This window comes from Patagioenas fasciata, chromosome 1 (genome assembly GCF_037038585.1).
Source record: "Patagioenas fasciata isolate bPatFas1 chromosome 1, bPatFas1.hap1, whole genome shotgun sequence".
In the NCBI taxonomy this organism is placed as follows: Eukaryota; Metazoa; Chordata; class Aves; order Columbiformes; family Columbidae; genus Patagioenas; species Patagioenas fasciata.
Window position 1 is genome coordinate 207,308,018 of NC_092520.1, and position 70,231 is coordinate 207,378,248.

Below are 70,231 nucleotides of genomic sequence, written 5' to 3' on the forward strand. Positions count from 1 at the left end.
ATAGAGAGTTCTGGCATTTTAAAGTATTTTACTTACATTCCCTAATGCGTGAAGGTAAGCATGGTTCCTCAGAGCAGCACATGTCCGGAGAGCTTCTGCAGAACCAGTGTCACAGCAACATGTTCAAAGCAAATGTTACATATCTACATTTAAACTAAATGAATTGTGCTCAGAAGAGACAACTTCTCTCTACCTAGAACAAAGGGTGTACAAATTACGAGATCAAGTGTGGATATTGACAATAGTATTTGAAATTAGATGAGATTAATTCTGCCCAGAAATCCTACATATCATCTGTGTAAGTTATCAAACAAAGATGGCAACAAAGATGATGAAGGGAATGGAGCATCTCCCTTATGAGGAAAGGCTGAGGAAGCTGGGGCTCTGGAGCTTGGAGAAGAGGAGACTGAGGGGTGACCTCATTAATGTTTACAGATATATAAAGGGTGAGTGTCAGGAGGATGGAGCCAGGCTCTTCTCAGTGACAACCAATGATAGGACAAGGGGTAATGGGTGCAAACTGGAACACAAAAGGTTCCACTTACATTTGAGAAGAAACTTCTTCTCAGCTGGGGTGCCAGAGCCTGGCCCAGGCTGCCCAGGGGGGTTGTGGAGTCTCCTTCTCTGCAGACATTCAAACCCGCCTGGACACCTTCCTGTGGAACCTCATCTGGGTGTTCCTGCTCCGGCAGGGGGATTGGACTGGATGAGCTTTCGAGGTCCCTTCCAACCCCTGACATTCTGTGATTCTGTGAAACCATGAATATTACTTGGTACGGGTTTCATGCTCTACATGTAATTTCATACTACCTGAACCCACCATACGTAAATGCACAATCTTTATTTTTTTTTCCCCCTCCATAAAAAGGTGCGTACTACCAAGTCAATTAATACTTCCTCTTCAAGTAATTAATACTTGCACCTGACAAAAAGACTCTGGGGATACCTTATTTATGGCTCAGAAATACATTTTCATTATGACTGTTTCTATTACAATACCTCGTTTTTAAATCCGCAGTCCGTGCTACTTGGTTTTTAGTTGTCCTTCATTAAATTCTCTGCTTGATCTCCTTGCTGTTCTCCAAGGGAACTTCAGTCTTTTGACCTGGATTTGGCCCATCTTTGGCCCTTCGTAGTCTCCTAACCCTTAGCTATTTTATACCAAAAGACTGTGGCTGACATTAGCCAGTGTCAGCACGATTATTTTGTTTTAAAGAAAGATTGATGCCTCTACTTATAATGGAATTTGCACACAGTTAAACCGAATATATGATGCCTGTTTGCCAGCTTTTAATCCTTTTGATGTCAAAACGTGTAGCTGGGAAAATAAAGGATAATAAGATTTTTGGTTATAGCAGGACAAAGCCTGAAATTTCTGTGTCTGTATTTCAAGGCTTCTCCACATTTCCTGTATTCCCCTTTCTATTCAAGGATGACATTGATACTTAAGGTAAGATTACACAAATCTCATTTACTTACAGATTCTAACAAACAGATTTATTAAGACTGCAAACAAATCAGAATAACAAAACTAATACTTATAAACTTTTACTTTATAGACTTCTTTGTCTTCGCATTCTCTTTGTTTATCGTAATAATAGAACGTATTGTCCCTTCTCTGAAGTTTCTTAACAAATCCAGTTTCTGGCCAACGCTCTACCTATGAATAGAATAAAAAGGATATAGATTCACCTGAACATGCTCACATTGAGTGATGTTTGTGTATTACATTACAAAGAATATAGGGTTTACTTCCATGGGAGAACCTCGTTTGCATCTAAACATTACTTTGCTATTAATTTGCTGAGCTTTTAAAAAAAATTATTAAGAACAAGATGTCAGAAACCAGTTTTCTGGTCTATTTTAAAGAATTATGGTGATCAGAAAAGTCTAGAAATAAGGATCTAGTAATAGTTGATAAGTGGAGTAACTTAAAAAGTGGAGTAATCAAAGTTTTTTAAAAATACCTGATTTAGGAATAAAACATTGATGCTCTTCAGTTATTCAGTAATCCAAAAGGCTGAAAGATTCTACTTCTGTAAGACTGACACACACTTAAAGGTTTCTTTGAGATTCTTCTGACCATGATAAATGTGCTTTTCGTTAGCACTTCCATAAAAATAAAGTGAGCTCCATGTATGATAGTCTCAAAGACAGGAGGATCACTCCTGCAGGAAACCAGCACCATCCTGCTGCTCTTCTGTGTTCCACTATGTGAAGTTTTACACTAAAGGCTTGAGCACTTGTACATTCAACAGCTTTATGGCTTTAGTAGCTATTATATCTGCAGCTTGAATGCCTACTTCTGATTAAAATGAACCTTAAAAATCAGGTAATAAAGATCTTATTTCTCTTCCAGGCATGGCTGACCATAGGATGTCAAACTAGAATGCTCTCTAATTGGAAAGTCCCGGAAGTGGTAGTTTCATCAGTTAGCTCATTACTTTAGGCATACAGCTGAGTTATTTGCATTCTCTGTCTAAACAGAAGAGCCTTAATATTAATTCCACCTATATGATAATTGCATCATTAATAACAAGTGCATTATGGAAACATAATATGGAGTAAACAAGACATTTCAAAATGTGCAAGTTGAATCACTGCCAGACCCTGGCAAGTTTGAACAGAATACACGCTCATTTTGCACTGAGTAAGTGGTGTTCTTTAACTTTTATCAGTGTTTAATTGTCTATAGTTATGCACTGCTATAAATCTTAAACACACTGATCGTACTACTCTAATTACAGGATTTCATTTTCACAATTAAAGCAATTACACCACGGCCTTCACAGTGGTATCCAATCCCATGGCAAAATAATAAACTGTATCTTATTATGCACATCAATGCTTTACTGTTTTAAGTTAACTGGATGATGAGTGACTTTCTTAGGAACGTTCTGCTCTTTCTTACGCACACAGGAGGTTAAGATCTTTTAAAAGTGGATTTTTCATACTATATATGCTGCTTCGGAAGATAAACTTCAGAACTCTAATAAAGATATTAGTATGTTGTTTGCTCCATTAACTTCTTGTTGCTATTTTGTGTCTCAGGTAGCCACTGAATGTTTGGTCATTAGCCATTAGCTTATTTGATGTGCTGGAGAGCATTGCCATGAGCTGTAGCGAGCAGAGGACCAAGCCCTTGATGTTCTCACTTGAGAAATGCCTGTGTCACAGCTGCTTTACCACAGTTGACATCAAATATCTCTCCGGCAGGAAGTTTCAACAGAAGCCAAGTTTTGAGTGCACACTGAGTCTGATTGCGCTACCACGCAATTCCACTGTAAAACTGACATTGGTAGCAATGACACGGGACAGACTCCCTGGGCAATTAATGACTTTCCTGTCAGGTGTACTGGCAGAGTAATGGGGAAACTTCACAGAGAGCTCCTTCGATATATTCTTTTCCTCAAAACTGAATTATTCTTTTAGATAGCAGCTACATCTATTCAAAGAGATCTATAATGCTTCTAAATGCATAAGGGGGAAGAGAACCACAGGCTGGGTAGTGTTTCTATTTCACTTCTGTGAAGTAAGTTATTTTGTACCGTCAATAATAGCCCAAGAACTCATGTCAGATCTGGGAGAAATATAAAAACAGCAAAACAAAACAAAAAAACATATCAGAGATGAACCTAAATGAAATAAGTGGCACCTTCATCTTCATTAAATCGTTTAACAGGAGACAGAAGTTTAAAGTAATAACCCTTGCAGAGTTCTAAACCTTACCATATCAACTTGTTTCACTTGTTTATATTCAACCTCGTCTCTGTATCCAGCTTGCTGAAATCTGTAGAAGTTCTCTACATCTTCTGACCATTTTGTGGCATGATGTACAGATTTTGGATGGATGGCAGCTTTAGCTGTGGCTCCAGAATCTTCAGACTTTTTCCTGAAATGAGTGATTTTGTTAGGGACATATAGAAATGAAAAAGACAAAATTTTAAAACAAAGGAATTACAGACAGCACAATATTATATTTCCTTCAAACTCTGAGGTTAAAAAAGAAAGATGTTATAAGCAACTGGAATAAAATTAAATGTACTACTTGATCTCAAACAAACCCAACTTCCCTATAGTTCTATCTACACCTCTACACCTTGACTTAACGTACAGTGGAGATGACAAAGAAGAGATTTTAAGAAATAAATTGGATACAGAGGCAAGACACACAACCTACCAAAATTCATCCTGTTCAACCCTTGCCCCATCAAAATCTGCACTGACTGCCACTGACACCCTCCTCACACAAACCCCACTGCTGAAAAGTAGTGAAGAGGTTAATCAACTGCTAAACCTGAACAGAGCAGAACTGGGAAAAGATAAAACTCAAACTGGAAAGAAAAGGAAAAAAAAAAAAAAAGAATAAAATAAGAAATTTAAAAAACAAAAAAGTGGAGTCACTAGAAACTCACCAGGGAGGAATTTGAACTATATTTAAAAAAAATACAAAATATTTGACTTCCACCTTATATCTGAATTTCACTGCATTCGCTTTCCTAAGTGTATCTTATGCTGCTACTAAACCAGAACTCTGTGTTGCTTCTGCAAGCCAAACACACAGAACATTATGATGCCCAGCAGATACGATCACAAATAAGTCCTTTCCCAAGTTCTGTAATGTCTCCAAGCTTCAGCTTCATAATTAGGAATGTTTCTTCAAAGAAGGAAAGGAAGTTTCTGGATTTGGTGGTGAGAAGATGAACAGTTTCACTCCCTGCGGGGAGTTGCTGCCTCCAAATCTTGCACACAGAGTAAAATTTCCTTACTTAGCAGGTTCCTATATCAACCAAAAGCTTGAAAAGTTGAATGCTGATGTTTTATCAAATGCATAAATGCCCTGAAGTCTGTTAGAAAGGCAGAAAAGGGGAAAAATAATATTGCACCACAGCATACAAATATTTGGGAAAATGATGTCAAGAATTATTGTTATCATCATGTGTTGTCTAACTGTGTGAGAGGCGTCAGCACACAAAGAAAGAGCCTTTTATCTCTTACTGCATGCGCTTTATTATAGATCAATAAAAATATGCACAAGGGCTCCCTTCTGGCACAGTTCAGCCCTCCAACATCCTTTGACCAGGCTCTGTAGCATTTTGTAATTAAGGCAGATTTGCTAACAAAAAAGAAAAAGGTGATTTTCCCATTCAGTTATGAGGTGTCATATACAAATTAACATACTGAGCATATATCCTTATTATAAATCTTTAGCGTAGTCTTTGAGATACCTATCTCAACGTAACATTTTCTCCACCGCAAAGGACCCTTTTGTAGCCATTACAGAATTTTTCATACACTCTATGCTCACCTATATTTAATGAGAACTGTTGTCAATCTGGGACTTTAGACAGTCAATATTATTAGCAATAACCTTAAATCTTAATAAATGCTAAACTATAATGAATTTAAATGTCTTATCGTAACTTACATGTTACTAGTGTTAAGTACTTCTTTACAAGATGTGCTGAATTCATCTAATGAATGTGCTTCTTCAAGACATCTAGATGTACATGGCACTTCCTGAGTCACCATTAATTCAGATGGCCTGTCCACAGGCATTTCTGCTCAAAAATACATATATATAGGTCACATATTTAAAGTGCCAGCTTGATGACTTCGAATAACAAAAGCGCGATCCTGATATTTTTAGGCTGCTATTTAAGCCCTTTATAAATTGTACTCTTTGTCCATTGTGGTGCCTCTGAGTTCCAGGCATAGAGCCGGTTTCATTGTACAAAAGCATGAGATGAGCTGTACTCCAGCCTACAATTCAAGGAAAAGATAAAAGCATATACAGGCAGGTGAAAGAATGCGAGAGAATGGTAAGAAAATATTCAGCATAATGCTAATGTTTTTTATTCAAATGGAATTGTTGAACAGTGAAGTGGAGTTTGCTGAGACAACCATGTTCACCTACTCTTAATTTAGGGGAAATAGTGAATCTTTGTCTACCACTTTTTTGGCTTTGGGGAAGGTTTTCTAATGTCATTCATAGTACAATTTCTATAGAATTCTAACAAACCTGGGCTCGCATATGGCAGTTTCCTTAATGCTTATACAAGTTGTAAGGGGATATGGGACAAGCATGGCTGCTCCTCTAAGGGTGTCTGGTCAAGGACATTTTCCAAAGCAACAAGGGATGATCAGAAGTGGAGGAAGCCATAAACCAACAAATCTGACCAGTAAATTATGAGGGAGGTGGTGGTGAGAACCAAACCTGGTCAGTCACACTAATTGATGGGGGCATGTGGGAGTCTGAGAACGTTCTTTCCAGCAAGGTTATCTGATCTGGGACTTTGCCAATTGGGAAACTAAGGTGAAAAGGGGAAAACAGAAACAAAATACACAGACCTGACAAAACAAACATAGAGACCATGATGAGAAACAAACCTCACCACTCACATCAGTTGATGGGCTATCAAGAAACCACAGGAGCCACTTCCAGGAAGATCAGCCAGGACTTTGCAACTGATAAGACTGTGAAGCAGGGGACCCCAGAGTCAGAGAGTGTGGGAATTGATAGAGCTGTACAAACCCGAAAGGGAGGTGCAGGGGAAGGGGAGCAGGGAAGAATAAAGATAAAAATAGAGAGAAAGGAGTATAAAACAGGCTGGTTGCGTGTAAAACAGGGACAGTCAGGATGTTTACCTGGCTGAGCCTGGTGCCTGATCATCACAGTCTGTCCTGTCTTAAATCTTAACCATCGCTCTGGGTATTCTCACATGCCAACCTGTGTGTGTAGTGTGCATGCTGCAAGGACTAAGTGCCAGCCACCAGTGAGACCTGTGTGTGGAGTGAAGACTGGTGCCAGCTCCTGGAGTCAGACTGGGGATACGGGTGCCTTGCAGCCTGTGGTGTCAGCTGCTGGAGTGAATAGAGGTGTTTGACTTCCAGTCACTGGTGCAATAATGGTATGTCCCAAAAAATCAGCTACTGGGGGAGGGCAGGCACGAGTGAGGGCTCCATGCCAGTGGTTAGAACAGGAGTGTGGGTCTCAGCTGGTGCTGCCTGCTGCGGATGAAGGGTAAGTGTATCTTCCCTAGTTGAGCTGTACGTGGGGCATGTGTCTATATTTACTAGAAAACTTTAAAACTGGACTCACTGTTGAGTAGGGGGATCTTGGGTCCAGGGCAGGGGGGCCCATGTTGGTACTCCCAAGGGTACTTGTGAACACAGAGCACATGGTGGGTGGGTGTGTGAGTTCATCTTTGCTAGTGAGCACCAAGCTGGACTAGCAGGCAAGTAAGGAATCCATAAAGCAGGTAAGGGGCTGGGGATGCGTGCAGGGGTGTTGGGCAGACCAAGGAGCTGTGCTGATGCTCAAGGGATCCATAAACATGCACGTGCTTGTGAGCCTAGAGAGCATGTGTGCCTGTGCTATTGAACTTTTATTGCTACCAGCCAAAGAGAATGAAAGGGACTTGTCTGTGTTCATGTTTTATGTGAGTCCTGTGGGTAGGTACTGTTGCAGGTAATGCCTCACCTGTGGCTGTCTGTGTGACCAGCCATGTCTGTGATACGTACTCAGCTTTGTTACTCATTGACCCAGCAAACGGGGAAGTACCAGCTGCATCTCTCAGCCTGGGCAGAAGCCGGGCAGGAGAGGTCCTGGAAGCAGGTCCAAAGCAGCTGGAAGATGCACTTGCACTTCTTAGATCACACAAGTCAGCACTCACAGGACCTATTTGGAATCCTGGAATAAGCAAGAAGAGATTTCCAATGACTTCCATAGACTTTATGTGAAGTTTAACAAGGGCAAGTGCCAGATTTTGTACCCGGCACACAGTAACCCTGCCTGTACACACAGACTGGGGAACGAGATGCTGGAAAGCAGCTCCACAGAGAGGGATCTGGGAGTTCTGGGCAACAGCAGTTTGAACACGAGTCAACAGTGTCCCTGGCAGCCAAGAGGGCAACTGTGTCCTGGGTGCATCCAGCACAGCATGGCCAGCCGGGCAGGGAGGTGATTGTCCTGCTCTGCTCTGCGCTGGTGCGGCCTCACCTGCAGCACTGTGTGCAGGGCTGGGCACCACAGTGTAAAAAATACATGAAGCTACTGGAGAGTGTCCAGAAGAGCCTACAAGTTGGTGAAGGGTTTGGAGGTGAAGCCGTATGAGGAGTGGCTAAAGTCACTTGGTTTGTTCAGCCTGGAGGAGACTGAGGGGAGACCTCATGGCGGCTACAGCTTCCTCACAAGGGAGGAGGATGGGCAGGAGCTGAGCTCTTCTCTTTAGCAATCAATGACAGAACCCAAGGGAATGTCAGGAAGATGTGCCAGGGGAGGTTTAGGTTGGACATAAGGAAAAGGTTCTTCACCCAGAGGGTGCTGGACACTGGAACAGGCTCCCCAGGGAGGTGTCACGGCCCCAAGTCTGACAGTGTTGAAGAAGAGACTGGACAACACCCTCAGACACATGGTGTGAACTGTGGGGTTGTCCTGTGCAGGGACAGGAGTTGGACTCCATGATCCTTGTGGGTCCCTTCCAACTCAGGACATTCTGTGAGAGCTTCTTGCACTGCCAAGGTGCTCGGGCAGACATCTGGACCCCGCCCGAGCCTCCGCTGTGACGGAACCCCACCCCGCTCCCACAGCCACAGCCACAACGCGGCCACCCAGCCCTCAGACGGCCCACCTCAGTGCGAAGGCCGCAAAACGGGGCCTCTTCCCGGGCCGGCCGGTGAGACACAGCGGCCGAACGGCGCTGGTACCGAACGGCGCTGGTACCGAACGGCGCTGGTGCGGCTCCTCACGGCGCCAACGGCCGTCCCCCGGCGTTGCCAGGCAACCGCCCGCCTCTCTAAGACGCCGTTGCCGCCCCTGCCGCCGCGCGTCCGATCACAGAATCACAGAATGTCAGGGGCTGGAAGGGACCTCGAAAGCTCATCCAGTCCAATCCCCCCGCCGGAGCAGGAACACCCAGCTGAGGTTCCACAGGAAGGTGTCCAGGCGGGTTTGAATGTCTGCAGAGAAGGAGACTCCACAACCCCTCTGGGCAGCCTGGGCCAGGCTCTGGCACCCTCACTGCGAATAACTTTCTTCTCAAATGAAACCTCCTGTGTTCCAGTTTGTACCCATTACCCCTTGTCCTATCATTGGTTGTCACCGAGAAGAGCCTGGCTCCATCCTTGTGATACTCACTCTTTATATATTTAATTTATTATTATTTATTATTTATTTTATTATTATATATTATTTTACATATTTATTTCTCCTCTTCTCCAAGCTCAAGAGCCCCAGCTCCCTCAGCCTTTCCTCACACGGGAGATGCTCCACTCTCTTCATCATCTTTGTTGCTCTGCACTGGACTCTCTCCAGCAGTTCCCTGTCCTTCTTGATAGGCTTCTGATTGATAGATTGATAGATTGATAGATTGATAGAGAGATAGAGAGATAGACAGATAGAGATAGACAGACAGATAGATAGATAGATAGACAGATAGACAGACAGACAGACAGACAGACAGGCATATATACAGAGACAGGTAGATAGATAGACACATAGCTTCTGATAGGCTGATAGGCTGGCAGGAGGCGGGGCCGCTTCGGGATTGGCTGAGAGCCTGGGAGGCGGGGCTTTGGGGGAGCGTGGCGGAAGCGGCGCGTCATTCGCCGCCATGAGCCGGTTCGGGGGTCGCGTGCGCGAGTACCCATCCGTGTCCATCGACCGGTTCGACCGCGACAACCTGCGCGCGCGCGCCTACTTCCTGTCGCACTGCCACAAGGGTGAGCCCCGTCCCCATGGCAACCGCCCCCCCCCGCCCAGCTCTGTGTCCCCCGGTGACGGCCGTGCCCTGTCTCCCCAGATCACATGAAGGGGCTGCGGGCGCCCGCCCTGAAGAGGAGGCTGGAGGGCAGGTAGGAGCTGCCGGGCGGGGAGGGGGCGGGAGGGGCCGCCAGGGGCCGCCCCGCTGCGGCCTGGCCCCGGCGGCTGCGGGAGGGGTCAGGAGCCCTGAGGGGGGGCGGCTGGTTCTAAACAAAGCATGAGCGAAATAGGGTAAGGAAACTGCTGTGGAGCGTTGAGTCACAGAATGGGAATAAACTGGGTTGGAAGGGACCTTAGTATCATCTAGTTCAGCCCCATGCCATTGGCAGGGACACTGACTGGACCAGGTTGCTCAGAGCCCTGTCCAGCCTGGCCTGGAGCACTGCCAGGGATGGGGCATCCACAGCTTCTCTGGGCAGCCTGTACCACTGTCGTGCTACCCACATTGTAAAGAGTTTCTTCCTTATATCTAATCTAAATCTCTCGTTTCAGTTTAAAGCCATTACCCCTTGTCCTGTCACAACAGACCTTGATAAAAAACCTCTCCGATCTTTCTTACCGGTCCCTTTCAAGCATGGAAAGGCCGCAATAAGGTCTCCCTGGAGCGTCTCTTCTCCAGGCTGAACACCCCAACTCTCTCAGCCTGTCCTCCCAGCAGAGCTGGTCCAGCCTCGGATCATTTCTGTGGCTCCTCTGGCCCCTCTCCAACAGGTCCGTGTGTGTCCTGTGCTGAGGACCCCAGAGCTGGACCAGCACTGCAGGTGGGGTCTCACCAGAGTGGAGCAGAGAGGCAGAATCACCTCCCTGACCTGCTGCCCACGCTCCTTGTGATGCAGCCCAGGACACCATTGGCTTCTGGGCTGCAAGCGCACATTGCCGGCTCATGTCCGATCCCTCATCCACCAGCACCCCCAAGTCCTTCTCAGCAGGGCTGCTCTCAATCCCTCATCCCCAGCCTGGATTGATACTGGGGGTTGCCCTGACCCAGGTGCACTTGTCTTGTTAAGCTTGAGGAGGGTCTTTGCTGCTGTTATTCCCCGGGAGTGTGTTGGTGCATGGAGACAGCACTGTGAAGCACTGAGACAATGCTGTGAAGGAGGCCAGCTGTGCTCTGAGGTATGCAAGCAAGCAGGTAGCAGCAGTTTGAGCTCAGGAGACAGTTCTTTCCCTCTGGTCAGCACTTGTTAGACTTTGTCTGGAGTACTGAGTCCAGTCCTGGGCTGCACTGGACAAAAAGCGTCAGTGTTTTGTAGGAGGACAACCAAGCTGCTCAGGGACTGGAGCAGGTAATAAGTGAGGAGAGGCTGCAAGCCGGATGTCTTCAGCCTTAAGAGTAGGAAGCAAGCATGTATCGCTGTTTGCAGGTAGGGTTATAGAAGATGGAACCAGACTCTTCCTGGAGATGCACAACAAAAGGGAAAGGGACACCTTTTCTTTTTCACCATGAGAATGGTCAAACATGAGAATGGGCCCATTTATTAGAGGAGATGTTTCATCTTAAATGTGAGCAGAGAATCTCTCTTTGCTCGTCAGGTCTCTCTTTGTGCACAGTGCAAAAGCCGGAGCTTTACAGGGAGTATTTAGTGTTCTGCTGAACGTGAACTGTCCCAAATGCCTGTTCCAGGGAAAGCACATGCATCTGAAACAGACCTTGCTGGTTGGAGAAGCAAGCAAAGATACAAGTACATGTGACCATGTACCACACACTTTATTTATTTCTGCACAAAAATACACATGTATGGGCACATGTAGGTAAGTCTTTGGGTTTGCTGTGTTGAAGAAAATCCTCAGTAAGCTGGATAAATTCACCTTGATCCTAGTTCAGTTTGAGGCAAAACTGCTCTTGCAGGCTTACTGCTTTGCAGGTCTCTGCGGATGAGAGAGGGGTCTGGGCACGTTTTGATGTACTGGGTGGCAGGTGCTGATGTGTTGTTAGATTGTTCCCTGCCTCTGCTTAAAAAAACTGATTCATCTGTGTTTTTTGTCTCCTCACAGCTTGAATGTTAAATTATACTGCTCACCGGTAACTAAGGAACTACTGCTGACTAGCCGGAAATACAAGTTTTGGGAGAATCACATTGTGAGTTTTTGTTTATTTTTAAGTTACAACTTTCCAGACAGTGATTCTGGGGAAGAAGCAGCTTCCCCTCAGAAATGTCTACATGTTGGTGTTGATAAAGTGTTTCAGGGCTTAAGTACCTACATCAGTATGCCTTTCCTCATTGCTTGCTGTGTAGGTTTGGTTTATTGTTCTTTACACTTTAATCTTATTTTTCCCTCCACAAAGTTTATCCTTTTCTGTCAACTTCAGCTTTAAATGTCCTCCATCTCAACAATAATAATTTGTATTGCTCCTTCATTTCCTTATCTTGTTTGTGTCTCTTTGCTCCCATCCATATTTCTTTTCCCTTTTGCTTCATTTAAAGTCTCACACTGCTTGCAGTATGTATAATCTTTTAGTTATATTATTTCCTTTTTCATTTGGGAAAGTGGACTATCTCTAACATTAAAATGTACTTAATGAGTTCACTTGATTTCCACTGTTTGGAGCCAAAATTCAAGTGAGCAGTAGTCATGTACAGGTGTGACTTGTAGTTATTTCCTTCCCTTTGCAGATACAGGTTTTGAAACTGAACACGTGTCTTTTCACAACTGTATGTACACACATCATCATGTAGTGTAAGGATTTTGCTTTCTCCCCCAAACAAGTACAGGACAGTTTTCTAGTCAAGTGGAAGGTCAAGAAGGACTTCAGGCAAGCTGAAAGTGGTTTTTTTGGGGGGGAAATTACTGCTCAGTTTCCTTAAATAGGTTGTAAGTGTTGGTCTTAAGCTCCATATCCAAAGAAACTCACGAGTGGGACCTAGGAGGCAAGTCTGAGTGAAAGAAAAAAGAGAAGTAGGGGACTTTTCTGTTCAAGGTCCTTGTTTATTTGTGAAGCTGAGGGCGAAGATAATGAGCTTTATATGAGGCCTCGAGAAATTGAAAGGTTTAATGATTCTGCATTAACATGATTCAGGGCTCTGTAAAAAAGACTCTGGACATCCCTTAGGTGCTTTGATATTTGAAGGAGCACAGTGTGCGTATGTGTCATTTTTTTCTAAGCCTGTGATCTTGGACTGGCAAAAATAAGTGGGGTGGGCTTGTGATGACTTTTTTGTTGCTATGTTGTTTTGTTGGGGTTTGTTTGTTCCTTTTTTTTTTTTTTTTTAGCTTTTGTTTGTTTGCTTCCAGTATCCCTTGAGTTTAAAAGTTTTAGAAGAACAGATGCCTTGTGGGGAGATACCTATAAGCTGTTAGGAGTTCGTATGAGCAGTAAAAAGACAGCAGGGAGTGCTGGACCTGATATCCCTGTTTGAGAAATTACTAATCTGGGAAGAAATGCCAGAGGTACCAGTGGTACAGTCTACGATGAAGCACAATTAACACAAATCAACGTAATTAGAAGAATACATAGATCTTTGCAGCTGCTGCTCCCAGGTAATAGCATGAGCTGCACAGGCCCGTATCAATAGGTGCTGGATGTCTTGTTCACAAGCTTTGTCTTACAACAAATACGCTTTCTACTCATAGCATGACTGGGAAATGAATTAGCAGCTGCTTTCATATTCACTAGACTGAAAGAAGCAATATGATGTCAGCTTCCAGACAAGTGTTTTTACAATTTCCAGTCTGGCCTTTATTTGTACGTACGGCATGAGAGGCTCTTTGAATCGCTGCTGGCTTTGACATTTAAACTATCAAAGATGAGGGGAGAACTCTGCTGGAGATATTATAATTTATGCTTATGAGGCTAAACAGTGGCTGTCAGTGAAGAGTTCTTCAGGCAGTTTAGATCTAAAACTTGACAATTGTTTCACTGCATCAGGAAATTTGAGAATTGCTGAGAAATACTGAGCATGCAGAATTTAGATCTGCCTCATGAGTTTATTCAGCTTCATAAATTTTAGACGATAAAATTAGTATTGATGTTTAAAAAATCAGCTCTTGCCAATGGTTTGAATTCTTAGTATAAGATACTTTTTGGCACACGTATCTGTGTTTCGGAGCAAGCTCTGAGTTTGGTGGTGTGGTTTCTGGTGGAGAAGCCACATGTTACCACCTTTGTGTGAGTATCAGCTGAATGGATCTCATGGAGCTGCCCAGAACTTCGTGATGCTGTGTCTTGTGAATCCATTTAGTGAAAAATCCATCAGTGAAACCCAAGGTGCTGAGGAGACCACTTGGCCGATCAGCTGGAGGTTATACCTGAGGAGACCTTCCTTTCACTTTGGCTTTTTTGGGTGAGAGAATTTTATATAAATGTTGTCTGAAACAAAGGAGAGGAAAAAAAAGAACAAGAGGATGGGAGAGGAGCCCACACAGCCGTGCTAACCTTGCAAACAGCCACAGAGCATGTACATTGCAGGAGAAGATGGCAAAATAGGGGATGAACTGCAGTCTGTCGGTAATCACGTCTACACAAGCACAGAAATTCATGTTGCATGTGATTTGTGGCCTTGCTTCTGGTAATAGGAAATAGTGAGAAGTTGTGCTGCAGCACAGAGACCTGTCAGAGGAAGATCCACTTGTGTCATCTGGCACTGGGATGGCTTGGGCTTTGCAGTCATCCAAAACCAAGGTGTATGATCCAGCCAGAAAAAACAGAGCTGTTGCTGTTAGAATTACAAGATGTTCTAGCTTTTTTAGGCACGCACATCTTGATTTGGGTATCTCCATTTGATTTTTAGACAACTTTTAGAAAACCTTTTTTCCACTGGAAATGCAAATTCATCACTTTCTACAGGAAAATGGGCTTAACTTTACAGGCCTAGCATTAGCTGCAGTGGGTGCTAAAGATGTCTAGATAATGAACACTTAGCTATAAGTATGAAACAAAATGCTCAGCAAGTCCTGCAATACATGTATTCATTTTGCTGCAGGTTGCATTGGAAGTTGAAACTCCAACTCAGATTTCTTTAGTAGATGAAACATCTGGTGAGGTAAGTTGCACACACACACATAAAGATTCATATATTTGTAATGGGCAGTAATAATGTTTAAATGAGCATGGGAAATAGATCTTACCTGTAACATGCCAAGTGGTCAAGCTATTTTTGAAATGGATGTTCTCCTTCTCTCCAAGATATGCAGCCACATGAATTCTTCTTCCCTGCTTTGTTCCTATTATCATACCGTTTATTTGGTAATGTCTTTCCATGGTATTAGTGATTTCCAGCTTACCTCTCCTGAGATTTTTTTGTTTCACCTTGAATTTCGTGACTTATTTTAACAAGCCTCAAGTGCAGGACTTAAAGGTCTGGTAGAGCATCTCCAGGCAAAGCGTATTCCAGGATGTTTCCATGGTGCTTGTTGAGCAGGAACCGAGGATATAGGACTGTCTTCTGGCTGAGTGGCTTTCATGAGCACTGTACTATATTCAGTCATCTCTTCTGGCATGACAGGGTGGTTGTTGCTCTTCAGGGCTTGTTGGAATAGGAAGAGAGCGGTGTTAAATGCTGCAAGAAGCTGTGGGGAATAATTAATGTGTTGCTTTCGTTATGTCAATGAAAGTACTGGTAGTACTTACTAAGGTGTGAAAACAATGCTATCTCTTCCAGAAAGAAGATATAGAGGTGACACTTCTCCCAGCTGGTCACTGTCCAGGATCAGTCATGTAGGTCCTTTCAATATTCTAAATGTCTCTGCTGAGAAATTTGACCTACAGAGTTCTCACCAAGTACTGGATTATTTATGATTAGAAAAAGCCAGTGAATTTAAAATTCGTACTTGCAGATAATACTGTTGTGCAGGGCCCATCAGCTGTCGTCACGGTTGGAAACCACAAACCACTGTACTCTCTGGGATTTGTCCAGATACAAGTTGTTACCTTGGTGGGGCAAATTACTTTTCCCCATGTCTATGAATAACAACTTTCTTGATTGCAACTGTTAAAAATGACTTACAGAACTGTGATTAAAAAGAAATCATCAATTTCTTAAATACGACATTAAAAAGAAGGTGCCCGGCTTCCTGTTACAGACACCGAATAGATTCCTTTGACTGCAACAGGCAGCTGTGCTACCCTCCTGGAATCTGGGAGGCTTTTGTCTTCAACTCTGACCAGGCACAGGTTATTTCCCAGACATACTCAGTCTGAATTACTTGGTTTATCTGCAATTACTCTGGAACTAAATCGAGCCCAGTTTTTCTATGACATCATATGTTAGTCACATAGACTTCCCTATGCAAGGTAAAGAATTGACGCCTGGGATTTAATGCTTTATATTGTTGAGTTTGAACAAAGTGCTTGTGTTTGTAGGTTTTTGTTTGAAGGTGACAAAGGCACAGTGCTGTACACTGGGGATTTCAGGCTTGCAAAAGGAGAAGCAGCCAGAATGGAGCTTTTGCATTCAGGGACCAGGTGAGGCTTTAGCAATTCATGGGATTTAAAAAGAATAAAAGATCTCACAGGTGTGGATCATTCAGGAATAATGTACTCTTTTTTTTCCTTATTTTTTCTTCTGTATTAAATGTATTTGTGGTCAGGCAATACCGTAGTTACAAGCCCTTTTTCACTTGCTCTTTGTAGTAAAGGGGAAGAATTGTTTTGAAGAGAGAGGAAGATATGTATCTTAGTACTGTGATGTGCTGCTCACTCTGGTATCACGTTTCTCCCTTTCAGAGTAAAAGACATCCAGAGCGTTTATTTGGACACCACTTTTTGTGACCCCAAATTTTATCATATACCAAGCAGGGTAAGTCTAAATAAGCTGTGAGAAGAAAGGCCCTTAAAGCTGCTAATTAATTAACCACCCCTTTGTTAGGGAAGTCTTGCAAGGCAATGCCTTTCTGCGTTACCAAACCACATGGCTTTGGAAGTAGCTTCAAAGACGATTCACAACATTTTCTATGCTTTCAGGAGGAATGTTTAAATGGGATCTTAGAATTAGTGCGAAGCTGGACCTCGCTGACTCCCTATCATGTTGTGTGGCTGAACTGCAAAGCTGCTTACGGATATGAATATTTGTTTATAAACCTCAGTGAGGAACTTGGAATCAAGGTAACGTTTCTGTAATTGTTGCTTTAGAATAGATCCTCAGTAATGGTTGTGGCCAGTCACGGATCTGGAAGTGGCTGTTCAGAGGACTGTTGTATGTCAAAGATGTGCATACTGTCATTAACTACACTTAAAAAGCTGCAGTTGTGCTCAAAACGAGTTAACTAATTAATTTCAGTCTGGAACATCTGGGCTCTTCAGGAAGAAGTTAATCCTCATTCTTTCAAGCTCTGTGTTTAACTCTCCCTTTTATCTCATGAGCAATAAAAGCCTTCTCATTTACACATTACATTAATAGTTAGCAGATATATTCTGAGTTTGATGAATATTCAGCCCTCTTCAGCACAAGAGTTATGTTCTGCTTTTTCTAGACATCCAAGTTACTTTTGGCTAACACTTCTCTGCTTAGATGTTATTAGTGGGTAGTAATTGTTTAAATGTCTACCAGCATTTGTTGTGAGCAGAACTACATCTGTATAGCTGCTCCAGCTGCAGTTTGGCAAACATATTGGCCTAATTAAAGAGTAAACTCTGCCTTTCTCCAGGTGCACGTGAACAAACTAGATATGTTCAGAAACATGCCAGACATCCTCTACCACGTTACTACAGATCGACACACTCAGATTCACGCCTGTCGACATCCTCGGGTGTGTATCATTTTGCAAAGCCTCTGCTCACTCTTGCTGTGAAAGACTGGTTGTAGGTGCTAATGTTTTGGTCGTGTTGTGCTAATGAAGACTTGGAGCAAATGGTGGCTTAACAGAAAAAAGAGTGAGCGCTGTAGTTAGTGGGTTGAAATTTAAAACAAGAAAAGAAAAAAAAAAGGAAAAAAGAGAAAAATATATTAGTGTCGAGGGTTTAGATTGCAGGGTGACAGTAACACCGTGGCAGATGTATTGTTAACATCCTCTCCCCCACGCTTCCCCTTTTTGCCCCTTGCTCTCCCCCCTTCCCACTCAGGACAGGCGATCGGGAGGGAAAGAAGGACAGAGAGAAGAGAGTTGGAAAAACTAAAAATGTTTTACTAATGCTACTGATAAGAACAGAGAAAATAATACAAAATATACAAAACCAATCTTGAAAGTCTCAGCAACTGCAGAGCCAGCACCCAAAGTCCTGGACTGGACTCTGCAGCCAGCCGGAGCTGGATTCAGTCTCTCACTAGGCCTCAGTTCACAGGGACAACCAGGAAGGTCCTCTCCTAATGTTGGCCATAAGCAGAAGGGACAAAAAAAGGGACAAGATCCTCGTGATCTCCCACTTTTATATGAAGTATTCACGTGAATGGAATGTTATACACAGTTGGTCAGTTTCTTGGTCACCTGTTTCTCGTTGTCCCTCTTGTGAGATGTCCATCCATGCTTATCAATAACTTCGCATTCCATTGCTAGGCTTACCAAAACATGTATCTGGTTCTCCAAGAAAATGCAGTTAACATGAAAGCTTCAGCTGACAGGCAAATTCACTAAAAGAGAAACTTGTTTTTTAACAAAACCAGGACAATTAGCTGATCTAGGAATAGTTCAATTGTATTTGAAACTTGAAGAGTGTATTTTTAAATTAAGATGGACCAGCAGCAGATTAGATCAGTCAGGTATTATCGATTTAAATATATCAAAAGCAGCTCAGATGATGCCTCCTGCAGCCATGCACTGTGTGCTTGTAGTGTGAGGCCTTCCCTTTCCAGGATGTCTGTCAGGCTGAAGGCTCCAGCTCAGAGCAGCGCAGGTTGAACTGGAGATGGCACCTTGGGGCATCGGTTTCTAGGATTTGCTTTGTCAAGCTGCACTCTGGAAGCGAGACGTGACAAGAGAGTGTTTCAAAGGAGGTGGAAGCAAGATGAAAGCTTTGTCTGGCTAGATGCTGTGTTGCTCAGATTCTGGGGGAAAAAAAGGTCAGAATTACACTTCATTTTATGTTGCATTTGACAGGACGAGGAGTACTTGCGAGGGAACAGGCTGCCCTGTGGGATGACTTGCCAAAATGGAACTCCCTTGCACATAATCAGCATCAAACCCTCCACTATGTGGTTTGGAGAAAGGATCAAGAGAACCAACGTAATAGTGAGGTGAGCATCTGGGCTGTGCAGAATCCTGTTGTTTCAAGTGTGAATCTTGCCTGATGCTGCTATAAATGAATCTCAAAATGGACTTTTTAAGAGTAGGTTGTGCTTGCCTGTTGACGGGGCATGAAGAGCCGTAACCTAATTTTTGTGCCTGCTCCTTTTTTTTTAGGACTGGGGAGACGACATACAGAGCTTGTTTCTCTTTCCACTCTTCGTACAGTGAGGTTTGTATACTTGTAGTACTAAGTCTACATTGATAGAAAAAATTAAAGGAGTTTTGATTATTTTGGAGTGGATGACATGACTTATCACAATTGAAAAAAATCTTTTCAGTAATAAGACATAAGGGGATAGGAAGTTCTGGATGCTGAAGACAGAGAAGTCTGTTTTAATATAGCTGCAGCAGAACATGTCAAAGTAGGGCAGGATCACAAGGTCATTTTTTATTCTTTCTTCTCAAAGAATTGGTCACTGCTACAGTTGTTTTGACTGCCTTTCTATTTTAGATCACCGTGTAACTACACAATGCTGAAAGCTTTGGATTTTAGTTTTCACTACATTGTTTATCTGCTGTGACTCAGTTTTGGGTGGGTTTGCCTTCTTTTCCCTGCCCACACACTTAAACAGAATTTTCTCCCATCATAGCTGCTGCTGTTACTCCTCTTTCTATGTTAAAGTCTAAATAAAAATTGGTCATGGCAGCATCCTGTCCAGAATCACACACTTTAATTTAGTGACTCGATCCAGTTCTTAAAATACTTCCCTCTCCTAAGAAACTGAACTGGATCAGTGCTAACAACCTGTACCAAAGCCTCACACGTAAAACATGGAGCTTGTTCAGAGCCCTAGGAAGGCAGTCCTGTTTTTAAGATCCTGGTTAAGTTTTAATTTGCTCTGCCATACAGAATTTTAAATGGAGGTACTAGGATAGGCAGAATGTTGGGGGGTAATAGACTCGTACCTCCGCATGGAAAAGCAGATGGGTCCTCCTGGTCTGTGTTTTCAGTGCTCGGCGCTGGTAAAGCCTCAGCTGGAGTGGCGTGCCCCTAACTGGACACAATTCTTCAAGACAGTGTCTGGAAAGCATCTAGAAATCAACAGAGTAAGGCTTGGAAAAAGTGACGTGTTTTGTGATAAAGGGTTTTTGTAGTGGACTGAAGGAAGAGTTTAGGGGAAGTCTTTGAGGAAGAAAATACCTGATCTGCACAACTAAGGACTTGACATCCAGGAAGAAAAACACAGGTCTGAAAAGTTGTAGAGCGGTAAGGACAGGGAAGCACTGGATCACATTCCCTAGGAATGGGTCGCCTTTCTGTCAGAGACAGTGATGCTCCGTGTAGTGTTGGTAAATGTGAGGTGATTAGGTGAGACAGAGTTCTCCGCATCGTTTCAGACCTGTTTTCTTATTACAGAGCTGTCCACTTTGATTGAGTTTGGCTCATGGGTCACGCTGGTCTTTACATGAGACAACTGGTAGTGCTTGTTGTGGGTGTGCTCTGATCAGTGCTGCCATGCAGTGCAATTATTAACTTGGTGTAAGTTAAACCGCTGCTTCTTTTCTTCAATTTAGATCAAAGATTTCCTGAGCTATATCCGTCCCGTGAATGTGTATCCCAATGTACCGCCAGTGGGTGGGACAGAGGACAAAGTTATGGAAATGTAAGTGACAAGTGGCTGCTGAATGGAGGTGTCCCTCCTGCATCCCAGCCTCTCGAGCAGCCCACTGCCTTTTGCTTTACTTGTCCGATAGTTCAGATTTCTTTTTTCCCATATTCAGTGCTGCAAACTTCAGCTTTCTGAAGAACTTTTGTATGTTGTGCTAAGTCTGAGGGTTTGTATTCCACACACTACTTCTGTTTCTGTATAGAGGCTTTTCTGCTGTTAAACTCTATCTGAATATACCTTTATCTCACTTTATTCTGTGACCTATTTCTATTTGTCATTGCTACTTCTTGGAAGTTTCTTTTAAAGAGGGTTTCTCTGGGGACTTGAACTCCTCAGCTCTGCACAGCATCACAGAGGCCTCTGTACTCTTGTGCTGTTACAGATGTTGGCAGCTTAGAAAGCGCAGGAGAGCAACGGTGTCACTCGGTCTGAATAAAATGAGGACTTGATTCTTTGTTCCTTTTACTTGTCCCCCTTAAAAAGGAGACACCTTACAGTTATTGAATAAAACTGCAGAGTTTGAACACTTCCATCTTGTCTTCTCTAAGCAAGGCACTAAAAATGTACATGTTTTAAGTTAAACATATAGAAATGACAGATTCCTACCTTTAAACTCACCAAGGAATTAAGCACTTTTCCCTACCTATTGCTGCCTTCAACAATTCCACTGCAGTGCCTGTGAAAGGCATGAAACAGTGTACTTAGCAGATACCTTCAGGAACTTCATCTGAGTTACAAAAATTAATTGCTTCTCTTATTGACCTCAGATTAAAGCCATTATGCAGGTCGTACAGGAGAAACTTGGAACCCAGGTACAAGCCCTTAGGAACACTGAAGAGAGTCCACAAGAGAGAGTTATCTGACACAGGTAAAGATTCTGCTGCTGCTACTTGGCTTTAAATGAAAGTCTGAGACCAAGCAGAGGTGCCAAAAGCCACAGTGTTCACTGTAGTCTGTCTGTTCAAAGGGACATTTAGAAAGAAGAAATAGAAATTAAATTAACTTAGGTTTTAGGAGGGTGAGAGAGCACTTGTTTGCAGTCTTAAAATGTACTTAACCCTTTAAGTTTCTGGAAGAATCCAATTTGAGAGTCCTAGACCATCCCTAGTAAAGCTGATCATAATGCAGCTTTACTTGCATCACCTCCTGTGTTGTGGGGGACAGAGTGGTGTATCAGTGCAATCGCTCCTCTTCTTTGTCTCAAACTGCTGGCTTTTCAGCACACAGTAGCTTTTTTAAAATTTATGATGCTAAATGGATGCTTGTACATAGCCTCTGGAAAGCCACTTAGGCACTAGAAGACAACGTCGGGCCTGATGCTTTCTCTTTGGCTATTTCTGAAGTGTCAAGTGTGCGAGGGTGATGTAGTCCTGGCAAAAAAAGTCAGAGGTCACAATAACTGTGTCTGTCAGTGCTACGTCTGATCTGCTGTAGGTGACACGGGGGATGACAACTGGCAGTGTCCCTGGCAGGCACCGTGCTGGACCACGCAAAGCAAACACTGTCAATAAGGTCCTGCTAAGTCTGCGTCTGGGTTAAACAGCTTTTTTTCTCTCTTCCTACTAAATGTTTTTTTATTAAAACTTTGCTCTCAATAGAATTTTATCAGGGATCTGGACTTCTGTAAAGTCTTTTGATTATCCTGTTCTTTTCTTGACAGATGAAGATGATCTCTTCGATTCAGAATTAACTTCTGCAAGGCCTAAGATTCCAAAACTGCAGAGAGAAGAGAGCAGGCCCCCCAACACAGGACATTCTGAAAATGCTGAAGAAAACATTAATGAGAGCACAGAAAGTTACAAAGCGACCGCAGCTAACACCTCCCTCAAGGTAGACTTCATGGACTGTGAGGAATCAAATGATGACGATGATAACGACGAAGAAGAAGAATCTGAAATTAATACAGTTGAAGATTTTTCCCATGAGCCAGATGCCACTTGCACATCAAATTTCAACAGAATAATGAGCGACCAACAGGATGGTGACATCCCTTGCTGGGATGCATTTTTTAAGTGTAACAAACTAGAAGAAAGCTCTGAAAACGAGGACAACTTCCCGTCTTCAGCAGATGCTGGTGGGTCCCAGCCACTCTTCAGCGATTCGGATGGAGTGAGTGATTCAACACACATCTCCTCCCAAAATTCTTCTCAGTCGACACACATATCTGAGCAGGGGAGCCAGGGCTGGGACAGCCAAATGGACACGGTGCTCATCACCTCCCAAGAGAGAAACGCCTTGGACTGGAGCTGCTTGGGCAGAGGTGGGAGCAGAGCAGTTGCTTCTGTCCCACAGGAGGCTGCCAAAGACACTCAACCTGACAACAGCAGGTGGAAGCCACTGAGCCAAGACAGATCTTGTGCCTATGATGGTGCCCATGACTTGAAAAGCAAAGACACTGGGGATGTAGAAGCTGGGGCTGCTCACGTTCAAGATGTGCTGGTGGAAATAAGTGACAACCCCAGGACTCCTGATCTAGAACTGAGGAGGGACTCTCAGAGCTCCTCTGACTTTGAAATTCCCTCAACTCCTGATGCCGAAGTGCCTCAGCCAGACAAACTGCACAGTTTATATAAGAAGCTGGCAGCAGGTGAAAGCATTCTCAAGGAGAAAAAAGTCTCCTGAACATAAGTATAGCTGATTACATTACAATGACAAATACTTGAATTTGTTTATTAAGCCTAGAATTATTTTTAGTGCCAATTACTATCTGCAGCTATTCCTGTGTTTTTTTCAGAACTGTGTTATTGTCAGAATGAGGAATTCGCAGCCTGTGTAACTTCACTCTTCCTTCTATGAAATACTGAGAAGTAATTACTCCTAGGAGGAACTGTAAAAGCCTTTTGCTTCCCAGGGTTCAGTTCCCCAGGACAAAAAAATTGGACCACAACAAAACTAAGGGTAAAACACTAAATGAAATTTAGTGTTTGTTTATCATGAGCTCTAGGAGTTTGTCTTTGAGATACATATACATATATATATACATATATATGTGATTTCAGGTTTTAATGAAATATCACATTTTTATCTGCAGGGAGAGACATGATATCTTTCATTTCAGCCATGCAAACAATGCAGTAGTTGCACTTCAACATTAATCCTGAGTTTCCACTGCAGTTGTTTTAAATACAACTGCAGAAGATATTGGAGAATCATGGAGAAATTTTTATTAAAAAAACCCAAAACCCATTGTTCTTTTCAAGCAGTCTCTCTTTACACTGAGCAAGTGTCATCATCCGATTTTAACTCCCGAATGAGGTACTATACACCACTGTCTTGTGGTTTGTATCTAACTCATTGCAAACAGCTTTTCATCAATTCCTCTGTGTTTTGGTTTGTTCTGAATTGTTTTTCAGAACAACTTACTTAAAAATAAAATCCTGTGGTGTGTGTGTTCTAAAGCCCCCAGCTTTACTAAACTCTTTGCCAAAATTCTTAGCTTCTTAAATGGAAATGTAATTCAGGTTTTTGTTAAACTGCAGTGCCTACAAAAGTGCCAAAACAGCAGAAGTCATCTAAAAATCTGAGGTTTCCCATCCAGGTGGTCTTAAGTCCCCAAAAATGAATCAGACTTTGAGTGTGACAGCTCTCCCCCTGCCCATGTCTCCTGTCTTTCTGCCATCTTCAGCAACACATGAATATGAAACCAGGCAGCATTCTACTAGTGGCAACAGTGGTAGGAGAGGGAAAGAAGAAGAAAAATTGCCATAATCTACATATGGTTTTAAGGATATCCGTGTTTCTCCACTGTTACTGTGCCCTCTCCATTCCTGGGGTTTGTCAATATAATTTTCAACTGTGGCCTATCAATATTTTTTTTTGGCAAGCTTGAGTGAGTGAAACTGCTGTTGTAACTACCTCTGGGAATAAAAAACAGAGCAGAAGTTCTTCTGTTGGCTTGTTTCCTTAACTGTGCTATATATATTCATTCAGGGCTGCGTCTACAGTGTGCTTAAATATACAGGAACCCTGTCTGCTTTAGACAAGTCAAGAGTGTGAATTTATACCAGTTCTTATCAGCCGTAAACTGAATAGGAAACACACGACTTCCTCATGATCGCTCTGCTACGGTCTTTACAGTGCTAGAAAACTTGGGTACAGGGCAGGAATTAAGAAGTTGCAGTCTTAAAGCAAATTCTGCAGCTAATTTTGACAAGCTAAAATATATTATTTTTTGGTTAAGAATGACAACAACAAGCAAAAAACTAAATTTAATTTATTTTATCAAAAACTATAGGAAGGTAGCGATACTAGAGATCACACATTATGAAAAGAAAATGTTCCTGAGCTTATAAACTGCATATTCTACTGTACACAGTCCTAAAACATACATTAGAAATAACCAAAGGATCGACTTACTTAACTTTGAGATTAAATAAATAGACAATAGCTTTTCTTACAGGTGATCTTGCAGATTTAGTTTTGCTACCAAAACAAAAACAAAACAACCCAGCACAAAAAGAACAGCTGAAGGACAGATCACAGGTTACCAGTCTCTAAGAAGTGCATATACACAACTGAACCGGTGGCCATGATGGTGCTAACAGACCACAAAACCAAAGGCAGAAGCGCGGCTGGTTTAGGCTGCTTACGAAACTGCAAATAGCTTTTTCTCCTTTTCTAATTTGGCAACTTTCCTCCAAACTCATAAAAACAGCAAAAGGAGTTTTTAAAAGTGACACAGTGTCCCTTTAAGCTAATTGACTGCAATCCAAATGCATTGTGAATATGTAAATAGAAAATACTGTTGAAGGCTCTAAATTGGAAACTGGATACATGGAGTTACTTCAGATAAATACTAAGTGCTGTTACCTCCCAGAACAGAAATTAATGGTCCTTTATTTATCATGCAAGAGGTAACACACATCTCAAAGAACAGCAGTGTCATTCCAGTGCTGGTGGTAACATACGCTGCCTTGGGAAAGAGGCAGATACTGAACTCCAGTACAACTAATAAGACTTATTTTTTTAAAATGCATTTACTTGCAATTTTTAAATGAAACGGGGCATGGACACAGACAAAAAGAGTGTCGAACCAGCCCTGTGTCATCCCGTACACGAGAGGCCAGAGAAATCGATTTGGTAAGGAATCCATTTCTTGCCACAGACACTCTCAGCATCCTGTACCCACAGGGAACCTGCAGCGGATTAAGGAGCTGGAGACTGCAGATCTCCCCCGATGGAACGCATTGCCGAGTCAGGCTACATGCAAGAGAAAGCACTAATGACTCCAAATGATGTAAGATCATCTACAGTTTGCTAATATTAAAGCTCCACATTCCACTTTGACTTTACATATATTAAAAAAGAAATCATTGGGGATGTGGCATGATAAAAATAGACTAGATTCCGCATTTATCCAAGTGTGTGGATGCAGGTGAGCCTGGTAATGTCAAATACTTTAAAATCTAAGCAAACTTTCTCCATTAAACAATATAAAGTATCTATTTCAACACTTTGTAGATTACAAAACTTACACAGCACTTTCAATGGCCCCCACTCTTCAACCCAACCATGAAGCCAATTTTGGCCAGTAGCATATAAAAACTTCGCTTTCCGCCAAAGAGCCAGATCTTAAGTGCAAATGCAACTGTGCTTAATAAACAAACAACCTGTACTATCCTTTGAAACACTCTTCTTGGAGTGCTAGTAGTTAAGATGGAATTTAAGGCATTTGTTAACAAATTAGGTAAACGCTTATATGCTGGGTACTTGACTTCATTCACCTGAGCCAACAGCTGTGCACCTTATAAAGGTAACAAGCTGACCTATGATACATAGCTAGCAGCCAATTCGGAAGCATCCATTTATGGAGCAACATTTTTCTGCCCCACCCTGTCAACATTTACATGATTTGTAAGCGATATGCAAGTTTTACAAGCATTTAACTCCATGAGAATAAAGCACTTTAGTCACCCCTGGAGTTTGGACCTTGGCTGTAACTTCACTCATAACCTGCCTCAACTGCTCTTCAGCATTTTTTGGAGCCAAGCAAAACTTCACATACAGATCGAGACAACTTTAGGGTATCAGGAAAAGAAATTCAAGACGACTCAAGCAGCTGAAGAACAGTACATTTCTCAGGCTTTACATTCAAGAACATCTTAAGGTCTACAGCAAACAGGTAAAGTCCCTCCTAGTCTAACTTCACTGAAGTTAACGTTTTTGCAACAAGAAAAAACAGGCCTAGTATCTGAAAAGTCTGTCACTAGGTAAAAAAAGTCACAGTATGTAAAAACTTAATCAATATTGTGAATACAAATAAACTCCAAGGGTATTTTTGCACCTAACGGATAACTGAGCATACCTCCACAACGCATCAGCTTTGTTAGACGACAGGCTGCTCTCCCTATTCTTTTGCTACCTATTTCCAAACTGTAGCCAGTAATTTGTTTCAGCAATGTCTGCCGAATTTCTGCAATGAAAGCAAACAACTTATGTTACATATTTACAAATGCTCTGTAGAACTGCAGACCGCCTACAGCATGCTAACTAAAAATCAATTTAAAAAAAATTGTAAAACTTGTAAATAACACAACATCAGCTAAAAACATTCGAGACCTCAATCTTATATCTAGAATCTGTGAAAACCATTTGCTTTACTTGCATGGAGTTCAATGGATATTTTATGATTTGCATTCCTGCGAACCTTCATTTAGACAGTGCGATGGCTGTCCTTTATTTTTCACCCCAGTGCCATAAATGTTATTGCTAATGTCTTGAAGCTTTTCTTTATACAACAAAAAAAAGGCAAAAGAACAGTTGGCTATAATTTAGGATTCAAATCAAATGTCTCCAACACTTTTCAAGGTATAGAAAATATGTAACATTATTTTATCCCACTGAAACCAGCTCCTAGAAGGCCTACGGCTGTAAGCTCGCAATCAAATATTCAAATCAAGGTACATTTTAAAGAGTTTTCTTAAAACACATTTTGCTGCTTCCTACATAACAGTTCAAGAAAAATCAATTTTTAATCCCCATTTTCAGTTTTGTATTTGCCTGAAACATGACATCTCTTTCTTTGGCCAATGTCATTTCAGTTACAAATATAATGCTTTTTTCAGTGTACTTATTAGATGTAAGAATACTTGAACATCTGTGTGTATGAAGAGTCTTCTTAAAACACATTTAAAAGAGAACAAAGTATTTGTGACTTTGGATACCCGCACTCAGTTGAGATAACCTCTGCAACACACCGCTCCGCATTTACAGACTGTTCTGATCCTCTTTCTGGATGGGCTGAGACTATCAGCAGAGTCTGAAGTCAGATCTATTGAACCTGTGACACAGAAAAATACAAATCAGGATGCTTTAAAAGACAGATTGAAACCACACCAGGTATTCAAATGGCTTCAAAAAGCCACCACCCCAGTTCTTAAAAGAAATGTGTGTAAAGCTCTACTCAAATTCTACCGACACCCATGTTACAACTGCTTACACAACACCTAATGGACAGAATCCAAATCTTAAACTTGGACCTCGTACCCTCAGGTCTGTATCCACACTGGGCAGCTGGGAGCACCGCCTGCCTTGTACGTTAGTGGCACAGATAACACAAAAAAAGAGGAGTTTTAAGGGCCAAAGTAAGATCAGTTTGTCAGGACTTAAAGAGCTTCCACAAGAATGAGGTACAGCTCTGGAGTGTAGAGATGCTTCCCTGAACATAAAACAGCAGGGCAAACAGTACGTTGCTGTTGTGGATAAATGGTTTGCACGTAAAGTCTGACACACACACAACACCCCTGCCAGCAAACCTCAGTAATTTTTTATTGTACTGGGAAAAAAAAAAGTAGTCATAGAGTGGTGTGGGTTGGAAGGGACCTTTGAAGATCATCTCAGCCCATTCCCCTGCCATGGGCAGGGACATCTTTCAATAGGTCAGGTTGCTCAGAGCCCTGTCCAGCCTGGCCTTGAACACTGAACGGAAGATCAAAGAATCATCAAATGGCCCAGGTTGGAAGGGATCTCAAAGGATCATCTGGTCCAACCTCTCCTGGGAAAGGGAACCTAGATGAGGTTATTTAGCACTCTGTCCAATCTCATCTTGGAAACCTCCAACGATGGAGACTCTACCACCTCCCTCAAGAGGCTGTTCTTTCTTAATTAATAAAGAGCCAATAGTATTTCACCAAAATCACTATTTCCTGAAGTCTCTGCATAACGATCAATGTATCCAACCCAACAAAACAATAGTAAACTTTGGACTGTCCTCTACATCTTTACTACAGGACCTACACCCACCAGAATTCAGCGACAAACCTCTGGTGCCTTAGACCACTATCTTTGTAACTATCACTAGCAGATTGTTTGGAAAGCAGTTTACCAGAAATGCCAATTTGAATAAAGGAAAGCTGTTTTTAATGGTAGCCTGACCATTCTTTTGAGCACTCTTGTGACAAATCTTCAAAATAATTTGCCTCACCAGACATTTCAGCCACAATCCCTTGCTGTTGAGCTAAGGGCGCTGAAGGAGATAACGTACTAGAGGTGCGCACAAAAGCTCCTGGGTGCACTCTGTCTGCACCACACATCGATGTTCTAGAATCCACAGAGCTGCGTTAGGGAGAAGCAGGGCCTGACCTAAAATGCTATAATCAGTCAAGCTGCAACAAAACCCAACAGCGCCCCAAACCTCCTGCAAACACAGTTTCAAAATCTGCTCACCTTTCATCTGGTAGTCGAAGGTTAGCTCTTCTCCAGCCTTGATGGTTCGTGTAGAAAACAGCGCTATTCGAGGAAGACGCAAGTCGAGGTTATCGATAAACACATTGAAGACTTGAAGATTTGGATCACACTGTAAGGCAAAAATTAATGTAGTTTCTGTTACAAAAAAATGCACGCTAAGTTTCACTGAAGTGTTTCAGTAGAGGAAGGTCACAGGAAAGGAAGAACTGGTTCTTCTCCCAGGGACAGAAGCCTGAAATGATCTTCTGAAGTCAACAAATTATGTTCTTGAAATAGCATTAAAGGAGAACACTCATAGCTTAGTCAAGGCCTTTCAAGAGAGCGACCTTTACACAGTTTGTTGACTACACTAACGTGTAACAGCTTTTTCTTTTAAAAAAAAAGATAGCTTCAAAAAGATGACAAAGCAATTAAAGCTACATTCAGAGGTTAGTATTTACCTACAAAACCCACAAAAAGAATTCAAGTTGAAAAAAAACCCCACAACCTAGTGTTTCAAGCCACACAAATGCTCATTATTCCGTATTTCCAGGCTAGAAATACTTTCAAACTATGCATAAATTTCTATTTTCAGTTGCAAACCTACTTGGCTTCCAAATTATCTGCTATGGGTTGGGAAGCAGGAGGAGGACCAAGGACACTAAACGGGAACTAGAAACCACTTTATCATTTTTTCTGGATTAAGTGTCAGAAGTCACCGAGACAGTTTGTTAAACTCTGCATGTTTTTTAGTCTGGAACAGTAATATTCCCTTGTTAAGGAATCAGAAGTGAAGTCAGATATTTAACTTTACACTGAAGAGTGAGAATACTTCACTCCCATTTCCGAAAGTGAAGAACAATTGGCATTAAAACTCTTCTTTATCCTTCTCCCTGGCAAGTCCACATAAAATACAAACATCATCAGCTCACACATGTGAAGATATTAATCTACTGTATTTGTAGAATGCTGACTACGTACCTCACAAACATTACATCAGTCAGAAATAATAACTTTTAGTTCAGGAATCTTTACAACCGCAGTTCAGCCTTCTCGCTTTAGGTACTTCAGTTGAACAGGAAACAAAACACTACAAAAATTTCCTGTTTAAAATTTACTTTTGAGTTGTCTTTCAAGTTTAGATTTAGGAGGGAAAAAATATCAAAGAAAGCACAGGGATTTTCATTTTTTCCTCTACCAGTGTTTGTAGGATGAAAATAATGCATTAATTCCTTTCGTCTTTGACTCCTCACTGATGTTATGAAGAACTTCTCGCATATTAGGTCTTTTAGTTACGTGGAAAACCAACCCTATTTTAATTGTCTAAAACTAGCAGATTCAGTAACAACCTCATTCCTATCAAATACCCACTTTGGGTACCATCTCATTCCCAGATTTTTGTAGGTATTCTTACTCTGAGTAAGGTTAATTGTTCCGTTCTATTTATTCTATCATCTATTTATCATGTCATCTCATTGACTGGGCTGTGCTGACAGGAAACAGACTACTTCAGAAAAAACTGTGAATATGGTAGGAAAATGTTTACAATAGGAGAAGATATTTCTGGCACAATTAGGATAATTTTCCAAACTCCTAGTATACAAAACAAGGTCTTACACTGTGATTGACAAAGTGGGACACATTTCCATATCGAGCTGCATCGACTGTAAATTCATCTGAGTCATAGTCCAAATCAAACAAGTATGTATTTCCCTGGTTGTCGTAGAGTTGGCCTCGTCTCTCTGCCTCCTCACTTGTAATCACCTAGAAAAAAGAGAAAAAAGAAACAACCTGCATCATATTATTAACGATTACTAAATTAAAACAAAAATCACAATCAAATTAGAAAAATCTAGTTAGTATAAAAATACCACATTTTCTTCTTGATGTTGAAATAGCATTCCATCTCTAATGAAGAATACATACATACAGCTAGATTAATTAGTGGCTTAGACTTCTCTGGATGCAATTTGTCTACAGCTGAGAAATGACACTGCCTTGTCTCCAGAAAAATACCAGCACCTTCTATGAAGAATTTTAATGATGACAGATACAATCAGCTGTTTCTACTTGAAGTTTCCATACACAGTTTTTTCATTAGACCCAGAAAGCCTTGTTTACGTCACGTAAAATAAAGTTTCAACTTTCTCCCTTTGCAGAGACAAAGATCAACAAGTACCAGTCTTTACAACCCAGTCACATTTACAGTCCAGTATTCATCTCCATCTTCCCCAAAAGCATCTCATCCTGTTATTTTTGATTGCAGTGAAAGATCCTATTCATAATAATTTAGACAGATACATCACCAAGCTGAATCAATGCAATTAGTCTAGTATGTACTAACACAAGGTAGAAATCCAGAAACTCCCCAAAGGAAGACAACAACTACAGTCACTTTTGACAGAAGCAACAGCTTAAACAGCTTCATCTGCAGCCTGTTATGTTAAATATAATCAGTTGTGCAGGCTCAGTAAAGAAATCACAATTTGGCAGCAAGACATACAAAATGTGGTGGAACTGGGCAAAAAAATAACCATCTAAAATCCTTCTGACAGATCAGAGTTGAGAACTTATTTAGCAGTAGCGAATAAGTAGATTCAGGTGAAAGGGTAAACACACGCTCTTTCCTTTGAGCAACAAAAGTACATCATCATCTTTCCGCATTAATCCCTCTGAATAACTGATCTCTTGCATGTTTACAAGAAAGATATGAACATACACAGTTAAAAGATTTGGGGCAAGAAGCATGGAAGAAATACAACGAAGACCATAATAATTTGTATGAAGGGATAGAAGAAATTATTTTGAGCCACCTTAGCAGCAAGGTAGATTTGTGGCAGGAATACAACTGAATCAACTGGATCCAAGGGGGTGCCAGGAGCTATCGATGTAAAGAGTCTTGAAGCACAACAGAGGCTGGACCAGATAAACGCAGGGTAATAAAAAGTAAAAATAAAACCAACACCTTGAGAGTAACTCAAAGTCTATATTTTATGGCATGAAAGTTCTGTTTGAAATAGTATGAGATTGAGTAAACAAATAACATCCATACTACAAGTCTTATTATTGCTGTTCATCAAAAGTACTAAATATGTTTGAAAATATTACCTTAAAAGTTCAGACAAAACAGAAAAGGGACTGAGAGACTGGGTGGGGAGCTTGGTAAGAAATGTGCCTGGGGAGCAGCAAGATCTACAATAAAGATGATCAGTGAAGAATGAATATAAAAGAAAAGATAGACCTGCCTTTAGATACATCATTACGGCACATATCTAAAATAATTGTTTAGTGACACATAAGATAAGCATTCTCTTTACAATCAACCTTTTACAATTGCTCTGGAATGGAGGAATGTTCTGGACAACATAATTTTGCTGTCATCTTGAATGTCTATTTACTGTATTTCTCTACTCAAAACTAGACTTACCAATTATATAGTAGAAGGCAAGAAGCATTACAAACTGAGAGAAAGCTCATCAAGATTTTCTCCAACGTAACCTTTATTGTCAATAATTAATCCATATGCCATAAATACATACCTCTCCAACATACTCCATCACAAAACTGTTGGTTTTAATCTCCTGGAGGGTTTTTACTCCCCAACCACGGCCATTGTTAGTTCTGAAGATGCACAGAGAATACGGTGTACCTTTCTGTACTATCCTATTAGGGCAGTTAGGCCCACACCTACAAAACGAATTGCACTCATAGATGGGCAAACCAGGCTGGATTTTCAACTTCTTTCTTTTATTGTAAGCCAAAATAAATCCAGCCTCCTTTGGACAGCACTTCTCAGCAGGGCAGTCAGTGCATTCACAGCCAGTCGTTATTCCATTTATTACATTTATTCCCGGAGCAGGTTTATATTCATTAATGTAGTAGAAGTCTAAAGGAGGGCCTTCAAGATCCACAGTGTTTTCTACCAGAATCATTGCTTTATGATTCTTTTTCCTGTTGAGTTCTTCTTTCCATCTCTGCAGAGCTATTCTTTGCTTAGCCTTCTTTACAATGTAATCTGCAACCGCAGGTTTCAAAGCTTTAACATGGTTTCTCACTTTCAGTGCTTTGCCTTCTCTCACCCGAGACAAGTATTCATTCTTGTCACTAAGAAAGTTCTGAAGGAGCAATGGGCATTTCAGATTTTTCTGAGGTTCCCAAGTATTTGAAGATTCTGGCCATCCTTTCCATTTCACAAGATAGTATTCTGTGCCCTTGAAATACAGAAACAGATACAGATTTAGCCATATTTCATTTTGCTGAAATTCAGCATCAGAGGCCCTATGGACAAACACAAGAGCTCTGGAGTTAAGAAATGGAACACAGTGCAGATGGTCTTCATGTTCCCATAACAATTACAAATGGGGAGAAAGAGAAAAATTAGGATTTGCGTTTGCAGATTAACATCATCATAGAAAGGTTTGGGTTGGAAGAGACCTTAAGGATCATCTAGTCCAACCCCCTGCCATGGGCAGCGACACTTTCCACTGGACCAGGTTGCTCAGAGCCCCGTCCAGCCTGGCCTTGAACACCTCCAGGGATGGGGCATCCACAGCTTCTCTGGGCAGCCTGTGCCACTGTCTCACCACCCTCATGGTGAAGAATTTCTTCCTTATACCTAATCTAAATCTACCCTCTTTCAGTTTAAAGCTATTACCCCTTGTCCTATCACTACATGCCCTCTCCAGCGTTCAAACAGCTTTTCCAACTTATACCACAAGTTTGGATACTTTTTATATCATATCTAGGGGCAAAGAAATAAACAGCTGGGATGAACTCTGATCGCTAACAGAATAACTGGAGGAGGCTTGTTTGCTAAAGCAGTTACGGAAGTTATGCTAACGAGTTGCGTGACTCGTATGCAGGAGCAGATTGTGGTTGTATAGCATATGGAACAAAAAAAAATTCTAAACTTAACAAAAAAAATCTCTAAAAAAGTCATATCAACCATCCTCCCAAAGAAGTAACCCATTCAAAACACGTAATTTTGCATTTATAGTCAAGAAGCATATATTTTGTACTTGTTTTAAGAAGGTCAAATAACTGTAACAAGGCCAAATCCTGAGACTGAATTCCACTGGCATGATCAAGCCGCAGGAATTCAGTTGCAGAACGTGGCCCTAACTGCTCATGAGACTACAACAGTCAACACAGAAATATAGACTGTTACCTGCAAATAAAGGAGAAGCATCGTAATACATACCAAGCTACAGCCTAAAAGCATCAGCATTTTGGTTTACTTTTAGATATGCAAAGGAGAAACATTTAATATTCTAACATCTCCGTAATTTCAGAAAAAGCCCTTCCTTCAACATACTGAAAGCAGTTGTTACACCACTTTCTGTTTACAGTTCAAAGATTAAAAGAAGTTTCATTTAATGTCAGCAAGAGCTTCGTCCTCACAGACTGCTGCTTCATGTCATGAGCAAAACTACCTTTGGCTCACTTCCAAATTTCAGCTGAAAGAGTGATCAAATTGGTCTGTGTTTCTCTTACCTCTTCTACCTTGTAGTCACACAAATACTCCACCTCATAACTCTTTAGACTCCTGTTGGTGATTCCAATGGATTTACATCTGAGATTTTCCTTCCTACATAATTCTTGGAGGGTCTCAAGTGAAGCTAGACATGGCACATACCAGGCTACAATAAGAAAATTGGTAAAGAATCCTATTTAATGTCTCAGCTAAATTTAAATCATTACGCCTTATCCCAGAGTCCCCGCATTATTTGTGACAGTCCACAAGTCTTGCACAGCTACAGCATCTCACAAACTCAACCCTAACAGGCAAAGCAGAAAATGTCAACAATTCCCTTCCTGCACCTTTATTTTGTAGAGTACGTATATCTATAAAGAACGGATATTTTGGAGGGCAGAGACTTCCACAGGTGAAAGCTGCACTAAGCACCGAATCATCTTCCTACAACTAAAGAGCAGGGCGACAAGGAAACCTCCATTCTTTTAACGAGCCCGCCAAATATCTGTAGTTAGTCGAATGTCATCGAGCACTTGCGATGCAACCATGGAGACCGGACGAAGCAAGAAGCGATCCCCAGCGCCCTTCCAGAAGGATCGCGGTCCCCTGTCAGCCGGGCGGGTTTAAAGGGCAGCGCCCAGCGGCCGGGCCGGGCCGGCGGCTTCTCCCGGGCCCGGGAAGCTCTGCCGGGTGAAGCCGGAGCTCGGCCCGGGGCTCGGCGGGGCCTTTGCGTCCTCAGCACCCGCCCAGAAAGCGCTGCCGGCGGCGGAGCTGCCCCCCGGGGAAAGCGGAGAGGTGACGGACACCCCCCAGCGCCTCAATGCACCCCCCGCCCACCCCCATATTCACCTCAGGCACATTCCCGCCCTCCCCCACACCGCCTCTCCCAGGCAGAGCACCCGCAGGGAAGCGGGCAGGGCCTCCCTCTGGGCCCACCCAGCACAAGGAGAAGGGAGGGGAGGCCCGAGCGCGGCGCTGCGGGCGGCCCCGGCCCCCACCACGGCCCGAGTCGCCGCAGCCGCTCTCTCGCTCACCTCCTCGCCAATCCTCCATCTTGGAGGGGCCGCGGCCTGCGGAAGGGGGCGGGGCAAGGGGAGAGCGCGGCCCCGCGCCCCTCGCGCGCGCGCCCGAGGGGCTTTGGCGGGAAGGGCGCGCGGCAGGGCCGGCTCAGCGGGGGAAGAGCGGGAGTTCCCGTGAGAGTGACGGCTGTGACAGAGGTTGAAAAGAGCCGAGACGAAATTCAGAGCGGTTTAGGTCTCTTAGGTCGAGAGAGGTTCTCCTTCCCCTCTACTCTGCCCTGGTGAGACCACACCTGGAATATTGTGTCCAGTTCGGGGCCCCTCAGTTCCAGAAGGACAGGGAACTGCTGGAGAGCGTCCAGCGCAGGGCAACAAGATGCTGAAGGGAGTGGAGCATCTCCCGTGTGAGGAAAGGCTGAGGGAGCTGGGCCTCCTTAGTTTGGAGGAGACAGAGAGGTGACTTCATTAATGTTTATAAATATGTAAGGGTGAGTGTCATGAGGATGGAGCCAGGCTCTTCTCGGTGACAACCAATGATAGGACAAGGGGCAACGGATACAAACTGGAACACAGGAGACTCATTAAATATGAGAAGAAATTTCCTCTCAGTGAGGGTGACAGACACTGGCCCAGGCTGCCCAGGGAGGTTGTGGGGTTTCCTACTCTGCAGACATTCAAACCCACCTGGACACCTTCCTGTGTAACCTCATCTGGGTGTTCCTGCTCTGATGGGGGGATTGGACTGGAGGGGCTTTTGAGGTCACTTCCAATTCCTGACATTCTGATATTCTGTGATTCTTTTCCAGTGTTGGCTGAGGTGGCAGTGCCTGGTATGGGGTAAGCACAGGGCGCCAGACAGACTTAGACCCTTCACCGCTCTACCAGCCACAGAGCTGGAAGTGGGAACTACAAAGAAGGGCTTTAGACACTTTAAAAAAAACCAAAAAACAAACAAAAAAACCCAAACCAAACAAACAACAAAAAAACCCTCTCATTACAGCACACATCTCAGAACAGGGGTTTCCTGTTAATACAGCTTTCATGTTAGCCCCAAGCCCCATAAACTCACCAACTGGCAGCAACACACAACAAAACACCCCTTACAGATGTCTCATTAGTACTTATGTGTCTCTTTACTTGTATTTATAAATACAAGGGCTGTGGGACTCCACTGCCATGACAGAACCAGAATTAGGGTTTTCCAAGGCCCCTTTTAGAAGTTTTCACACAGGAACTGGTGAGCTATTTACTTATTGCCCAGAGATCAAAGTCTCATGGACGCAGGAGTCAGAACTTCCCAGTGCTTTGTCCACTCACAGAAGCCTCATAAATTCAAAGCTTGTGTCTAGGCTGGCAAGCCACAGAAATACAGACATTTGTTTAGAATGCAGTAAGGTTTATGTCTATGCTATGCAGTATCTATTGCTTTTGTGAGGCAGGAAGAATATTGAAATACATGTTCTCAAGACAACCTGGGAAGCCTGTAGAAAAACAGGTGGTTTAGCACAGGTCTCCTCAAATCGAGACGGGCATCCCTTGCTCCAGTTTCTGTCTCTGATACTAATGCTCTACTTTTTTGAATATTTTGCAAGATAACATCTTGATGCATATACTCTTTGCTGGCTAAAGAGCTGGCTGGATGGCTGAGCCCAAAGAGTTGTGGTGAACAGTCAAATTCAATTGGCAGCTGGTCACAAGTGGTTTTCCCAGGGCTCAGTATTGGGCCAGTTCCATTTAATCGCTTTATCAATGATCTGGATGAAGGGATTGAGGGCACCCTCAGTAAGTTTACAGATGACACCAAATTGGGCTGGAGTATAGAACTGCCATACAGAGGGATCTGGACTGGCTGGTCGATGGGCCAAGGCCAATTGTATGAGGTTAAACAAGACGAAGTGCCGGGTCCTGCACTTGGGTCACAACTTCAGACAGCGCTACAGGCTCAGAGTTGTCAGGCATTGGAACAGGCTGCCCAGGGAAATGATTGAGTCGCCATCCCTGGAGCTGTTTAAGAGACATATAGATGTGGTGCTTAGGGAAAACAGTTTAGTGGTGGACGTGGCTGCGTTAGGTTTACAGTTGAACTCAATCTTAAAGGTCTTTTCCAACCTCAGCAATTTCATGATTTTATCTGGCCCTCAGGGCTGAACTGTTGCCCCTTAGGCTGCACATTAGGCTGAGACCCTCAAATCCTGTAACTACACATGCCTGCTCCATCTCCTATTACTCCCCTACCTTTAATTAAAAAAACTGCCAGCTTATATCCAAACAAATATATGATGACATACAGATTAGAACAGTGCCACACAGAAAGGAAGATGCCAGGGTCTGCATTAAAAAAACCCCATATTTTATTAGTAACATAAATAGTCACATATAACCCTTACACACATTTTTCAGGTAATAGTTTTGTGCTATCTTACAATAACCCCGGGGAAAAAAAAAAGTCCTGCATGTTTTTAAAATCAGGTGCTGATAATTCAGTGCTCTGCTGTCTGCCATATGTTTTGCACCAAGCTCTCCACTCCAAACCGACCCAGTGGCAAATTAATGTTTCACTTCAGTTTATTCCAGCCTCCTAAGAATCATTAGAGACATCTCAGAGAGAGTCGCCACTTTGGCAGAAAACTCAACAGGAGACAAAAATCCACTTAGAAAAATGCCGCCTTTCAAAAGAGACTATGATGCCACTTCAACCGTGATGATTTCACACTTTCCAGTATCCTGATCTGTGCAGGTAACGTGTAATGACCCATCCCTAGATAAAAGAGAAAAGTATATTTAGGACGGTCTCAACACAACACTAAGTACTTTATCGCATGTTCCATAAAGGATAAACAACAGTCTTCATGCAGACAAAAGGAGACACATTAGGACCAATTATCCAGTGAACAACGTGCTTCAACATAGATTAAATTGATTTATGAAATTAAGTTTATGGGGTATTTAGATAAGCACTTCTTGCTCTCCACTAAAGCATGTATCTTCTCTACATTAGGTGGAACAGATTCAACAACATGTTTAAATATTCAAAGTTCATTTAGTATAGGTTTGTAAATAGAATATGCAGTAATATTATTTAAATTTTAAAAGATTTATTAAGAACTCAGAGTAACAGCCACCAACAGATAAGCACTGGTCGCTCTCAAGCAAGGTTAGACTGATCAACAGTTCAAAAGTTGCTAAAAATCATTTTTACAAATGTATTAAGTTTTATTTCTTTGGGAACCAAGCAATGAAAGCACAGAAGGTACTGCAAAAACACCACATTTCTAAAGAATTTACCCCTCCTAGGACACAGCCCTGTATGCAATCAAATGCTGAGATTTCTCAACACAAAATTAAACATTCTGTAGCAGGAGAAAAGACTGCTTGTCAGAATTGTGACACAGAAAGTTAAACAGCAGAATAATAGATATTATGGGTACCTTTTCATAGTGAGAACAGTTAGTATATCATGTAGGCCATCCTCCTTTTTATCTAAATCCTGGAGTACAATCTATTAAAAAAGAAAAAAAAATCAAATTATAAAGTTCTCTAAATCCTTGCACAGCAGTTTAATGGAAGTGACACAACAGCTGAGGTGTGCAATTCATGCTGTTCAGCATCTCATACCAATAATTCAACACCAAAGCATTGCCCCAGCTGACATAATCTGTAGAGCAAATAGCTAAAACTACACAGATCTGCACCACTGTTTCAGGGGTTTTGTTTCAGGGTCTATCACTAAAGTAGCTGGAGTACCCACAATTCCCACAGACTACAGCAAAAGCTGACCATGTTCCTTGACTTTGGATCAGTTCTGTAATTATTAGTTAACATCCTTTCCCTATTCCCTGAGAGATCTTTAGGCAGGACTAAGGTGGAATAACCATTTTCTTAAGTATTCCATCCATTTCAGCCACATCTGCCCCCTCCCTGATGCTGTGCATGCACTGAAGCCAAGGTGAGGACATCATCACTGTTTCACACAAGCTGTGTTCTCTCTCAATAGGTTGACTCCTGAATAATATATTTATATTGGGTGCTAATTAAATCTTATCACCTTCCCACTGTGAAAAATAAATTTGTGGTATTTGATACCAAGATCCTGCCCAATCTAAGGAATATAAAAAAAATAATCAGCAGTAAATACACTAGCTACATCATTACCTCCAGCAGTTTTATTTCTAAAATGTCAGAGATCTATGTACTACTGGAATGACTGGTTATGATCTCTCATCCCAGGTGAGCTTATACAGTGGTGCCAAATGTCAAACCCAGAAGCCATTCAAAAATTCAAATGGGAAACTTTGATTTCCTTAAAAAGTACTTCAGTATTTCATAACACCTTTATAAAAGAACGCTTAAAAGACTGTTCCAAAGAGACACACATCATTCTAATTTTTAACAAGTTTTGGCAGGGGTGGCACTGGTTCATTTTTATTTTTTAAATCCACTTGATTTCCAAGTGGTTGGTATTAACAGTGCCTGTGAATGTGTAAATACTCACCTGTGCAAATTTACCTTCTTCATTCATGGGACTTTTCCCCGATGACTCGTATAGTTCCAGGCACACAGAGGAAGTGTTTCCAGGAGCATGCAGGGTGTGCTGCCTTCGAGCTGGTAATGGTGTCCCTGATGGAAACAGCACTGTGAATCTGTCAGCCCCTGACTCATCTACTCCCTTTAAAAAAAGAAGAAAAAAATGTTCATGCCTTTCTCTAAGTACTTTAGTGAGCTACAAGGATTACAACAGTGCTCCATGAGAAAAGAAATTAAAAATTCATTCTCTCTGCCACATCTACCATCACAGCAAGGAAAACAATAATTTATATTCCTATAAATAAATGAAAAAGTCCAGCTATGATAACAAAGATGCAGTCTATCTCCCCTTAAAAAGCAGTTTTTCCTGTCTTGTTTTTGTCAATAAGCCTAAGTTATCAATTACTGCTGATCTATAGCCAGTCTGTAGAATTAATAATAAACCAACACTGTTTCTCTAACATAATCATGCATAAGCTGTGCTGTATGGTCACTGCATAAGTAGAATTTTTAGGTAAAATAATTTCAGTCTTACCTTAAGGAGAATATCTTTGGCGGAACACTCAATAAACAGCGCTTCTTCTTCTAACAAAGGGTTCTCTCTCCCTAGCAGGATTCCTGCCTCTATGGCGGCACCAATGGGAATAACTTCGTCTGGAGGAATTGAATTCAGTAATTCCACATTTGGGAAAATGTCTTTGATCAGCTGCTGTAGCTTTGGGATTCGAGCAGACCCACCGCACAGAACTACCTGGAAAACATGCCTTGATTTCAAATATTTCTTCTGACAGATAAAACACACAGGTCACAACCTGAAATACCTGAAAACTGCTCCGGGATATTTTATCATTGGTAGCTGTTGAAATAAAAATGAAAATTGATGCCATCTTTGCTTGACTTCTAGTACTTGAAATTAAAGGACATAGCTTAAAGTTGGAAATGGTATCTTTAAAAAGTGTTTCTTATCATAAGGATCAGACAGATATGGTATCATTTAAAAACATTGAGGAATTGATCATAAAATAACATCAGGTTGGAAGGGACCTCCAGCAGTCATCCTGCCCAGCCTCCTGCCCAGCCTAGACCAGTTACAAGAGGCTGCTCAGGACCTTATCTCCACAGACACAGACTCCACAGGCTCTGTGGGAGCTTGTTTTAGTGTTTGATCACCCTCACACTACACATTCTTTTCTTGGTATCTTAGACTTCCCCATGTTGTGACTTGTGCTGCTTGCCACCCAATCATGCACCACAAGTCTCCCCTGAGCCTTCTCTTCTTAGGGCTGAGCAAACACATCTCTCTTGGCCTCTCTGTGTAACACATCATTTGCTCCAGCCTCAACCTATCTCATCCTCCAACTGGACTGGTACCTTTCCTCTCCTGTGAAGCCCCAAAATGATGAGATTGTATCTGGACACTGTCCAAGTGCCAAAGAGGGAAACAAACACTTTCCTACACCCATGCACTTACAGCCCAGCATGCAGCTGGCCTTCCCTGCTGCAGAGGCACGCTGCTGACTGCTGTTAAACTTGCTATTAGAATCCTCACATCTCTTCCTGCAAAGCTGTTTTCTAGCAACCCCTACCCCGTCCTGCTGTACAGGATTGTTCCATCCTAGATGCCAGACTCTGCATTTGCCTTTGTTGATGTTCATAATGTTCTGCTCCATACATTTATCTCACCTTTTTCAACTGCTCCGAATAGCGGTGCTACTGACTGCTCTCCTCATTGTGCCACTGTCTGCAAGCTTGTTGAGAGCACACACTGCCCCATCATCCATCTTAACAGAGACATTAAATGCTATTAGCCCCAGCATTAAATCCTGAGGGATGTCACTGACAACCAGCTGCCAGTTACTGGACTTCATGCCACTTGATGCTGTGCAAGGAAAAAAACCTTGAAAACCGTTTTCTTCTTAGTGGTCAACCAGATCAGGAAACAAAGCTAATCCCCTCTTTTCTTCATGGAAAACATAGAATCATAGAATAGTTTGGGTTGGAAAGGGCCTTCAAAGCTCATCCAGTGCCACCCCTGCCATGAGCAGGGACATCTTCACCCAGATCAGGTTGCTCAGAGCACCGTCCAGCCTGGCCTGGGATGTCTCCAGGGATGGGGCATCCACCACCTCTCTGGGCAACCTGGGACAGGGTTTCACCACCCTCAGTGTAAAAAATTTCTTCCTCAAGCCTAGCCTGAATTTCCCCTCTTTTACTTAAGAGTTCCAAACTCAGTTCAATTATTTTTACATTTAAAGTGTATCCCCCTGCAAGCACTGAGGCCTGAGAGGACAGCACACTGGGCCACTTAACAAGTGCCACCACCAGGAAAAAAAAACAATGTTCCCTGAACACTGTCTGGGGATACTTCGTTATCCTACCAGTGAAACTCAGATGTGACACAGCAAACACAGAGTCTGAAATAGCATCAAGTATCATTAAAAGTGCCAACTAATTTTTGCTGCAGAATTTACATGCCAATTCCACCAATAATAAATGCAGTGCTATTTGCCACACAGATGTACAGAACTTGAGATGAAGTTACTTGCTTATACCGAAGCAAAAAAAGACATGAGTGACACTAGTAAAGTTTGCTACTTTACTCACCATTTTTGGCATTAAAACACTCTGGTTTGGCATCTAATATGTTTTTATGTTTTTTTTTTAAGCTAATAAGGAGGAACACAAGCACCAAGCAGACACTACATGATTTGTTCAGCTCCTAAGGCAAAAGAGCTGAAACTCAAGGTCTCTTCAAAAGTGTCAGCAAACCCCATCCAAAGTGAAGGCAGAAGAAAGTCTATATAATAAAATTAAAGACTATACTCTTTGGCTGTTCCAAGAGTTATACAAACAGATCAAATGGAGACAAATCCTCTACCATTTACTCAATATGCAGCAGTAAAAACATTATTGACTCCAACTCCACCTTACACTTCAAGTAACCAATATCAAAGCAAAGATGGGAATTCTAAAGATCTTGAGTCTATGCACTTTGTTGGATCTGAGCAAAAAATGCTTAAGCATCATGAAATAATCTTGGTCTGCAAGGAAAACAGGTCCCATAAATATTCTTCTTGTGGACTTAAAAGCATATTATGGAGAAGTGGTTTCTATTATTACCTTATTAATATCATCTGCTGTAAATCCAACTTGCTCCAAGAGCTTTTTAATTGCTTCTATACATTTACTAAAAAGCGAAGAACAGATAAGTTCAAACCTGGCCCTAGAAGAAAACACAAACAAAAAATTAAATATAGGCCATCTCATACATTAAAGAAAAATACCTGAAATGGAAAAATGATAATTTTTAGAATATACTTTGGTTCTTTAGCTAAACCTAGTACTAATTAAAAAAACCACAAAAATCCCAAAACACCACCAAACAAACTCATTTCCCAATTATTAATCTTGAAGAAATTATTTTTTTGTTGTTGTTGTGAAAATATCTGTGCTGTTGATTGCATCATTAATACCTACATGAACACACATTCATTCTTCTTCAGTGTACTCTAGAGAAAATACAGTATTGTTGTCCTGACCCATACGTGAGAAAGAAAAAAACTGGAGGGGGGAAAATAATCCTGGAACCACTTCATTCTCTTTACAATGGAGACACAGAGACTCAAGTATACCTCTTGAATTTTCAGAGGCAAAGCAAGCTTTGTCCTGATCTGCACACAGGGAGTAATTTAAGCAAACTGAAAAAACAACTTGTGTTGCTTTGGGTTCTTTCAAGCCTGAAAAACTTTTACTCTGTACAAACACAGCAAGTCAAATTCTGCAACACTAATCCACAGAACGAGCATCCTTATCCAAAACTGAGACAAAACAAGTCACACAGAATTGCTTTTCACACTTAGAAACATATTGTGCCTTATTTTATCAGATCAAACTACTCCAGCAGTGGATACAGAGTTCTGGAATTGAAAAGTCTATTTCATTTTGCTAAAGCTGCTGCTGACTGGAAGAATAATCAGAATTACCTATATATCTCATTAAGAGATCATCCCAAGAAAGAAAAGCAAGAGTAGAACACAACGTCATGAAATGACAGAAAGCCTCCTTCTACTCCAGCTGTCAAGAGGCAACATCAAGACTTCCATGACTCCTATAATTCTGTAGCTTATTTAAAGAATCCAACCTAGACATATTTCAAGCATAGTTTTATATAGATGCAGTAACGTCAAGATTTGCTTTACCTGGACACATTACAATCAAAATCCAATCCGTCATACAATGAATCTACGAAACAGTTTGCACTTCCCAGGGTTGATAACGAGTGCTTTGCAACATCAGCGCTGTTCATTAACTTCATCATGGCTCTGGGATTTCCTCTAATATCATGTTTGCAAGATCTACATTTAAAAAAGAGAAGGAATATCAGTTTAGAAAGGCAGGCACTTGAGTGACAACGTTAACTTTCTCAAAGCAAAAACCAGGTTAAAGCTATTGAACTTTTTTCTGTTGACATTTTATTATAATCTACAATGACACTACTGAAAGCCTGCAAAGAATAGAAGCGCTTATTCCAATTTCAACTAAAGAGCATTCTATAGAGGCAGCCTGAACTCAGGCATTAGTGTTTATCATACAGATTTAAGTCCTTCTAAACAGTTCCTCAGCTGAACAAAGCCTGTGACTGCAAGAAAAGGCCCAATTTTAACCACAGATTGAGAAGAAATACAACACAGAACATTAGACATGTCAGCAAAATAGCATATTTCATCCAAAAAGTCTTTCCGTGATAGTATGCAACTGAGCACCTCAAGATCATGAATGGTAAAGCATTTGTTCATTTTTGTTCATCACAGGATGAGGCGCCATACAGACTTCAGTCTGATAATCCAAACCCCACCACGATCCTTCATGCCAACAAGAAAAAACAACAAAACCCAAGCAGGTCAATTCCCAGCCACCCCAAAAGCTTGAGACTGAATGGAGTAGTCACGTACATCACTCAAAACACAGAACAGTTCATAGCTGAGCCCCTACAGCTCAACACTGACATCAGGCAGCATTGATCCAAAACCAAGTATTTCCCAGTCTTCCTTCTTGGTCCCCAAAACTGATTTTTCCTTTAATATCTTTATTTGAACCATTTCACTCACAGACAGTCTAGTCTGCTAGATCGGACAATCTGATGAATTCCTGGTATTAACAGTGACCGTCTTGGAATTCAAAACATACCTCTGAAATTCAGAAGCTAAGTGTTGTGCTAGAGCTTCTGTGAAGCAAACTCCACCAATGCTATCATCTGTGTTTGTAGCAAGCACACGATATATTCCACTGTTTACTTCTATAACTGTGATAGAAAGTGATGTTCCACCAAGTTTATAGACCAACACATTGCTGCCATGGTAAAAAAGAAAGTAGTATTAATAAGCCATCTAAAATCATGTTTACTTTGACACAGTTTCTAAAAATATGATCACCATATAATGTACTGCATGTTTTAATCAGTTTTGTCATAAGAATCTGGTTGGGGGGGTAGAATTTCAAGCACCTCGCTACCACTGACTACTTGACAATGTTCCCTCAAGAACAAAATTAGCCTATTTCATACAGTGAGAGTAGTCAATATTTTTCCTACAGCACAATTGAGAATATCCTCCAATACATTTGAGAATTGAATATTACATTCAAGATTATAGGCAGAAATTATATGAGAATGGTAAAAAACATCAACTAAGAACTGGGAAAAAAAAAAAAAGACTGTTTGCACTGACAGCAGTCTTTGCTATTTTTAAAATCTTGTGAATTACTGGAATATTCATAAGGGAAACCCAATGCACCTACCAAACCCAGGAATGTAACCTTAGTTCCTCTAGCATATTTAAAATCACCCCAGCTCCCACAATTAAAAAATGGCTATGCCAACATCTGTTTAAGAAAGGATGCATTTTTCTTCAAGACAATCAGCTCATTAAAGAGCAAGACAGAATCTGGGGACAAATCTTTAAAGACAATTCTAAAACAATAAAAACCAGAACAAAGGGATTTAAAACACTACGGATCTACAACTTCCAAACTGTTATTTGCTTTATTGTGAGAAAAAAGAACAACAAGCCTCAAATCATTAATTTTTTCTTGACTGCTAAGGCAACACAGAATTCCTTCCTTTAGGATCGCTCCGGATTTAAGTACAGAAACTTAAATATAAGTAGTAAAATATTAGGATTTTACCTCTTCCCAGTGGGTGAATCTTGGCCAATTCCATAAGCCAGGAGAGCTGCAGACGGTTCATGAATTAATCTCAAAACATTAAACCCAGCAGCTGCAGCTGCTTCCCTGTGATAAGGCATAACAGCATTTCATTTTACTTTGATGATTTCACTACAGTCACACGCACTGTTAAGGTTGATCTGAACTACACATGCCAACAATTCAGAACTTGGTTACAGTGTGGTATTAACAAGGCAAAGTGACTGGAAAAGAAAGGTATCAAGAAGTTCAGTTGCTACTCTGTTCTTCATGTAGATGGATCTACTGGGTGCTTATCGCCAAAGAAACCACTGACGTAGCTGTCTACATAACCCATTAAAAAAAGAGAAAGAAGCGAAGCCCCTCTAAAATACAAGATGAAAAATCCCACCCTCAATCAAACTTGGTAACTTATCTTCAGGTGTGGCATTAAAAGTTCGTGGTGCATTATGTCATCAGATGTCATGTTTGGAAAATTGCTCTTATTTCCTAATCAAGTTACTGTACCTCACTTCTAACATTTTCTTTATAAGCTTTCTTGAAACTTCAGTAACCATGGGACTGCCCTGCAAGTCATTTCCTCCACTTGGAAGTTATTTTGAAACTTGTATGCCAAAGCAATAAGTTTCATCACACATTCTTCAAATATCCAGCTCGTTAATGTTTTATGGCCAACTCTGAGCGCGTTTTAAGTATTTAATGACAGATAAATGTAATGGCTTCTACACATCAGAAAGTAGAAACGGATGCTGCCAGTGACACACAGCCTTAACTCTACTTATGTTTTCGTATGGAGGAACTTTCCTAGCAGAAGTTTTTCCAAACAGAACTTACAGGTCGAATACTGTACAGTATTCCACATCTGCTGACAAAACGGTCCTCAATGAAGTCATGTAATGCTACTTGGTTTGGGGAGTACTGTTGTATGAAGCGATGGGAAATTATGGAACTATTTGCATGTCAAAGGGGACACTGAAGATCCACATCTGAAATGACATTCTATCCTTGACGATACCAAAATTCCCTCTCACTTCAACTGATTCAGAACTTCATTCTGGTTACGACTATGAATTCCACGAAAAGTTTCTAAAGTCAGGGTTTAATCTCCTGCTTTCCTATCTTCTCAATTCAGATAGCATCCCCATGTCTTGACTGACAGACACAAGCTGCAGCCTGGCAGGAGAATCCCCACTGCTGATCTGCCAGCCTCTCTCTTTTAGGCATATTAAATAACAGAAAAATCTTAATCTTCTTACCCAAGGGCATTTTTCTGATTCTCTCCAAAATCAAACGGTACAGTGATAACAACGTCATTTACATCTGAACCCAATGCAGACTGAGCAGTTTCTGTTTAAAAACATAGGCAGAACATGTTGATTAAAAGCAAAAAACTAATATAGTACATCTTAAAAATACGAAGCAAGCTTAAAAAACTAAAATATGTTATGATCTTACTTATTATATACCTTTCATTTTACTGAAAATTAGTTTTGCCACATCTTCTGGGTTAATAAGTTTATTATCTATTTCATATTGAAGTTTTCCATTCTTCTCAATTACCTGTAAGTAAAGCCAACATACCTATGTTAGATATGTAATTTGGTTATTAACAAAAGATAATGTTTGGTTTCTGTTTAAAGCAAAAAGCATTGGACTGTGTAAGCATTCTCTTGTAGTAGAATACTAATGCAGAAAGATGTTTATCAAAAACCCTAGTACTACCCAACAGACATGACAGTCATATTCATATGAAGACTCCAGACTTTTTTTATTAAGAAGTTTCCCTTAGCACAAAATCAACATTTAGAAAAAAGTACTTGCCTGCTTATATATTTCATAAGAAAAAATAGCAACCACTTATATGTAAGTATGTCAATACAGTCAAAACCTAAAGAAACTTCTTTCCTTAGGAACCTGTTTTCCAGGATAATTTTTCTCTCATTTTGCAAAAAGGTTTCTAGTAATAAGCACAGTATTATCCAAATTGAATACTGAGATTATATCAAGTGGTTAAACAGTTTTATCATGAGGTGCTGTAACCCGAACCTCTTCTACTAGTGCTAAGAAACACACTATTACCCAAATATATTAAGAATCGTCCCATTTGAGAATGGCCAAGAGCTATACATAATTTTTCTGTTGGACTGTATTATGATGGCAGATGTCAGAACACAGTGAGGTTCTTCTACTTCACAAAAAGAGAAACATTCTATAAAGTAGCAAAAGGATGTCATATAATGAGAGCTGATCACTACAGACAAAAGCCATGGTGTGGCACAAACAATGCCCAGAAGAACAGTATAAAATGATACAAAGTATTCTGAGAACAAAAGAAAAACACTAGATCATACTCACTGAACATTTGCTTTCTGCAATATATTTCTCTGCCTGTGGGTCACCAGCGCTGTCCAGATAAATTGAAAATAACAATATAAATGATACGGTAATTGGACAAATTCATCTTGCTGATATTCCTTATAACATTTACAGCATTTGTAGCTATGCTTCAACCAAAATTCCTATTTCCACTCTATGGATACATTTATACCGGAGAAGAAAAATCAACAGTTCTGACTGCTGGTATCTTTCAACCCCCTTTCCCCAAATTAATGATAGGAAAAAGACCTACTAGTTAGTGAAAAGGGAAAACAAAAAACAACACATAGCTGTAACCTGTTATCCCCCAGAGAGAATCATTATAAAATATTTTAGTGGCATTTTTGTTGCACTGACCAAAATAACATGACAGCAGTGAGCTGGCTATCCTTAATCCTCTATTGACTACATAAAGGAGCGCAGCTGAAAAGTGCTAAGAAATAAATGAGACTGGACACCATCTTGTCAGCTTCTTTCAGTGAAAAGGGCTGTAACACTCCGGTTATCACTGAAAAGTTTTGTCACATCCCTGATGTTAGACCTAAACCACCAAGTTTAGTTCTAGTATCACTGTGACTGCCAGTACAAATTGCCACAGCTTCACTAACTGAAGAATTGTGACAGCCACTACATTAATCTGCTTCACTACTTGAATAAAAACAATACGAAGTTTTATGCAAATAAAACCACAGTGAATTTTAGCCACAGGAAAACATGCAGGTAACAAGACATTTTAGTCAAGAAACTTGAGTATGTATCAAAAGCATATATGCAACATGTTACCAAATTACACAATTTTATTTTTATAGACAAATTCAGACGTAAAATACTGTGCATCTCTTTACTCCTGGGATGAAACATAGAGAAAAATGTCTGTAATATAATTAAATTATAGCATCTGACATATTCTTCTGTCAATGCCAGGAGATGCTGTCACAGTAGATTAAAATGCCTTCAACATCATTAATGGTTATAAATATGTAAAGGGTGAGTATCACAAGGATGGAGCCAGGCTCTTCTTGGTGACAACCAATGGTAAGACAAGGGGCAATGGGTTCAAACTGGAACACAGGAGATTTCACTTAAATATGAGAAGAAACCTCTTCTCAGTGAGGGTGACAGACACTGGACCAGGCTGCCCAGGGGGGTTGTGGAGTCTCCTCCTCTGCAGACATTCAAACCCGCCTGGACACCTTCCTGTGGAACCTCAGCTGGGTGTTCCTGCTCCGGCAGGGGGATTGGACTGGATGAGCTTTCGAGGTCCCTTCCAACCTCTAACATTCTGTGATTCTGTGATCAGTGCTGAGATTACATTTCATTGACCAGCTCTAATGAGAAAAAGCTGAACTTCTCACCTTCACTTTCACACCTGTTCTCTTACCTTCGCCCAAGGATCTGCTTCACTTTCACCACAGTGTTTGAAATATTTCTTATCCTACTTTGCTTTGCAGCTAAGCCAACAACCTGAACGAAAAAATCAAAGAAAAAATCCCAATCAGCGAGCAAGAGGCCGCGCTCCCCTCCTCCCCAAGCCCCAGCTCGGAAGCGCAGCCTCACCTCCTCGCTTTCCGAGAACGCAACAACCGCAGGAGTGACCCTGTCCCCGGCGTCGTTGGCGACCACGTCGGCGCGGCCATCCTGTGGAGAGACACCGCCCGGCCCGTCAGCAGCCCCGGGACACCACGCACCCCGCGGCGCCGGGAGGGCACAGAGATGATGACGCCAGCCCAACCCAGGCTTCTCCCGGTCAGAGCGGCAGCCCCGCGGCCCCTCTCACCTTGTAAACGGCGGCACAGGCGCAGGTCGCGCCCAAATGGACGCCGATCGCCGCCATCAGCCCCTTCACACGCACCCGCCGCCCCACAATGCACCGCACACCCCTGCGCTCCCAACCAATCCTGCTCCCCTCTTCTCCTCGGCCACCAATCAAAGCCCGCACCGCCCTCTCTCGCATACCAATCACGGAGAGGCGCACTTCGTCATCGGTGGAGTAGCCAATGAGAAAAATGGAAACGGGAAGTGTCATCGCGTATGGCAACGGGGCAGACTCCCTTTGCGAGACGCGGGCGGTTGGGCGGGAGCGGCCGCTGAGGGGAGGAGTTGCTGAGGGGAGGAGTTGCTGAGGGGAGGAGTTGCTGAGGGGAGGAGTTGCTGAGGGGAGGAGTTGCTGAGGGGAGGAGTTGCTGAGGGGAGGAGTTGCTGAGGGGAGGAGTTGCTGAGGGGAGTTGCTGAGGCGCGGGCGGGGTATTTAACTACAGAAAATCCAAACACCGAGAAAATAGAGGTTAAAATGGTGAAAGGCGAATGAAGCTTTTGCGTGCATGTGCTGAAGGGTGCGTGTTTTATGTCAGCGACATCTCTCACGGTTTAATTGCAGGCAATGAAGCACATGGAGATGGTGTAAATATATATATTTATGTATTTATCCAAGTGCTGTAGGTCTTGCTGAAGCAGTCAAGCTGAAGCGCTGATCTTGCGTAATCTAACCAGGCATCACCAGTGTCTGAAAGCAAAGCACCATATCTTGTGTCGCAGTTCTTATGGAGAAATCCATCTTGGCATTGCCACAGGAGGAAAAAGAAATTCCTAGTCAGTCCTGGGGGAATGTAACATCACTGACACACAACTCAGTTCTTCCTGGCCAAAGCCAGTTCTGTGCTGGAGGCTCCTCAGTTTGCACATGGCCCCATCGTGGGTGCAGCAAAGCTCTCTGAGCACTTTAGCAGGGAGCAGGTCAGTTCTTGTATGGAGCACAAGTGTGATGGGAGCGGCTGAGGGACCTGGGGGGTTCAGCCTGGAGAACAGGAGCTGAGGGGAGACCTTCTGATCTCTGAACTGCCTGAAAGGAGCTTGGAGCATGGAGGGGGTTGGGCTCTTCTCTCAAGGAACAAGTGACAGGATGAGAGGAAATGGCCTCAAGTTGTGCCAGGGGAGGCTGAGGTTGGATATTAGGAGGATGGAGTCAGGCTCTTCTCAGTGGCAAACAATGATAGGACAAGGGGCAATGGGATCAAGCTGGAACACATGAGGTTCCACTTAAATTTGAGAAAGAACTTCTTCTCAGTGAGGGTAACAGAGCACTGGAACAGGCTACCCAGGGGGGTTGTGGAGTCTCCTTCCCTGGAAACATTCAAAGCCCGCCTGGACACATTCCTGTGCAACCTCACCTAGGCGTTCCTGCTCCAGCAGGGGGATTGGACTGGATGATCTTTTGAGGTCCCTTCCAATCCCAAACATACTGTGTGATACTGTGTGTGTGTGTGGAAAGGGTTGTGATGGAGTGGAACAGGCTGCCCAGAACAGTGGTGGAGTCACCATGCCTGATGGGGTTTAAAAGACACATAGATAAGGTTCTTAGGGACATGGTTTAGTGCTGGAGTTAGGTTATGGTTGGACTTGATGACCTTGAGGGTCTCTTCCAAGCGAAATGATTCTATGATTCTATGATATATGTGGCTTTTGGTCCTCTCACTGTAACGGTGACGGTGCTTCTGCAGGCTTGGGTGCTTATCTGCCCCTCATTTCTATATGGAGTCGAAACGCTGTGCAGTGCCACCTCACCACATCATTCAGAAATAAAGATTGCCCTTATCTTTCCTTTATCTATGATACACTGAAGGGTTAAAGGGATGAACCAAGATCACGTAGAGGTTAAAGGAGCTGTCTAGAGTCACAAAGGGTTTATTCTGTCCCGAAACTGATTCTAGGCTTCCTCGGTCAGAGGAGAATTGTTCTTCCAGTAACTGTGCTTGCTGAGCTCTGACCACAGGCTGGAGCTCAGATTGCTGGCAGTGTGTGCTCAGGAGATGGTCACAGCATTGATAGAGGCAAAACTTGTACAACTGAGAACAATACCTTTGAAGTGTGTCCAAGTTGTAGCTACTTTCTGCCTCCTCTTGTCAACAGAGGAATGAAACATGAAGAATGGTGGAGGTGAGCAGGAGAGACCTGTGGGGACTAGAGACAGGTGTTGCAGAAAAAGTGATGATTGATAGAAGGGATGCATTTGTCAGAGGTGAAGATGGAGGGAGTTTGTGGAGAGACACTGAAGACAGGAGGGTAAAGGAGAGCAGAAGCTCCTAGCACAAAATACATCCAAGACTAGTTTTCCTGTGCTTTCTCCCAAACCCCAATACCACTTATGACAATAGGCCACTGTGTGTCGTCTGTGCCTCAAAAAGTGCTTGTGGCCACGCTGCTAACATCTCCTATGCAAGTAAGCACAGGTGAAGACACGGTTATTTTCCAGTTATGTCATGGACATGTCAGGATGGACACACAGAAGTTCTGCTTATCTTAACTAAAGCAGTTAGGGTTCCTTCCAGGTGTAAGCAAATCTGCGCGGAAGCAGTTGAGAAATGCCCTGGCAGTGTTTTGTGGTGGCCAGTAGTGGTGGTTGAGGAGTGAAAAGACCTGTCTGTGCCCTTCCTGTCTTTCCAGGTGGTCTCCTTAGCTGATGGGAAGTTTTGAGCTTGTCCTGAGCTTGAGTGAACTGAGAGATGGGGTGACCAACCCACTTCTGAATAAAAGTAGAAAATGCTACCCTGCTTGCTGTGGCCATTTTGTAAGTCAGTGAACGCCTGTTGTTCATTAACGATGGAGTTGAGGAGGAGAACACCGGCCCAAACAGCACTCTGGTTTCAGGATGAAAGAAAACTTAGTCTTTCACACCTCTGGGAAAGCTATCCCTCTTAGGAAGAGGAGAGAAATCCACCCCCAGTTTGACTGGAGTCCTGCACTTCTCCAGGTACCTACATCAAACAAACAAGCCCACCGTGTTCCCCCTGTGACAAACTCACCTCTGATTTAGCTGAAACTCAGCTGAAACTGCTTGGTATTGTTTCCCAGATGCCAAAACAACGGCACAAAACTTCTCAGCATCAGAGCTGCCCCTTCTCTCCCACTCAGTGCCACATGTCTCAGCCATCGGAAAACCAACCCTGCCACCATCAGGCCAGCTGTCAGCACAGTACGACCTGAGCTCGCCCGAGCTCCTTCTGTACCAAGAGCTCGCCAGCAAACTGAGATGCTTGAATGCCAAAATGGATCCCCTGGCACTATCCCTACAGTCTGATGGCAGGAAAATCGCAGAGATTGTGGCAAAGAGGCAGTAACATCTGCTGAGTTATTCACAGTGGAAGCAAGTGAACAACAGACTGTTTTGTGGCTGGTATATAGTATATATTCTAAAATGTCCCTTAGAGTGAGGGACATGTGTGTGCATGTTCTGACTCAATTCTCAGGAAATTTAACCTCCAAGATGGTAGCTGCAGGACTGACCTGTGATATCTCCAACCTGGGGATATAAACAGAGCCAGTGGAGCCAATTCTCAGGAGAGCTGTGGGACAGCCAAGTTGCAAGGGACCTCGTCTTCCAGTTGTCACCTCCCCCCTTGCTTGAAAAACAGCCTCTTACCCAAGGCAGTGTGAGACTGTACAGTCCAAATGGAGATGCTGACATCCTACTGAAAAACTTCCATCCCCATGGCTTGCTTGATCATAAAAACATCCATGAGTTTGTTGGGTTTTTTTAAGTAGAAAGAGGGTTCTCAAACTCATTACCCAAATCTTCCCAAATGATTGCATTGCTTATTTTGGCACAGGAATACATGCTGTTGGGAGGTCTGTCTGTATATCACCCAAAAAGTTACTGGGTTTCGGTGAAGGCTGTAGGTTATTTCTGGATTTGCTACACACAATCCAGTTGATAAAGTTAATTACAATATCCTCATTGCTTTATAGTCAAGGTACCTCAGTGAGAGAGAAGAGGCAAGTTCAGTTTGTGGATCAGATTAATTAAATAACCGTGTCAATTTTTAACGAGCGGCACAGAATGTTTTTATGGGTTGAGGGTCAGAGCTGACTGCTATGGAGTCTTCTCACAGCAGTCCAAAAAAGATGAAGTACATAGAAAGCTTGGCAGTCAAGCCAGTTGAAGAGCTGGTACTAAAACCTGTAGGTGGCATAAACGCAGCGTGTAATTGCAGTGTAACAACTCATCTGCAATGTTTGGTGTGTTTGCCAGCTCAGTAGGTTTACAGCAAAGTTGAAGCCAGATCTTTTTTTTTCTTACCCCAGAGTGCCTATTAGAGAGTATCCCAAGATTTTAAAAAAACATTTTAAATTACATAAAGCATATTAAATATCTGGTTTTGCTTGTAAGTCAAGAACTTCAGTTTTCTTTCTCTTCTTGAAAAATATTTGAGTGTCTTCAAAATAAACCATCTTTTATTGCACTCCATACCATGAAGTTGAGCCAGAAAGTAGGAAAAATCCAGTTTTCTTATAATCTGGAACAACCAAACCTCCTGCCTGTACCTGGAAGGTTGGTTGCTGAAGTACCCCGAGGGAATTCGCCGATGCCTCCTGCTGATGCAGTTTGTCTGAAAGCAACATTGTCCCAAAGCTATAAACCTCTTCAAGTTACTCTGGTTCAGTTCTTCTCTGCTGCCATTCAGCCAATTCCGAATTATTCTTGACAAGAGTAAGGAGCCACTAATGGTTAATTAAGCACAGCAAATATACTTCATAGCCAGAATTGAGAACAAACACAAGTCACCTTTGACAAAGCTTTGCTGGCCATTTTGAAAATCAAATAAGTATGATTTTCTTTAGTGTAAGAATAAACACATTCCACAGATAATTTCACGTAAAGTCTATATTAATAAAACAAGAAATATGTAATATCCTCACTGCTGTTTTGATAATTGCTGTAGACTGTACCAGGCACCATCATCTCTAGGCACATCTATCATGGTCATGGTTGGCTGAACAACTTTATTACTTTGTCAAGCCTGAGAACTTTCAAATGTACATACAAATGGTATTTTTTTTTCTCAAATAAAATAATAGAAAAACCTTCAAATAACTTCTTTTTAAAATTTTGGCCTTTTCCCTCTCCATGTCTCAGTTTTTCCATCTCCTCAATGGGGTCAAATTCCCTTTGCAGGAATGTTGAAAGGTTTTAATAATAGATAGGAAGTGCACTGAGTTCCTTGGCTGGAAGGTGCTCTGTAAATATTAAATGTTATGATCAATAATGCAGATCTGAGTTATGACATGAATTACAAAGGGTGCCATGAGGCATTCCCAGAGTTTTCCAAGCAGGCTTCATGGTAAATATGCCTGAAATTCATTTTTGTGCTCTAGGTGGAAATCCTTGTGTTCATTGAGCACTGGCATGAAGTTTATACTCCGTAGGGCAAGTTCAATACAAAACTGAGTGGTGTTTAAACCAGCAATTTAAGAAGAGCCGCCTACCAAAACAGGATTGGGTCAGTTAGTGACAAATGCCTTCATTTTAGGGAAAGAACTTATTTAAGTGTGAGGGTGCCAGCTGGACACAAAAACTTCCTTCTGTGCACTGTCAGATATTTACTATATGACCTTGAGGAAGTAATTTAATTTTACTGTTTCTTGGGTTTTTCATCTGAAAAACAAAAAAGAAAACCAACCAACCAGACAAAACAAAACCCCAAACCAACCAAGAGTAGCATTTTCCCTTCCTCCCCAGGGTGTTGTGAGGATAACCACATTCATTAGTTGTCTGCTTAGAGCTGAGTGTAATGGGGTGGAGTAGCTGGAACACAGCTCTTCCTTATCTCTGCTGACCAGTTCTGGTCAGTATCATGTAAACTAAATTGATTTTTGCAGAAGGTGATTAAACACAATTAAATGTCCATGTTAAAACCAACACTAAGTTTAGCTTTATTGAACAGAGATCAAAGTGGTGATAGATTCTGAGATCCTTTTATTAGAAAAGTGTTAATGGGGTCCATGCAGAGCTCACAGAATGATTTTCTTTCCCACAAACCTACTGTTATCTATAAAGCTAAAAGATGAAATTAGAGTTCCTTTCTTTAAACTACAGAGCAGTCTTCTTTTTTGAGTGTTAATGATCCCTGTCTTTAGCTAACTTGTTAACACTCCTTTGGCAGCTCTACCATTTTCTGCTTTTCAGCTTATGGTTTTTATTTTCTTGTTGCAGTATGTAAAGAATTCTTGGGCAGGTTTTACACTTCACTTAAAATAAATTCAAATTTTGCTGTGGACACCATAACTGGTCAGCAGCTGTGGGGATGCAAAGGGAAAAGAGCAGCATCTGGAACCATTCTCCTTTGTTATAAGTTCTGAAAAAATCCTGGTTAAATGATGGAATTTCTGTTTGATAAAAATCTCTGTCCATCTGCACTCTTGGGCATTAATTCAAAACCGGTAATGACAATAATAATGACAACTATGGGGAACAGAGGACAGTCCTGTGGCCTGCGTGAAGAGAATTTGGAGGATCTGTGTTTAATTTTCGGCGTATGTGGCTGTGTGTTGTTGGACAGCCATTGAAATCCCTGGGACTCTTTCCAGCAGCTTCCCTGGTCATTGGCTGGGGCCCTAAACGGCCTGTTACAACAGGGAAAATTAACATAATTGTTGGCAGCTCGTCAGCTGATGACTGAATAGATAGACCAAAAGCCCCATCCACCTTTCCAGCCTGAAAATGGGGAAGTCCAGGGGTGCAGAGAAGGGAAGCTGAGCTGCTGATGGACAGACAGACGCCCTTCCCCCACAAGACAACTTCAGGGCTTCTGAGGCCTTTCAGGCATCCAGTATTTTTTACTGTAGGATGTTCTGGTTTTAATGCCCCGGGTTCAGGTAGCTGCCTCTTAAAGAGCTGTCACCTCTGTGGAAAGCTACACGTGTTTATGGAGACAGAAAGACTTCTGGATCAGAGCAGACCTGAGGTTCAGGCAGTTGAGGCACAGGATGTTGACTGTTCCTACCACTGGATCTCTTCTCTCTGGTGACCAATGACAAAATCCAAGGGACACATTCCTGTGCGACCTCACCTAGGCGTTCCTGCTCCAGCAGGGGGATTGGACTAGATGATCTTTTGAGGTCCCTTCCAATCCCAAACATACTGTGATACTGTGATACTGTGATACTGTGAATGGCAGGAAGATGTGCCAGGGGAGGTTTGGGTTGGACATTAGGAAAAGGTTCTTCACCCAGAGGGTGCTGGACACTGGAACAGGCTCCCCAGGGAGGTGTCACGGTCCCAATCCTGACAGTGTTCAAGAAGAGATTGGGCAACACCCTCAGACACATGGTGTGAACTGTGGGGTTGTCCTGTGCAGGGACAGGAGCTGGACTCCATGATCCTTGTGGGTCCCTTCCAACTCAGGACATTCTGTGATTCTACGATCTTTGTGCAATGAGGTGGTTTGTGTTGTAACATCTCTCCATCCTCTGATGTTAATTGGTCATGCTGCAGGACTCCTCACTTCATTGGAAGCAGGAGGGGAATTCGTGAGGTCTTTGCAGAAGGGCTCCTGGAGAAGACGTGCTGCTTTCTGATAGCTTACAGGGGACAAGTCCCACTCCACCAGCTTCAGCAGATCCATCTGTAGCACCAGTCTCTCCCATGAAGAAAGCCATATGCTGTTTTTTCAGCTCTGGATTTTCCCAGGTTACTACTTAGGGATTTTCCTGGCCTGTTCTCATGCCTAGAGGTTATTCCTGAGTGCTCTTCCACCACAGAGCAAAAAGACAAGACCTGCTTGAAGAACTTAAAGTCATAATAAAAGTGAATGGTGAAGAAATGACTCAAATCCACAGGAGTTCCTTGAGGTGCAAAGAAACAGTGAATCAGCCTGGGCAGAAGATACACAGAGGTTGAAGAGAGCTTGTCCACCATAGGTCCTGGTGGCACAGTTAGATGGGTAGAGGTGGAAGAGTCTCATCCTTGATTTAAAACCACAGGTGGTCTGTTTGTCTTCTCTGTGCTGTAAAAGCCAGTAGGAAAACCCCAGTGCTTTCAGTGGGATGCATTCTGCCATGAAGAGGAGTGCTTCCTTACTCATTAATTCATTTAATTGCACATTTGTTATGTTATGTTTACTCATGTGACAGACCGACACCACCCAAGGCTTATCTTCAGGATTCATTACAGGTACAAAATTAAGCAAAACGTTGCCAGATAGTAATAACAACATCCAAGATCACCTTGAAAATCTATTATTTGCACAATATCAACATCCTTTACGGGCAGGTCTGGCAGCACTGTACCGTACGCTTTGCCGTGTGATTTCCCCCATGGATGAGGGAGTCCCATGGTCTTAGCAAGCAGCTTGAGGCAATCAACATCCCTGACTTTTTGGGTGCCTTCTACTCCCATGGGCTTGTAGGAGTGTGGAAGCATTTCCCACTTTGCAGCATTCCTTCTCTTTTGTCTTAGCATTAACTCCCCATCCTCTGCTTTTCAGTGCTGTTACTGTGGAGCCACCGGTAATGCGCCCACAAAAGTTGTTGCAGAAGTCAGTTACATGGTGGGTACTCATGTGCCCCTTCCAAAGATCTGTGAAAAGTTCAAGACAGCAGATATTCATCTTAGTGAGCTCAGACAAGGTAGGTTGAGGTTTTAAAGCAAATTGCTGGGCTTTGGAGCCTCGGAGTCTCATTATCTAGTCGCATTCATTCATCCCTCTGGGTCCCTGCCTGCAGACTCTTTCTGTCCTTTAGCCCTTCTAAACATAAACATAAAAGGGAAATAAATAGTTCTGTCCTCCCTCCCTCCCCTTTCTCATCTACTTACAGCTTAGGCCAGGAAAGTAAAGAGTTTGGGGCTTGGGCTTTCATCCTCTGCAGAGCAGCTTTTGTTGGAGGCCTGTCCGGGTGACTCACGCATGATGATGGGCACTTTCCCAGCTCTGCTGTGCAGGAGGAGCAGCGCCGGGTCCTTTGGAGAGAGGTTGCTTGTTCAAGTTCAGCAGCTGTTAACAAAGACTGCAGAGTTTTAAATAACCCAGATAAATGGAATGTCTTCTCCCTCTTCAGTTAATCAGGCCTTGCTTTCTTTGTATGTCAAAACCCCACTTGCTTTCCTCTTACCCAGGCAGTTTTTCATGACAGATAAAAACTGGTTGTAGGACAAAAACGGCCAGTTCCCTGGACTGAATGAAACCTCAATTTCCAGTGGCTTCGTGTCTTGTGGACCTGCTTCTTTTGTCCGATAAGCTTTTCTCATGGCTGGACACTTGTGATTCATCCTCCAGTGTGATTTTGCTGGTGTCTAGTAAGATTTATTTGACAACCTTTCTCTTGGGGACAGGGCAGGGTGTGGAGATCCTGAACTACAGAGATGGAAGTGAAACAGAGCAGCTGGTGCTACCACCTCTCGAGATGTCATGGACTGGCAAAGCTCTGGTCCTTGGCTTTAAACACTTGGAGCTGCAGACAGATCACTGGAGGACACAGGACTCATGCCCATGTCATTTGGGGTGCAGGAGCTGCTCCTCCTCAAATCTACTGCCCCCTGCAATTTCTCTGCAGCATTTGCATGAACTGGGTGATTTTCTCCTCCCCTGCAGCACAGAGGAGTTAAGGACAGCATGAAAACTTACGTGCTCTCTAAAGCATCTCTCACATTCTTTCCTCTTGTAGAAAGGAAACTGGACTTAAAATCCGTGGAGCTCTCCAGGAGGACAAGGGAGGCTGAGCTCTGGAAGTGCTGACAGGCTGGGAGAAGTGAGCAGGGTCTGTATGGAGAAAGCAGAGCTGGTGAGCTGATGCAGGAGCTGGTCCCAAAGCGTAAGTGCAGAAACTCTAGACTGGACCTTTAATTGACGCTGGTATCACACACATTTTGATCACAGGTACTGTCTAAAGAGAGGGTTGGGAGTTCTATTAGGAATTGCTACTGTACCACACTAGCAGTGCAAGACATTTTTCAAACACCTTCAGAAAAGGTTCCTAACAGACATGCAATCACTAATTGTTCACCTTGCAATGGGTGATCGGAGGTCCCAGTATGGCAAGACCTATACATGCACACACAGGGACACACACACATATAGAGAAGCAGGTTTCCTACATTATTCTCTGAGGACATGGTGTAAACAAAGCCACAGACTAAATTCATAAGTAAATAAAATGTAAGGGCTCTGCATTATTACTGGTGAAGTCAAGGATCTCTTGCTGATGATACTGAGGGCAGAATTAGCCATGGGGTATTCCTGGAGCACACAGGTCTGTAGGGAAGGAGGAAAGTGCTGAAATACAATGCAAGTGAAACTCGTGTGCCCTGGCTTAGCTAAAGCACAAGGTCCAGGTCTGAGCTAGTTCACACATGGCAGAAATGGGCATCCATAGAGGCACTTTCAGCCCATCGTGTTTTGGAGTGCTGGCGAGCCCCTCATGGGCAGAAATCTCACTTCCAGACATGTAGTCTAACACAGATGGATCCTATCCTACCTTCTCTGTTGCTTTCTCCTGTCTTTCAGTATAGGTAGGCAAGTGCACAGCAGTACAGATAAAAATTGCAGCTATTAGTCAGAAAATGCTAACCAAAACTAACCAGCCTAAAGCCTGTGTTGCTAGGAAACAATCTGCCTCTTACTCTGCATTGCTCCCATTTGTATGCATCCACCCTTCCGATTTTCTTATTAATATTCTTTGCCTCAGACTCAGTAAGAAATTTCCTCTACAAGCTGGCACAGAATCGAGTCCTCTTCAGGTCTCATGATGGTTTAATTTAACCTCAGATCACTGGTGCACGTGGCTTCGGTTACTTCATTTTTGTCTGGCATAAAACCGGCAGAATTCACACGCACGTGGGCATGTGCAGGCAGGGACAGCTGAGCTTTGCAGGACACAGCAGCGTGTGATGCTTTCTGGTTTTCCAGCCTTTCCTGGAGGTTTCTTCCTTCCAGCGATGCTGTTGCCTCTTTTATGTCTTAAGGAACTAACCTGCCTGCTTGTGACTGTCCAACCATATCCAGAGGAAAACCCGGGCGAAAATATAAATCCTGCTAAAATTATTTTTCTTAAGACAAGCTACACTGATAGAAGTACCTTTAACCTGGATTTTTGTGTCAGTGCTAGGGAGCTCTATTGATTTACTATATTTGAATTTAAGTCAATATACTTAAATCGATACCCAAGCAGAGTGGAGATTAGGTTCCCCATTGATTTTTAAGTGCGCCTGACACCGGTAGAGTTTGTAATTTACAAGCGCAAGATATATTGATGTGAGGCAGCTTTAAATCTCTCTGGCCATGTTGCACAAGCTGCATCCAAGCTCTGCTGAGATTTAAGCTGGTAGTTGGAGGGGGTTTCCCAATGGTGCATCCCCAGCCTACTGCTGGTCACTGACACCAGGTCTCCTGACAAAACATGACATGGAACTGCTTCCCAATGTTCTTCACAGAATCACAGAGTGGTTGGGGTTGGAAGGGACCTCTGGAAATCATCCAGTCCAACCCACCTGCTAGAGCAGGTTCACCTAGAGTAGTTTTGTCTCACCTAGAGTTTCGTTCTATCAGAAAACTAAAGTTTAGCAAAAATACTTTTTTTCTTTACATTTTTGAGTGTGTTTTCAGATGAGTTTACGTAAAGCATGTCATTATGCTATCAGGGTTAGGAAAGGGCTCTGCCTGCGGTGGCATCGGCAGTGTGGAAGTGCCATAGTCTTTGTCTAGGCAGGACAGAGAGAGCTCTGACCAGCAGAAATCAGAGTCTAAGCACCAGCTTAACCCTGATCAGCTGAAGGCAGAGATCACATCACCTTATAATCTCATATTGAGGTATCTGGCACCAGCTGCAACTTCCACAGGCAGCTCCTTGGCCACAAATCCATCTTGGCTTTCCTGTGACTTTCATCTTAGCAGTGAAGCAAGGAGACAGGGTCCATTGCACATCACTGAATAAGGCACAATCCTGGAAAAAAACAATCTGAGAGAGCGTTTTTCAAAAATCTGAATGTAGGGCACAGAGGACAAAATTAAAGTGCTTCACCTCGCACCTGTAATCTTATAATGGATGGGAGAGTCAGTATATGTACATGTTCACTTGTGGGAATTATTCCCTAGTCCATAGATCTTTGCAGTTTGGGAATAATTCTTGAACAAGCCTGCATTTTCGTTTGCTTGTTGTCTTTGTAGCAGTTTACCACAAATACAGAGTCTAGTGCACTTGAAGCTGTTATAAATAAAAACTTGAGCTCTTTAGACCTGCTCTAAATATGGCTTTTCCTACGTTGGTGTATAGTACTTTGCCAAAATCTATAAATACACAGGGGCTTTGCCACCTTGTTTTACTCCACTAAACTGAAGTTTTCAGAGGATTTCAATACAATTTGAGTGCTTTACTCTCTTATTCTTGTTTTGGTGTTCTTCAAATCCCTTGCAGTCAGGGATTTATACAATGGATGGCGACACAAACAGAAAATCCCACTACTCAAGGACATTCTGCTTATTTAAAGGAATTATTCGGCATGTATACAGGTAGAGCCTGTGAGCTTAATTCGAAGTACAAAAAATTAAGCCACAGGAAGGTCAGCAGAAGGCCATGGTACAACTCATAAAAGGAAAGCAAAGAGCTTGTTCATTGTGTTTGTACCTCCAAAAGCCCCTGTCTCACTGTGTGAATGAGCAGAATCCCTTCCAAGCCTACCAGAAAGGAAGGTATTATCTCCCATCCTGCGCTGCAGATGTTCTCCCACCTTCAGATGAGGTGGCTGGATCTCAGAGCCAAGATCTCCATGTCACAGCAGGCCACGTGCTGGTGGCCAGGCCAGCCCTGGAGGTGGTGTGCCAAAGAAGATGGTGCCCAACCAACTACTACCCCAGCGCTTTGCTGCTCACCTCCTCCATGATAATGGCAGCACAACCCCGTGACAATACTGATAGAAATGTCTTGGAGGGCAGGGGGTAGAAATTAATTATCAGCTGCACCACATAATTCAGTCTTCTTGTTGGTAAAGATAACTGTGGAGAAGAATTGCGACTTCCACATCAGTAATGAACCAAGGACCTGCTATAGTGTTCATGCTGCTTGTCTTTTGGATCTGCTCTGTTGCAGAAGTTAAATCCATTTTCCTTATTCCTTCCAGCTTGTTAAGGTTTTCTAGCTCTCCGTAAAATAGCAGAGTATTAACTCTGGGGATGTGGCCAAATACACTTTACTTGAAACCTTCTTGTCTACCTCCATTTTCCTCCCAGGTACATCTGCATAAGATATTATGCATTTCCCAGCCAAAACTACTATATAATTTTGCAGTGAGGTATAAAACTAAATACAAAACACACACATTTGTATTTCATTGCCAAAGCCTTTCAATAAATGGATTAAATTGTGTTGTCTAAAGTTTGCAAAGTACCAGAGTTTTCCTTGTGGCCAAGAATATATATTTATGTGTATATATAAAAATACATAGAGGTATTTAAACCCTAATTCAAGACCTCTTGTGTGCTCAGCTGTGACTTACGTGCCTATGGAGTGACCGTGTAGCCAGACGTTCACAAAAGGATGGATTCACAATTGCAGTGAGTCGATTGAGCTCAGCAGAGCCTGAACAATTTCCATCATCCCATGCCTCAGTGGAGGTTCCCATGCAATATTATTTAGAGGGAAATGCACTCAAGTCACATATGCTCTTAAGTAGCAGCTTTGAAGTTATGAAGGAAAATATTCACTCTGGACAGGACATGGGAGTGGAGATGTTTTGTGTACCAGGTGGGACTCCTGCACTCGACTCACTGGTGCAGAAACAGCTGCCGTCAGCCCGCAGCGTTCTGGAGCTCTCTCGCTCTGTAAGTCGACGTTTGCTGATGCCAGCAAGCTCAGCAGCCTGAAAAGCTATTTTTTTCCCTACTGCTGAGACCACCGTTTCATAGGCTCTGGCAAAAGAGGTGCCGTCTGTCTCCCAACATCCCATGCCAAGAAACAGCCTTTTGTTCGCCCACAATAGAGCTGGTGGCAGAGAAGGAAGTTGTGAAACACTAGTTACTGTTGCTGGCAAGTGAGCCATAAAGGAGGGTTCTGCCAAAAGGACACAGGCTGGGATCTGACCTCCCTTTCTGTGCTCACGGCTACTGTGTATAGGTGAAGCTGTCTCGTGTAGGGAGCATGGGAGGCGGGTTGTGCGCTGAGCTGAGCCAAGAACACCATGGAATTTAACAGCGCTGTTAGTGCCGGGGCAGAGATCTGGGTCTGTGTTGGAAACACGGACAATACTTCCCCTCAGTCTTTCCACTTTCCAGTTTTACAAGCCCAAGGTCTCAGAAACATATATTTTAAGTGGAATCTGCAATCCTGACATTTTCATGTGCCCCTGGGAACCGGGAGTTTTAACCACAGCAGCACCAACTCCTTCATCTGGCCTGAAACAGCTTGACTCGGTTCTCCCACATCTAAATCACGCTATGGATTGCTGTGGCCTCCCATCTTCAGAAGATATTTTGCTGCAGTAAGGTTTTCAAAGTTGCTCCTTAAATTTGGCTGTTAATTTCACATTTGAGGCATGTGAATTAAATGGCCAGAATTTCCAAGCCTGAAGTACCTTGAATGCATCTGTGACTTTTGTTCTTGCCAATCATTTGTTCTTGAAGGCGGAGTCATACACACCTGTGCTGTGGTTTATCATGGCCTGATTATATCCCTGTGAAGTTGAAGGCTGCTTGTGAGGGGCAAGCAGCTATTCAAACCCATTTTTGTCAAAATCAGAGCAGTCTAGAAGAGCAAGACAGCTGTTAGATGCATTGTGGGCACTGAGATGGGAATTCCTGCCTGTTTAATCAGGCAGCCAACTGCAGACAGCAAAACCAACCCTGGCAAGTCAAGCAGTGGAAAGCTGCACCTGGGAGCTGTGTATGCACCTGTTGAGGGGTTGGGAAACAAAAAACAAGTTTCAAGGCTTGATCAAAGGAATGAAACCTGAAGTGTGGAAGCTGTATGGAGGTTAAATGGCAATAGGTCTATCATGAACCGTCTTGCAGGCTCAGCTGAGAGAGGACTGAGCGCATCGTGGCGAGGAACCATCTGTGCTTGGGAAAATTTCTGAATGTCTGTAAAAACGACAACCCCTGTTAAAACTTCTGTAACTGGGTTACCATTCCCCCTGCCTGAAGTTCTGGATGATTGCTTTTAAGGGTATTATAGCCTTTGGATTGATGCCTGTCAGGGTTCAGCAAGGAGCTGAGGCAGTGAAATGCCTGCAGAGCCCTGGTGCAAAGGCAGTAAGTAGCAAACCCCACCATCTGTGTTTAGCTCAGGCACTGTAAGCAAACATTAAACAAGCACATTGCATCATTTACACACACGTACTTCAGCCTGTCGGTCGGAAACTGCCTGTGTTGCACAACATCATCACAGAACCATCATAGAATGGTTTTGGTTGGAAGAAAAATTTAGAGGTCATCCAGTGCCACCCCTACCATGAGCAGGGACATCTTCACCCAGATCAGGTTGCTCAGAGCCCTGTCCAGCCTGGCCTTGAATGTCTCCAGGGATGGGGCATCCACCACCTCTCTGGGCAATCTGAGACAGGGTTGCACCACCCTCTTCCTCATGTCTAACCTGAATCTCCCCTCCTTTAGTTTAAAACCATCACTCCTTGTTCTATGGCAACAGGCCCTGCTAAAAAGTCGGTCCCTATCTTTCTTATCAGCCCCTTTTAAGCACTGAAAGGCCGCAGTAAGGTCTCCCCGGAGCTTCTCTTTTCCAGCTGAACACCCCAACTCTCTCAGCCTGTCCTCCCAGCAGAGCTGTTCCAGCCTCGGATCATTTCTGTGGCTCCTCTGGCCCCTCTCCAACAGGTCCATGTGTGTCCTGTGCTGAGGACCCCAGACAGGCAGGCAGCCCGACATGGAAGGGCAGCCACCTCCACCAGGTGTCCACGCTGATTGGGGTCAGGCAGTCGGTTCCCAGCTTCTGCTGTCAGAGCTGAGGCTGTTGATCTCATAGTTGTTTGCTGTTGTTCCTGGTCTCGATGAATGGAGCTTGTTAAGTCACCCACTTCTTCCTGAGATGGATTGTATGCAGTGACAAACTGGATGACACCACACTGGGAGGAGTGGCTGATAGGCTGAAGGATCACGCTGCCATCCAAATCGTGACAGGCAGGAGAAATGGGCCAACTGGAACCTCATGGAGTTCAACAAGGAGAAGTGCCAAGTCATGCACCTAGGGAGGAACCCAACTGGGGGCCACCCAACTGGAAAGCATCTTGACAGAAAAGGACCTTGGTGGACACGAAGTTGAACAGGAGCCAGCACAGTGCCCCTGCAGCACAGAGAAGGCAGATGGGATCCTGGTCTACCTTTGACAAACTATTGCCAGCAGGTTGAGGGAGCTGATCCCTCCCCTCTACTCCCCTCTTGTGAGATCCCACTTGGTCCAAACTGTCCAGTGCAGGGCAACAAAGATGATGAAGGGAGTGGAGCATCTCCCGTGTGAGGAAAGGCTGAGGGAGCTGGGGCTCTTGAGCTTGGAGGAGACTGAGGGGTGACCTCATTAATGTTTACAGATATATAAAGGGTGAGTGTCACGAGCATGGAGCCAGGCTCTTCTCGGTGACAACCAATGATAGGACAAGGGGTAATGGGTTCAAACTGTAACACAAAAGGTTCCACTTAAATTTGAGAAGAAACTTCTTCTCACTGAGGGTGACAGAGCCTGGAACAGGCTGCCCAGGGAGGTTGTGGAGTCTCCTACTCTGCAGACATTCAAAACCTTCCTGTGTAACCTCATCTGGGTGTTCCTGCTCTGGCAGGGGATTGGACTGGATGAGCTTTCGAGGTCCCTTCCAATCCCTGACATTCTGTGATTCTATGATTCTGTGGACTGCATGACCTTCCAAGGTCCCTTTCCACCTCGACCTTTCTGCGATTCTGTTTCTTGATTAAATGCAGGATGTTGGCCACAGGCACACTATCCATTTTCTCAGGCAGCAAGCAAGGATGTTGCAAAGAAAACAAAACCAAGCGGTGCACAGACATGGCCAAAATTAAACTGAAAGTAGCAAAGTAACTGAGAACCCTGTTTCAATTATTCACCTAGTGCTGGTGGAGGCCATTACAAGTGCAGTTTTATTTAGAGTTTTTAAAAATAGGCTCCCAAAAAATAAAGATTGTTTACCAAAGTAATCATTTCATGAGATGATAATTGCTTTGGTAGTTCTTCCTTTTCCATAAAAACGTTCTTAGCAAGAAAGATGACTTCTTTATACAGAGAAAAAAGAGAAGTTTTTCTTAGTGTAAATGAAATGTTAACATTTTTGAAGTGTTTCTACAAAACACCCGAAGGTTTACAGGGAAATACAAACCAAAATGCAATTATAGATTTTAGAAATACCTCACTATGTTGCACTTTTAAATTCTGGTTTTATCACAAACCGCTGCTGTGCTGAGTTGAAGACCAGGTTTTGTTCAGCAAGTACAGAAGGCAAAGAACAGTATATGGCTGAAATCCTATATGATGATGTCTTTTCAAACCTTTGTGAGGAAAGAAGGAAATACAAGTACTTCTCCCTGCCTTGGAAATGTCAGAGTGAGATTTTGTGGCCCGTACATGACACAGGGTACTTGGCAGGGTTCTTGTGGCTCTCAGATCTGCAGATCTTTCTGCTAGCCATGAACACTCGGTTGGTGAAGGACTTGTGGAGTCCAAGGAATTGCACTAATTTATACCGAGGGGTGATTGTTATGTTTTAATTAGCACAGTCAAGTAGCAAAAGGCAGTTTTAAGGGTGAGAGGTAATGACAGTGCTTTGAAGTTAAACAGCACTAATGAAATTTTTTAGGTGGATATGGGGAGGGCTCAAAGAAGGGATCAATATGAATGAAAAAAGCCTGGATGCCCACCTTTCCTGCTTGCAGACATCACTCCCTTCCTCTGCATGCCTCATTTCTCAGCTTGATCCATACCCAAAATGACAACCAATTATAAGAGAAGGGGCAATGGGTACAAACTGGAACACAGGAGGTTCCAGTTAAATATGAGAAGAAACTTCTTCATGGTGAGGGTACCAGAGCCTGGCCCAGGCTGCCCAGGGGGGGTTGTGGAGTCTCCTTCTCTGCAGACATTCAAACCCGCCTGGACACCTTCCTGTGTAACCTCATCTGGGTGTTCCTGCTCCGGCAGGGAGATAGAACTGGATGAGCTTTCAAGGTCCCTTCCAATCCCTGACATTCTGTGATTCTGTGAAAATCAGGTTCTTTGTCCCCGAGGGCAGGACTGTGCCTTAGCCTCTGTCCTGTGCCATCCTCTGGCTGCAATATGTGGGCTCCATCCATTTGCCTGTGTCTGCACACTGCAGGATCTCATCTGCATAACGAAGAGCCCATTCCTTGTACAGAAGGCCACAGAGACAATTTCCTCTCTCCATGATCCTAATTAGCCATCTGTGGTGTGCAACTGGAAGCAGGCTTGGCTTAGCTAGCAGAGCAGGAAAGGGGCAGCCAGAGAATGATTCCCACCAGGCTGGGCTTGGTCGGTCTGTTTGCACCAGAGCGGAGCTTGCCCATTGCTGCGGGGAGCTGTAACACCGCTGCACACCAGAGAAGGGAAGGCTGAGACCCCCCTTTCCCACACCAGTTACGTGGAGGCTGTAAAAATCAGAGCTGTTTGACAAAATCCCCACTGGGATAGTCGCCTTCAGCTCATGCATTTGCAAAAGGGCATCTGGTGATATGCGACATCCATTTGCCAACCTGTGCAAGCAGAGCAGTCGCCTTGCAGCTGACCAGGAGGATGGAGGATGGCTCTGGGGCACTGGATCAGGCCATGAAGGTGCAGAGATGCACCTGCTGCATCTAAGATAATTTTTGAGATTGAAGAAGCATGGCTGGCAGATCAGGGAGTTGATTCTGCCCCTCTGCTCCGCTCTGGTGAGACCCCACCTGCAGTGCTGGTCCAGCTCTGCGGTCCTCAGCACAAGACACACATGGACCTGTTGGAGAGGGGCCAGAGGAGACACAGAAATGATCCGAGGCTGGAACAGCTCTGCTGGGAGCACAGGCTGAGAGAGTTGGGGTGTTCAGCTGGAGAAGAGAAGGCTCCGGGGAGACCTTATTGTGGCCTTTCAGTGCTTAAAGGGGCCAATAAGAAAGATGGAGACAGACTTTTTAGCAGGGTGTGTTACGATAGGACAAGGAGTGATGGTTTTAAACTAAAGAGAGTAATTCAGACTAGCTGTGAGGAAGAGATTTTTTACAATGAGGATGGTAAGACACTGTCCCAGGTTGCCCAGAGAGGTGGTGGATGCCCCATCCCTGGAGACATCCCAGGCCAGGCTGGACGGGCTCTGAGCAACCTGATCTGGGTGAAGATGTCCCTGCTCATGGCAGGGGTGGGACTGGATGAGCTTTGGAGGTCCCTTCCAACAAAAACTATTCTATGATTCTATGTTCTGATCAAACAACATAATCCCTTCTTTTTATTTCTTGAAGGTGACCTGTATTTTGGGATGCTTACTAAAAAATGGCCATCAGGCAAGTCTATGTTATTTTAAAAGGGCTGCACAGAGGCTAGAGTGCTTATTTGTATATTCAAAAGCAATCTTTGTATAAAGTAAGATCACTAAAGCTAAGAAAGTGCTTTGTCATCGCTCTTTTGTTTTACATAATGCTGGCAGTCACACCATGTTAACATCAGTGGTTGAGAGTAAAAA

The 70,231-nt window shown here is 42.9% G+C and overlaps 4 protein-coding genes across 6 annotated transcripts; 1 reads left to right on the forward strand and 3 right to left on the reverse strand.

Moving 5' to 3' along the window:
* Positions 1–1,515: 1,515 nt before the first annotated feature.
* MEIG1 (meiosis/spermiogenesis associated 1) lies at positions 1,516–5,555 on the reverse strand. The gene is made up of 3 exons (XM_065829301.2): positions 5,429–5,555; positions 3,730–3,892; positions 1,516–1,660 (listed from the first exon to the last, which is right to left on the reverse strand). Exons 1-3 carry the CDS (start codon positions 5,530–5,532, stop codon positions 1,532–1,534), a joined length of 396 nt encoding a protein of 131 aa, XP_065685373.2. The 5' UTR covers positions 5,533–5,555; the 3' UTR covers positions 1,516–1,531.
* Positions 5,556–6,654: 1,099 nt separating this feature from the next.
* On the forward strand, positions 6,655–24,413 carry DCLRE1C (DNA cross-link repair 1C). Of its 2 annotated transcripts, XM_065843272.2 has the most exons (14): positions 9,585–9,723; positions 9,804–9,855; positions 11,759–11,843; positions 14,686–14,745; positions 15,364–15,419; positions 16,065–16,166; positions 16,428–16,500; positions 16,665–16,805; positions 17,348–17,449; positions 18,734–18,870; positions 19,037–19,091; positions 20,438–20,526; positions 21,300–21,400; positions 22,193–24,413. In XM_065843272.2, the coding sequence occupies exons 1-14, from the start codon at positions 9,615–9,617 to the stop codon at positions 23,152–23,154; spliced, it is 2,124 nt and encodes a 707-aa protein (XP_065699344.1). In that variant the 5' UTR covers positions 9,585–9,614; the 3' UTR covers positions 23,155–24,413. The 2 variants fall into 2 exon arrangements, with proteins under 2 accessions (XP_071659607.1, XP_065699344.1); XM_071803506.1 differs by lacking the exons at positions 9,585–9,723; positions 9,804–9,855 and adding an exon at positions 6,655–6,911 and having other exon boundaries at positions 11,759–14,046.
* Positions 24,414–24,728: 315 nt separating this feature from the next.
* SUV39H2 (SUV39H2 histone lysine methyltransferase) lies at positions 24,729–35,772 on the reverse strand. 2 transcript variants are annotated; one of them, XM_065855708.2, is made up of 7 exons: positions 35,704–35,772; positions 34,690–34,835; positions 32,736–33,407; positions 30,814–30,960; positions 29,197–29,326; positions 27,696–27,811; positions 24,729–26,944 (listed from the first exon to the last, which is right to left on the reverse strand). In XM_065855708.2, exons 1-6 carry the CDS (start codon positions 35,720–35,722, stop codon positions 27,702–27,704), a joined length of 1,224 nt encoding a protein of 407 aa, XP_065711780.1. In that variant the 5' UTR covers positions 35,723–35,772; the 3' UTR covers positions 24,729–26,944; positions 27,696–27,701. The 2 variants fall into 2 exon arrangements, with proteins under 2 accessions (XP_065711780.1, XP_065711768.1); XM_065855696.2 differs by having other exon boundaries at positions 24,729–27,811.
* A 2,245-nt stretch (positions 35,773–38,017) lies between these two features.
* HSPA14 (heat shock protein family A (Hsp70) member 14) lies at positions 38,018–50,680 on the reverse strand. The gene is made up of 14 exons (XM_065862603.2): positions 50,567–50,680; positions 50,347–50,427; positions 50,171–50,253; positions 48,769–48,817; positions 47,880–47,973; positions 47,670–47,760; positions 46,396–46,500; positions 45,400–45,561; positions 44,412–44,567; positions 43,333–43,435; positions 40,748–40,963; positions 40,181–40,354; positions 39,117–39,187; positions 38,018–38,446 (listed from the first exon to the last, which is right to left on the reverse strand). The coding sequence occupies exons 1-14, from the start codon at positions 50,621–50,623 to the stop codon at positions 38,368–38,370; spliced, it is 1,521 nt and encodes a 506-aa protein (XP_065718675.1). The 5' UTR covers positions 50,624–50,680; the 3' UTR covers positions 38,018–38,367.
* Positions 50,681–70,231: the final 19,551 nt, after the last annotated feature.

Excerpts from the sequence above, each read along its gene's own strand:
- DCLRE1C (XM_065843272.2), top strand. The coding sequence starts at position 9,615 with ATGAGCCGGTTCGGGGGTCGCGTGCGCGAGTACCCATCCGTGTCCATC. Across the intron at positions 9,724-9,803 it reads CCTGTCGCACTGCCACAAGG|ATCACATGAAGGGGCTGCGG; the intron begins GTGAGCCCCGTC and ends CTGTCTCCCCAG. Across the intron at positions 9,856-11,758 it reads AAGAGGAGGCTGGAGGGCAG|CTTGAATGTTAAATTATACT; the intron begins GTAGGAGCTGCC and ends GTCTCCTCACAG.
- MEIG1 (XM_065829301.2), bottom strand. The coding sequence starts at position 5,532 with ATGGTGACTCAGGAAGTGCCATGTACATCTAGATGTCTTGAAGAAGCA. Across the intron at positions 3,893-5,428 it reads GTACTTAACACTAGTAACAT|GAAAAAGTCTGAAGATTCTG; the intron begins GTAAGTTACGAT and ends CACTCATTTCAG. Across the intron at positions 1,661-3,729 it reads AAGTGAAACAAGTTGATATG|GTAGAGCGTTGGCCAGAAAC; the intron begins GTAAGGTTTAGA and ends TTCTATTCATAG.
- HSPA14 (XM_065862603.2), bottom strand. The coding sequence starts at position 50,623 with ATGGCGGCGATCGGCGTCCATTTGGGCGCGACCTGCGCCTGTGCCGCC. Across the intron at positions 50,254-50,346 it reads CGTTCTCGGAAAGCGAGGAG|GTTGTTGGCTTAGCTGCAAA; the intron begins GTGAGGCTGCGC and ends TTTTTCGTTCAG. Across the intron at positions 46,501-47,669 it reads AATCAGAAAAATGCCCTTGG|GGAAGCAGCTGCAGCTGCTG; the intron begins GTAAGAAGATTA and ends GCCTTATCACAG.
- SUV39H2 (XM_065855708.2), bottom strand. Across the intron at positions 29,327-30,813 it reads CCCACTTTGTCAATCACAGT|TGTGATCCAAATCTTCAAGT; the intron begins GTAAGACCTTGT and ends TTTGCCTTACAG. Across the intron at positions 27,812-29,196 it reads CTTCGACTACCAGATGAAAG|GTTCAATAGATCTGACTTCA; the intron begins GTGAGCAGATTT and ends TCTGTGTCACAG.